Genomic DNA, 72,089 nt, shown 5'->3' on the forward strand with positions numbered 1-72,089 from the left:
AGTTATATATGAATGTTCAAAATGTAAATCAAAGTTAAACTTCAGTTATATCAATATTCAGTTCAAAGTTCTAGTAATAATTAATAACTTTCTCAAGACAACAAATCACTAATATGAATTAAGTGATTTTGATACTTATGCTACGATCAAGCACTCAATCTTGATAACTTTACCTTAGCAATTTCACACCTGAATTCAGAGATTAATTCTTGTCTAACTTTTAATCCAACAACACAAATCAACAAACAATATGGTATCTTGATTCAATCACGATCAATTCCCAATATTCAGCAAGTTCCCAATAAATTTAAAATCATACACCTAACTTGTAGAAATTAAAGAGATAGGGAAGAAGAAGATCAAATACAAGGTTTTTATAAGGTTCAGCCAGCAGCCAATGTCTTTGCCTCAAGCAACCCGCTTTTAGGATTTTCCTTTCCTATTTTATTAACCAGGTGAAGCACCCCTCTCTCCATTCAAGATGGAGATCCCTCCCTAACGAGAACAACCCTCTCACTAGGCAATGATTTAATAACCTGAATCATCAATAACAAAACCAGCAAAGACAAGTTTGTTTGTACAATAAAGATACTATTCAACAGAGCAGAATTTGTACACGTTAGAGCATAATATACTTCAATAAATCAATAAAGAGGTGAAGCTCAAGATTATATCACCAGTAATCTAATTGTAGAGTGTGAATTTAAGAGAAAATCATATCAGAATTTGTTAGGTTATCAGTAAGAACTCACAGCAGCCGTTCATAAAGATTTACAGTAGTATAACATGAATTTTGAGTTGTATGCGAGCATTGGTTAACCTAATTTGTGGAAAGATTAACTTTATATAGAGTAGGAACAGTTATCACCGTTTTCCCCAAGTTTGCTTCAAGTTTGGAAGCTCAACGTTCAAATTTAGACACAAAGTTAGCACTATTAAAAGTTTAAAACATCAACATCAATCAACTAAGCCATAGGGTTAGCCGCCTAAGTTTCTTTAAAAATAGTGCATAAGAATAGTCAGTAATAGGTTAGTTGCCTGACCATGATGGTTCAGTTGCTGATTCCATTTTATTCGTTTATTAACAAAGTTAGTAGCATATCAGTTGCCTGATGCAAGATCATCAGTCGCTTAACCACTAAGCCACTTTATTTTTTTCAAAATTTGATTCCAAAACTTAAATTTGTAACTTGGAAAACTTATTTTAGACTTTATGAAAATATTTTCCATGTTTAGAAATAGGTCTCTAAGTCCATAATGAATCTTATGAGCTTCAAATACAATATTGAAGTTTGAAGTACTTACATGAGACTCTCAAAGTATAAGTACTAATAAATTCCTTAGTCTTCATTTCGTATAGCTTCAATGCTTTGTCCGAACTTTAACTAATTTTTCAATATGCTTTATATCCATCATGATTCATAGCTTTAAGTTTAAACTTCATTCATGCTCTTCAAGTAGAATCACTTTACTTTGCACAAAGCTTAACTCCTGAAATTTAACTTGAAAACATATAAAGTAACCTTAATTTGTTATCATCAAAATGAGATTAAGCCTTGTTAGGCCAACAAGTCTTCATATTTCTATAAATTTTGTTGGTATTCCACATAGATCTTGAAGGAAAGTTTCCTTTATTAGCACCAGTTTTCACTAAAAAAGAGCATCAAAAGTTTCTCTACAAAACAAATTAAAACGCATACCAAGTTGGAATATTTTTAATTTTCAATTTTATAATTATAATTCCATGATGCTTCCTACGCAATATTTACACAAAAATGATTTTTGTTACAGACAAACACTTAAAAAAATATGAATATTATCTTAGTTTTCAATAATTATTATATTTTTTGTGTTAAACCTTTTAATAACTCGACCTCAGCCTTTCAACCATCTAGCTATAACCAAAGAAAGCATTTTTCATGTGGAATAAAAAGTTCCCTATTTTGAAAAAAAAAATTGTAATATAAAAATTAATTTGTGAGTACCTAGTGGATGGTTGCTTACTTTAGGGAAAGGAGAGCGAATGAATTGAAACTGACAGTGAGATCTCGCAAACACAAAATTTTATTGAATTTCATCCCAATTCACATAAATCTAAATTTAAAGTTCTAAATATATGTTCCCAAACACTATCTTAAAATTTGAACCTAATATATACTTTTAATTTTAATGTTTAGAAGTTACAGGTCGAGACATAATTGAGCCTTTCCTTTTTTATATTTGATGGTTTATTTTAATACTTTTTTGGTGTTTGATCATGGAACAGTGGGCATTGAATGAAGTAATTTCACTAATTTAGTGCATGTTTAATTAAATGAGTCGATTTTAGTTTACATTGATTAGGTTTCAAATCGTTCGTCCCTAAGTTATTTTAACAACAATAGTGAGATTAAGTCACTTTGTTGACCCTATTGGTCACACTCGGTTTTGATTATGACAAATACTCATTGTATCTAATGAGTGTTTGAGTTTTTGTGCAGGAACTAAGACTGTTAAGATCAAGATGTGCACAAAGCAAGCAAAGATTGAAGACCCAATTACGTTGTGTTGTAACATGTAATTCATTTGTGTAATTGGTCTGTAATATTAATTAGGGCTATCTGGTTTGTAATAAGCTCACACACATCACATGTATGATAATACGTAAGCTCAAACAAACATTGAATGAGAAATAACCTTAGAAAGACCTTAGGGCTTTCCCTTCGGTCGACCTTCGGTTGACCGACAACGGACTTTTTCGGTGTCTTCAAATTGGACCCTAAGTGACCCTAGGACACACACATTTACACATTTGTTTGTTAGGCACTTGAATAGGGCGTCTATGGTTCGAAACGGGACCGAAATGCATACATGGTGTACTTTCGATCGACCAACCAAGGTAGTTCAAAAGGCCCTGGTCGACCGAAACCTCCTTGTGTCAAAGTTTGACCATTTGGTTGACCGAACTAGTTTGTTCACAAATCCCTGGTCGACCGAAACTCTTCTTGGTCAACATTTGACCACCTGGTCGACCGAACCAGGTAGTTCAAAAGGCCCTAGTCAACCGAAACCCCCTGGGGTCAAAAGTTTGACCATCTAGTCGACCGACCCTTTTTGTACTCCAACTACCTGGTCGATCGGAGGGTCCTCGGGAGAGCTCCCAATGGTCTGGTCGACCAAACCAGCCAGTTCAAAATGGCCTAGTCAACCGAACCTCTGAAAATTAAGAAATCTTCTTCTCTTGGTCAATCAAGACCTCAGTTCAAAAGTCCCCTGGTCGACTGAACCATATAAGACTTGGTCGACCGAACCTATTCTGGTGAACCAGATCTCTCGGGTTGCCCTGATTTTTTTACCGCAGTTAATATTTTTAAACAGGGTTAAAATACTTTAAACATCATTAAACTTTCCTAATAATACCCAATAGGTCCCCAACGGTCATATTTTCTCCCATGCCTATATATATGAGTTCATTTGAGAAAATTAAGAATGATTAGCCACTTTAATTAAGGGAAAATTCTATGAAAATCAAAAACCCTATACTACTCAATTTTTAGCCCCATTCACTCATGCTTATTGTTTATTAGTGCCTACATCATCAGTAAGTGGATTGAGTGTGTGTTGGAAAAGGTTCGCTCTCCTTGTTTTAGTTGCTTGACATGATTTTTTTTGAGAGCAAAACCTAAGGATTCTTAGGGGACTTTGTTGATAAGTCTATCCTAAGAAGACTTTATTAGATCTTCTAAGCTTGCACCTTCATTGCAAGATCTTGAGAAGATTGTATTTGTTTTTGATTGCAAAAACTTTTCAAACACTTCCAAATATCTATTGCACTTTAATCTTGTAAAATATTTGAAGAGATATTTGTTTGTGTGATAGTGGTCTTTGTTGCAATATTCTTTCACTCATATATTATTTGCTAAATACAAAGATTACATATCTTTTGCAAACCAAGCATATACATCATTTAATACTTACATGCTTGAGTTGTCTTGCTAATTGAAATACTGGAGACTTGACATCTTTGTGTGAACTTATTTGTTGAATATCGGGTGATACAAAGATTGCTTGTTTGCCACTCTCACGTACGCATTACACATATAGAAAATACTTTTGAGAGTTGAACCATTTAGACCACATTGAGCTTACATATTGAATCATATTGTGGTGTATGTTATTGTGCGCATCTGGGTACATATCTGCTTTACACGAAAGCATAATCACTGTACCATCTGATTATATACACATTTGTTGTAATCCAGGCACGAGCCTGAAGAGGGAGATTAGCCCTGGAATAGTCCCGGATTGGCTTAGACCTGGTTAGGAAAGTTAGGTGTGTCGTCCTGTTAAGGCGTGTAGGTTGAGGTCAGCCCCGCTAATTGACCTAGTTAAGGTTAAGGTCAGCCCTGTGTTAATTTGACCTGGTTGTAAACGGTGCCGCTCCACCCTTAAGTGAGCTATTAGTGGAATCCTCCAGCTTGCGAGCTAGAGGTGGGGACGTAGGCATAGTTGGCCAAACCCCGATAACATATCGTGTGCCTTGTTTATATTTATGTACTTTATATTTACCGTACATGTATATTATGGTGTGAATGATGCGTTTGACTTAATTTCCATATCATTTTTATCTACGCATTTGGAATTGCATAGAAAGACCCTAGGCTTGTGTAATACTGATTGTAGGATTAGTTGAACCTAGGAAGAAAGTTTAAAATTCCAATTCACCCCCCCCCCTCTCTTGGGAATACACCTTTTTTAACACACTTTCAACAATAATAGTGAGAATAAGTTACTTTCAATTTTATATACAACTGTTAGCTTTACTGTGATCCCAAGAGGGGGGGTGGATTGGTATTTTAAAATTGATGTCTTAGGTCAATATCCTAACAACAGTATTTTTACAATCCTAAAGTCAATCTAGTGCAAGTAAAATAAATCAATTGCAATATATAGAAGAAATTAAATAGCACAAGTTAATCAACCAAAAATGCACCAGAAAGCAGTAAAAAGTAAGTGATACCCAGAAGTGTTATTGAGGTTTGGCAAATTGCCTACGTAACCGCCTTGGCTAACAAGCATAAGGATTACCACTATAATGCTCACTTAAGCGGGTGGAGCGGCACCTAAACAACCAGGTCAATTAGCACAAGGCTGATCTCAACCTTTACACACAATCCTTACCTGGCTAGATTACTACCCCCTCAGGTCACGTCTGGAATACAACAGTATTTTTCTCAATAAGACTAGTACAGTGATTATGCTTTTATATAAAACAGATATGTACCCAGTATAAGCATCACATACACATCAACAATATGGATTTAGTGTAAGTTCAGTGATGTAAATAGTTGTACAAACAACACTCAATAGGATATGATCAATGGAATGCTCAAGAGTGTTCAATACAAGCAATATCTTTGAAACTAAGTAAAGCAAATTTCAATAGCTAATCAAGATTCCAAAAATATCAATTAGATATTCAAACTAGCTCAAGAAAATTTTTTTCAATGAGCTAAGCACACTACTAGATTGAAAAATATTTTGACTTGTTGAAAATATTTTTGCACAACAAAAATCAAAGCTATGGGTCTCTTGCAACAACTATGCAAAGACCCCTAAACTTGCTAGTCTATCCCAACAAAGATTTATTATATGAAATCAATGGGATAAAACTAAGCCAAACTCCCCAAAAATAATATCAATAATCACTCAAGCAAATGAAAGTTTTAGCACTATCTAGCAATTACAAGCACACTCGCTAAGCTTTTACAATACCAAGATTTATCAAAGGAGTGAGTAATTGAGGGTATTTGAGCAAAGTAGGATTTTTGGAGTAGAGAGAATTCTTGGCTAATAATTTTTCTAATTGATTTCTAATCCTCATAAATGAGCCTATATTTATAGGTAAGGTAAAAATTATAACCATTTGGGACCTTCAGGGTATTATTAGAAAAGTTCCAAAACGCTTAAGCATTATTATCCAAAATTAACTCAATTTTACCTCGGTTAAAATAATTTTAACCTGACAAGGTTCGGGTGGCTGAATTGAGATTCGGTCGCCCGAATAGGCACATTTTTAAAAGGTCTTTAAAACAGTTCAGCAACCTGAGTGTAGGTTTGGTAGTCCGAACAATAGTCAGAAACATTTGTTCATAGGTTCGGGTGATCAGTCCTAGGTTCGGTAGCCCAAATGCACATGTTCGGTCGCCCGAGGCCTATTTTGAACTAAATTCCTCAGTAGCCCGAGTTGGTGAGGGGTCCCTTTAAGAGGTTTTGGGTGCCCGTGGAAGATATGCACAAAAATGGTTCGATCGCCCGAGAGCTAAGTCGACTATTGAATTTTCAACAATTCGGGCGCCCAAGGAGTTTTGAACTCCTAGGGTTTTGTTGCCTGAGCTCTCTCAAATTTCCTTATATTATTCACTTTTATTCATTTTTAACACTCCTCAATTTTGTATGATATATGTGTATGAGAGTTGGGACCTAGAGTCATACTAAGGTCTTATTGAGCTTACCATATATCCTATATGCATGACATGCAGGTAATTATTACATTAATTGAATTTACAATATGAAATAGAATCTTCAGGGTATTTATATCTTGCTTCAAGTGTTATTCCTTGAAATGCTCATATAGACCTGCTCATACACTTGAAAACCATAAAATATCTAAGTATTTGTCATTATCAAAACTAGGTGTGACCTGTAAGGTCAACATTCTCCCCCTTTTTGATAATGACAAATACATCGTGCATAAAATGGGTATAGCCTTAAAAGGCTCCCCCTAACAATGTGCATTATGTAATAATATTTAAGTATTTTCCTTAAGTACTTGTAACCCAATTTTTTGCCTATTATTATTCTTCCCCTTTTGGCAACAACAAAAAAGGCTATGAAAGTAATAGCCTTAGGCAATGGGTATGAACCATTTGTATACAAGATAAGTTTGGAAATTTTTAAAAAAATTTAAGCAGCATGTCATTTGAAAGTAGGACATTTCCCAAAAAAAAAAAATCCTATATAAAAATGACTTATTTTGATTTTTTAAAATCTAACAGTTTATCCACAACTACTCAACTCAAACAGTTCTAGTATGATCAATACATAAAGCATAAATGCAATCATCAACTTGCAGTAGATATGAGAATTGTGCATTGCAAAACATAATCAATTTCATAAAGTCCAAGCCAATGAAAGATATTAATAGTTATATTAGTTGTTAGACTTTGAAATTATTTGAAAACTCCCCCTAAATTTATGCAAACTATGAAATATCTAGGAAGCATCTCTACTATGCATGAGACCTAATTCACGTCTAATTTGTATGAACCTATCTTCTGGAAGTTGTTTAGTGAAAATGTCCGCCCACTGCTCACTAGTGCATACAAACTCAAGAGCCACATCCCCTTTCTACATATGATCACGAAGGAAGTGATGTCTAATTTTAATGTGTTTTGTTTGTAAATATGAGATCGTATTTTTAGAGATGTTGATTGCATTAGTATTATCACATTTAATCTGTACTGTATTGTAGTGCAACCCAAAATCCATAAGTTGTTGTTTCATATAAAGAGTTTGAGCACAACAACTTCCAACCGTGATATATTTTGTTTCGGCTGTAGATAGGGCAACTAAGTTTTGCTTCTTGGAGAACCAAGAAATGAGAGATTGTCCTAAATAGTGACAAGTGCTGCTAGTACTCTTCTTATCAACTTTACTACCGACAAAGTCAGTGTTAGTATAACTCACAATCTCAAAGGTTGTATGCTTAGGGTACCATAAGCCTAACTCTATAGTTCCAACTAGGTACCTAAGGATTTGTTTAACTGCTAATAGATGAGATTCCTTAGGAGCGGCTTGAAACCTAGCACACATGCATACTCTAAACATAACATTAGGCCTACTAACAGTGAGATATAGAAGACTCTTAATCATACCACGATACAAATTCACATCAACAGGAATCCCTTGCTCATCTTTATCAAGTTTGATGGAAGAACTCATAGGAGTACCAAGAATTTTACACTCTTCCATATTAAATTTCTTTAGCAAGTCCCTGACATATTTGGATTGGCATATGAAAGTTTCATATTGTAACGACCTGCTAAAATTCTATATATTTATATATATAGAAGTTAAATTGCGCTGATAACTCCTGATGGAATAAAACATCAACCTAAGCAGCGAGAAGCTAATTCAAGTATCCACAACCATATACATATACAATACAATACCAGAGTGCTAAATACTTCCAAAATATTCATACATAACTGAACTAGGGCTACACAAAAATACCCTTCGTTCCCAAAAACACTCACCCTACTGGCAGGGTAGCACTGTAGCCCCGTCTATCTGTGAGCCTGTTCTGCTCGCCTAACTGGATCACCTGAAAAATATTAAATTAATGAGATGAGACGACGCTTCGTAAGACGAAACATGCTATTACTAGGGTGTAGCAAGTGAGTCATATACTAGAAAAAATCTGATCTAAAACAAGATACTATATATAACAAAACTGAGAAAAACTTGAATGCCTATTTATCATATAAAACATGCTTATGTAGCTTAACATAAAATGATTATTTAGAATGTTCTATTCATAATACTGATAATACTTATAAGTATAACAAAATTGAGAGAAACTTGAATGCCTATTATCATATAAAACATGCTTATGTAGCTTAACATAAAATGATTATTCAGAATGTTCTATTGAAAATATGATTTTTCTATGGAAAACAAAAGTGTGATGGAGTCGCTACTAACCTTTTGAAGTGCGGTTAGAACACTTGATTACTACCCCATTAGGGGTAGAATCAGCCTACGTTACCAAAGTCGGGTTCGGGAGTACGATTACGCGAGGGGAATGTATTAGCACCCCCTACGCACCCGTTCTTACGAATGGTATCATATTAATAAAAAATTATCCTGAAATAAATGTAATAAGCCTTTAAAATTACCCCCTTTCAAAAACCAAGTAATGAAAATACTATATAGGTATTCCCTCAGAACCGAGGCAATCTGACACTCCGAAGAGTTTGTGTCCTTTGTTGCAATCATCGGGAAGGAAAATTGAAAATAGAGTACAAAATACTCTCTCAGGGGTTTTTGAAATCCGTAGGTTTTTTCAAGTAGGAAAATACTATTCCGGGAGGTTTTCGAAGTTCGTTCGGGATGAAAAATATTTTTGTAATTTTTTTCCAAGTGTGAAAACATTTTCTGTGATTTGTGATTTTTCACGAACATAAAAAAAAAAACATGAATAAAATCAATTGAAATCAAAGTACGAAAATGTTTTGTGAATTTTTGTGAATATCTAATAATAATAATAGAGAAAATAGGCATGAACCAGTTTAAAAGGGGGAAACGAATCAGTCAAACGTTGACCGGTCCGAGGGGAGAACCAGTTTAAGGTCTTGGTTGAGACCATTGCGGATTTTCCAATATTTTCATGAACAAAACGAAATTTTGAAATGAAAACCACGAAAGTTGAAGCTCGGAAAATATTTAGGGTTTTTCTAGAATTTTTTGGCTATTTAGGGATTTTATTTGAAACTTAAAACATGTACACATTTTTTTTTTTATTTTTGTGAAGTGAGTGCAAAAACATGATTTGGAAATTTTTTTGGAATTTACCATATTTTCTTCAAAAATTTTCGAGTGCAAATCATGTTCAAATCTTTATGAGATTTTTTAAAAATTTTTCTAGGAATTTTCTAGATTTTTATGTTTTTTTTTTTTTATGAATTTTTGTGATTTTTATGGATTTTTTGGGAATTTATTTAAATATATATATATATACACTAAATTGGTCCCTTACGGACCCAACCGGTTCAAGTGAGAACCGGTTCAAAACGGGTAAACCCCTTTTAAGGTCATGGTCAAGACTAGACGCCACATGGCGCGTTATGAACGGGGCAAGTTATAGTGGCACAGATTAAGGACGTGGCGCAATCCACAACATCCCTAAGAAACACGCGTCATATGGTTAAGAATCGTCCACATGAGGCCTTGAACCCACGGAGGAGAGAGCGCCACGTGTTGCACTCTGACTTGTTCTGAAAGTCATCATACAAAAACCAAGAAGTCCCATTCTTGTCCATTTTGTTCTTTCATTTTTCTTCCCCTCTAAAACCTCCATGTTCCTCTCCATCACTCTGCTCTTTGCATCCTCCAATCGAGCGAGCCTCCCATCATTACATGTATGCTTGATCACTCCTTTTTGGTTGTAGATCTTCTAGTTTTTTCTGGTTTTAACCTTTTATTTTTTAAATATATTAAATAATACCTTTTCGAAAAAATATTTTTCGGAATAACCTTGACGTAATCTCGCTACTTGGAGTAGCGAGATTTAAACAAATCTCGCTACTTGAAGTAGCGAGATTTAAGCAAATCTCGCTATTTGAAGTAGCGAGATTTGCCACGTGTCATTTCCATAAAAAATATATTATTTAATATATATATTTTTAAAAAATGATAAATCGGGAAATAAATTATTCTGCGTAATAAATTATTTCCCGATTTATTACGCAGAAGAATTTTTTTAAAATATATATTTTCATATTAAATATATAGATAAATATATATTTTTTTGAACAAATCTCAAAATTTTAAAATATAGATTTTTATATTTTTCACTAAATCTCAAAAGCACTATCTTCTGTTTAAAATTTTAAATTAAAGCAATTCACATATTATTTTGGATACCACAATTTAATTTTTAAAAATTGCTAACAAATGATCCTAATTTGAATGTCTTGTTGATAATTAGGCGGAATTATATTTAATAACTAATAAATTAACAAAATGTAAAGAGAATTATTTAGAGTTTGAAATGGTTTTTATTTACCGTCCCGCGACAAATCCCTAAAACTGTCACCGGTTTTCTCTCCTCTCCAGGAAATTGTCGCCGATTTTTCTCCTTTCTTAGCCAAAAATCTATTTTTTCCAATTTCTTTTATTTATTATATTTTCTGGGTATTTACACCCAATTTTATACTTTTTTTATATGTATATTCAAAATATTTTTAAAAAAAAGCTAAAATTTTATAACTTTTTAAAATTTTAAATATTAGAAAATAAAAAATATCTTCCACAACTAAGCAAGTCTTTAACATTTTTTTTTCTCATCTCTTATAATAAAGATAATCCATCTTTACTTTGAATAATAAATGTATACATAATTATCATATCTTAATCTTCTCTCATTTTTTTTTTTATTAATTGAACAAAACAATAAGTGAAAACATCTAAGAAGTAATCTTAGAAAGAGTATCCCACATAATTAGAATCCACAAATAAATACATTAATTACACAAATCTTTGACTTAAGAATATTTAACCTCAAAAAAGCCAACACACTTTTTTTTTTTATTTCTTAAAAAGAATCAACTTTTTACTTTGATTTTTTCTATTCATCGATCATAAAAAATCAGTTAATAATTAAAATAAAAAATTATATTTGAGAATTTGAATTCGAGAGTCAAATTTAAATTTGGGTAAAATTATAAAAAAACATTTATTTTTTTGTACAAATACATAAAAATCATATTTATAATTTAAATTTCAAACTCTAAATATATATTATTATTTTTAAATATTTTTAAAAAATGAATAATATTTTTAAACGTTATATTTTCTGTCCCTTTAACAAACTGTCAGTGTATATATATATATATATTAATTTCAGGTACAATTAAAATTGATAATTTAAAATAAAGTTCAAATTTTCAATTTATTATACAATAAATTCTTTTAATATAATTTTTTAAAATGATAAATCGGAAAATAAATTATTCTGCGTAATAAATTATTTCCAGATTTATAACGCAAAATAATTTATTTTCTGAATTTTTATTTTTATTTTTAAATATATTAAATAATTTTTTTATGAAAATGACACGTGACAAATCTTGCTATTTCAAATAGTGAGATTTGCTTAAATCTCGCTACTTGGTTATTCCAGGAAATATTTTCCTGAAAAAGGTATTATTTAATATATTTAAAAAATAAAAGGTTAAAACCGAAAAAAATAGGTAGATCTTCTGTTGGTCGTCATCCTCGCGCTACACCTCTGGCCACCACCGTCTCTGAATCTCACGGCATACACAGCGATCCAAGCCCTCGATCACTCTCTATCTCTCCCTATGACCATCCTGGCTATTATACGAGCTTAAGCCCCAAGATCCTGCCTTCAAATTTTCCTCGTTCTTCAACAACTGATAATCACCATGACCACCATCAAGCTCAAACTCGGTCACTCCATGGCCGCCTATCACGCTTGCTCTCCAGCCCCACGCCCTCGCTCTCGCCATCACTGGACTTGAACACATACTCGTCGGTCTCCCCCTAGCCAAGGTGGCAGGAGCCGTCGGATCTGGTGAACGGATCTTTGTTACGCTTGTTGAGGTTATGAAGCTGAGCACCCTTTGGTTGTTGAATTGCATCTTGTTCCAGAATATCTCCGCCTCGGTCATCATCCACATCTCGATATTAAATCAAAAACCCAAGTTTCTATAGCTAGCATTAGCGTTGGATTTGGGAACGGAGTTTTTGAAAAATGGAATAGAGCGAATGGCGCTAAGAAGCGACGGTGCAGAAGAGGCCAAACAGTAGAGCCACGGGTGGATTTAAATAAGGATTTAGAACTGAATTGAATGCGGGGTTGAAGAGGATTCAATTGAAGATTGATGACTATGTAGGGCAGAGTGAATAGTTGAGTTCAAGAAGTGCAGCAAAATAGGATCATCGGTGCTTTGACCCGACCTAGCAATGGAGGAGATTTGATCTCCTCTTTTTCCAATGTGATGTTGAAACCCTTGATTCACCCGCGATCTGAACATGCGAAGTCGAGGGGTTAGGCTCGAATTGTGACCCGAAAGAAGTCTAAAAGCTAAGTGTCACTCCTCCCTGACGATTTCTTTTCCTTTTTACTTTTGTTCGAAATTTGGTTGTGTGATTTTTGGATGGCTCCTTCACTGTGATGAACAAATAGATACTATTTTGGTTGTGACCGTGGGGATAGTGAGATGGGGGGAGGTTGGAGATGAACGGGTCGTCTCGACTCTAGTAGGTCAAGGTGTGGGTTGATTCGTCTGAGTTGGAAACTCGGGCGAGGAACGTGTGGGTGACATGTAAGGCCCAGTTGGGAAGTGGGCTTGAGATAAAACTGGCTAGGCCAGGGTGAGCTAATGCAGGTTGGGCTGGTTGAAATTTTTTTTTTTTAAAAGGGGCTGTTTCATTTTAAAACAAATGGGCCAGTGGTGAGAATGGGTTTTGGGGTAAGAGCTGGGCCTCGGGATATTTTGAAATTGGAATCATGGGGTTTTAAAATGGGTGTTGGGTCAACCCAAATGGTCATGCTTAAAATAGGTTTGAGGGGACAAATTTAGAAAGGGCCAGGTTTAGAAGCACTAGTGGGCTTTGGGGGTTAAGATGGGTTGGTTTAGGCTAGACGGGCTTAGGGGGTTCTCTTAAAAATGGGTTCTAAGGAATGGGGTTGGAACTGAGCTCTGGTTCGAAGCCTGAGAAGATTACGGTAGAGCACCTGCATTTACTTCACATCTATTTCTCAATATAAGAACTAAACGATTTCAGTAGGTTTTTGGGTTACCTTCCTTTCTTTGCTCCTCCTCCTTTGATTCTCCTCTCTTGTATCTGTCCGCGGGTTCTCTGGTGGATCTGAATGAGTTTCCAAGCTCTCTGCTATCAAATTCTGCAGAGTTTCTCTGTAGCGCTTCCCGTCTCTTCTTCCTCTTTTCTCCTGATTTTGGACACAGTTTTTCTATGCTCTCAGATCCCTCTTATTTTCCTAGCATTTATTTTTATCTCTCTATTTTCCTGACACTTCTCTATGCCCTCTGTGTGTTTAAAACTGGCAGAGCCTTCCCTCTCCTCTGAATTTTTTCTTACTTCTCCCAATTTCACCAGGGTTTCTGTGCTCTCTCTAATTTTCTCTCAATTCTTGTAGAGTTTTTAGGCTCTCTGAGGGGTGCCCTTCTACTGTGCTCTCTATTTATAGGGAGTTAGGGGCGACCTCTTGGCGCCAAATTTCCTAATCCTAACGGAATTTCCCTGAGCTGGCGAGGGAATATTTCCTTTACCAATTTCCCCATTAACGAACTGTCAGGGAATAATTCCTTCTCAATGATTTCACTTTCCATTTTCTTTTATTATTACTATTTTTTTATTTCAGCTGCTAACAACCTACATTGTTGTTACCTTTGTACGTAGACACCTTGGAGGCTCCAGGTGGCAACCCACGAGTGGAGGGCAAGGCATCTTCTTGTTGCATTTTGATTTTGATTTTGTATTTTATTTATTTCTTTTTGGCTGATGCATTCTGTATGTACATTTTCCAAATTCTCTCCTGCAACCATTATTTGTAACCTATTTTGTAACATTTATTGCGCTTGGCATTTTACAGTTTTTGTAACTTCCTTCATGTATTATGTGTTTGCACCTTACACACGCAATTGGGACCCACCTCTCTCCCTTTTTCCATAAAATGTAACATCATTTATTTTAATACCCAGTGAAATCCAAATTGTCAAAGTTAATCAACTCTGCCTAAGAATACCTAGTTAATAAAGTATGACCTTAAGACCTACCTAATTTTAAAAACTCACTTTTAAAAACTCATATTCAAAGGATTTAACTTAAAACTAGGACTCACATTAAAACTTAATTTCCAATGGTGAAGCGAAATCTAACTAAAAGTTAGAAGGATTCAAATCTAAAAATTAAAAACTAAAATGGAAAACAAAACTTTTATTTTTGAAATTACAAGATCTCAATTTAGTGATAACTCAGGATTTTTTCTTGACATGCCGAAGATTTGAGTGGAGATCCCAACAAAGGGACTTATTTTTTGAAAAATGAAATTGACTTTAAGCTTTTTGAAAATATACGATTTACTTCACAACCCCTAAACTAAGAGTAGAGATTAATTTTGCAACCAAGGCAACTATAGGGGGATTCACAATTTTTTCAAAAATGTCGGTACTCCACCTGAAATAACAAGACCATTTTGAAAGGATTATGACCCTAGACATGACTCAAATTTTGAAAAGGACTCAATTGAAAATAAGGGGGATTTCAATTTAACTTAAATTAAACCAGGTCTTTTCAGGAAGGGTCGGTAAAAATTGGAGTGTAGACACTATTATCATATAAAACAAGCTTATGTAGCTTAACATAAAATGATTATTCAGAATGTTCTATTCATAATACTGATAATACTTATAAGTATAACTGTCGTTTGTAAAATATTATCATAATATATATAAATAATATTTGTGAAAATTCCCTAGATGGATAACTAAAGTCATGAATTAACTCCTCATGACAAGGTTGTGTGGCCCGAAGGCGAGACCTAACCTAGCTGGCCAATCAGGGTAAGTCAACTGAACTCTGATAGTTAGATCGGCCCTCTCAACCCATATCTGATGGGGAGCCTGTCCACAACATAGGCACGATCGACTTCTGAATACCACCTATTATCTGAATAGGGGTTGCACTTTGAATTGAATATAACTACGGTATCGTGCTCTGCTACTGAATATGGTCCATCAGGGTCTGATACTATATATATTGACTCTATGAGTCCAATTCGATTTTTGATAATGACAAATCACTTGATATTTGATCTGTGCATTGAGTTTGTGACCAGAACTTACATTGAGCATGCACGGAAAGATAACGAGTCATGGATGCCATAAAGTAAAACTTATACATATTAGAAAGTACCATGGAACTCAAAGAGTTTGATAATCAAGATGCAAGTGGTAAAGTTCAAGAATGTCTTGGGAATGGGTATTTAGAACTCATGTATCTACATTTTCGTATGATTTATCTTGAGGCTCAATATAACTTAGAATAATTTTAGAATTCATGCATTTCATGTACATCATTAGAGTACTTACATGGGCTTAGAAATGTGTTTAAAATCATGAAAACTTGTTTTGTAAAAGACCTAAACAAAGAATCAAAGTAGAATTTTAAATTGGAAATGAATATGCGTGAAAAAGGGGACTTTGGTAGCCTGAAGTTAACCTCAGGCGCCTGAAGAATTTCTTCGGTAGCCTAAAGATTAAGTTTGGTAGTCTAAAGAATTAAATGGGAAAGACAGAACCTGACAGAGGTACCTCGGTCGCCTAACCTTAGAACCTCAGGCACCTGAAGTCGAGTTCGGTTGCCTGAACTCGCAGAAAAGCCTAAAAATCAGTTCTTTATTAAAAAGACACGCGAGGTATTTTATTGATCCAACTGCTGAGATTGATTCTAAGGATAATATACTATATATTATGAATATCTAAACCCTAGAAGAGAGAGACACACACAAGAAATAGAAGAACACACCTTGTTGCAAGTTTGTTGATTATCTACTCTTAGTGCTATTCGTTTGTCTATACATCAATCTCATATCTTCAAACTTGGGCAAATCAATTCAGATTTTCAAAAGGAACTTGTTTACTCTACTGTACTTCAATCTAGTATTGAGGTTTGATCTTTCAAGTTATTAGTCTTGTGATTTTTGCATATCATCTCATTGTTTGTTTCTTGACTAGTATTGAAAAGTATTGATCTTGAGTGTGCTTTTTGTACAAAAATTAATTTTCTAAGAGATCATTACTTGAGAAAGTTTATCTAACTTGGTAGGTTAAATTTTGGTTCAAGATTATATAAATATACATATATTGTCTCAAACGGCTTCTTATTAAAAAACCTAGTTTTCTATTAAAAGAGTGATCTTGAAAGTATCTTTATATATATCAAGTCTTTTTGAACTAGATCGTTATTTGTTTTATGGTGTGTGACTCATTGAAAGGTTTGATTCAAGTGTGTGGTTTCTAAAAGGATCTATCTTTAGAGACATTAGAATTTGATTGAATACCCTTGATACTTATAAATATAATTTTAATTGAGGGATATTTTTCTGCAAATTAATATACTCAGTTTTGTGGTTGAGTACTTGAAATAAAACTTTGTGATTTTGATTGAGTGTTTATTCAAGATAAAGTTTTTGCCAACAAGTTCACTTTAATTATATAAGTGTGCATTTTTGTAAAGTGAACCAAGAACCCTAGATTATTCCAAAACGTTTTGAATTTATTTTTACTTGAAAGTTTTGGTTAAAAATGGATTTGTGTGTTGAGGCATATCATGCATAAAACGATTTTATCGTTTTCATTCATTTACGAGCTTCAAGTTATATCATATGTTAATGTTTTAGGAATTTGAATTGTACTCACCAGCTTTTGTTAGAAGTATTGTTTTTGAGTGTATTTTTCAGATTCTATTGTATACACGGTTCGGTGTGTGAACCGGTGTGAGAGGAGAGAGTTGTATCTCTTGTAAGTAGCGGAGTAGGAGGAAACTGTACTTCTTGTAAACAGCGGATTGTAAGGGAAGCTCCGTCCCATTTTAAGGAGCAGGGTTAGTGAATCCTTGACTGGTTGCTTAAGGTGAGGACGTAGGCCAAGTAGGCTGAACCTCGTAAAATCATGGTTGCATTCTCTCTTCCTTTATCTTTTTATTTTCTGCATTGTATTTCAATTTCTAGCTGGCTTGTGTATGTTGAATAATTTCACATCAACTTGATAAGTGACTAGTTAAATTTAAATATAGGGATTGATTGGTAAATAGGTTTCAAAGAATTTTTTTAAATACCCAATTCACCCCCCCTCTTGGGATTACTCATTAATCAACAATATACGTAACTAATATTTCTAAAATACTATTTTTACCATGATTCTGTAACATCTGAAATAACCGTAGCATCATATAAATTGCTGAGTAAATTGTAATAACTAAGTTTTTGAGATATCTGCTTAACTGTATAACTGAAATATCTGATATACTGTATGAACTGAATGTTATGGTCTTGAAATAGGTATATCATAATATTCTAAAAATACTACAAAATACAAGTTTCTGCGCATATTGTTAGAGTTGGTGCAATCCCAAAAGGGGGGTGAATTGGGTATTTAAAAATTATAGATTAGGATGAACGAGATAAAAAATATTACTTAACCTAGAGTCTTTCTATGCAAATGTAAACTCAATCATTCACAACATAACATACACGTGCAATAATTAAACTGCGGAAATGTAAAGAACACGCACGGTATGTTATCGGGGTTCGACCAACAGTGTCTACGTCCCTGTCTTGGCCACATCAACACAAGGATTACCACTATAATGCTCACTTAAATCGGTGGAGCGGAACCTAATACAACCAGGTCAATTCAAGGAGTTGGTCTCAACCGACACGCCTTAGCAGGATGACGCACCTAACTTTCCTAACCGCGTCTAAGCCAATTCGGGATTATTCCACAAGGCTAGTCTCCCTCTTTAGGTCTGCGCCTGGAATACAACCAATGTGTATAAAATGTTTGTACACATAAATTCACTTCTAGACAAACAGATGTATGCACTAATATAGCTCGATCAATAATGCAAGCACGAATGATATGTAAATATGTTCAGTGCTCTAATGTGTGCTAAAACACTCAATCACGTATAAGATTTTAGTTCAGATCTTAAGTGTATACCTAAGCAATATTTGAAACACACTATGTGAATAATAAAATATCAAATTAAGGTTTCAAAATATCCTAAGCAAGTTCAAACAAACTACCTCAATGATGTATTATGATATTCAAAGCACATAAGAGTTGTTTGAGGCACTAGCTTTCAAACAAACTACCTCAATGATGTATTCTGATATTCAAAGCACACAAGAGTTGTTTGAGGCACTAGCTTTTGAGAAGGATTTTTGCACATAAAATCTAGGTTCAGGTATCTTGCAACAATAATGCAAGAACCACAACCCTCAAGGTTTTTCCACACTAAATTTATCAAATGAAATTAGTGGAAGAACCTTAATACTAAACTCTCTCAGAAAATCGATCAAGCAATAACGTAAATGAGAGTTCTAGCAAATGTGATTAAGCGCACTAACCTTGCAAGATACTCACAATGCTTTTGAGAAATCAAGATTAAAGAGTTTGTGAGTGTTTGGAAGAGGTATTTGGCTAATATAGAGTTTTGAAAGATGAGAGAATTTTTCCCTAATTCAGTTTGCTAATCCCTTACTAATTAAGACAAATGAATGAGCATATATAGGCAAGGAGGAATTTTTGACCATTAGGGACAAAGTGGGTATAATTAAATTTGTTTGAAAGACTATTAAGAATACAAGCCCTTTTTACCCTGTTAAAAATTTCGGTAAAAATTATTTTAACCCTCGAGGTACGGGTGCCCGGCTAGAGGTTTGGGTGCCCGAACAGACACAATCAAAAATTCATCTTTTAGAGGTTGGGGTGCCCAAAGGGTGAGACGGTTGGCTGAAACAAAGTCAGTAGCAAATGTTCTATAATTCAGGTGCCTGACTCATAGTTTAGTTAACCGAACTAGGCAGTTTGGTCGCCCACCCAAGCCATCTTTTGAACGTAAATAGATGGTCGCTCGAGTAGTTGAAAAGTGCCCTGACAGGCGTTTGGGTGCCCGAGGAAGGTACGTTCAAAAATGGTTTGGGTGGCCGAAGACCAAGTCAACATGTTGACTGGTTCGGTCGCCCAAGCTGCTTTACACGGCAAAGGTTCGGTCGCCCAAACCCTCTCATCTTTCCCTATTAAATGCATTTTAGCCTCATTTTGATTCTCCTGATTATGATAAGTGATGTAGGGGACTTTGTGTCGTGTAGGTACCTAAGGTCCAACTATGGTCGTTTTGAACATACCTACCTATCATGCATGATGCAAATTATTACAAGCCATATATGTGCACAGTTCATAATAAAATACATCCTAAAATGAAGAAATAATCAAATGAATACAAATTACAACATATATATCTTCATTTTTTGGCACGAACACCGCACGCCATCATGATGTGTCTTTAAGTTCTGAAGCACGCACAAGGTGAACCTGCATGCAATTCTAAGTACAACCATTAGTACGAAGAGTATTTGTTATAATCAAAACTGGATATGACCTATAAGGTTAATAATCTCCCCCTTTTTGATGATAACAAATACTTTATGCAAAAGTGGGTACAGCCAAGAAAGGCTCCCCCTGACTTTATGCATAAAGATTCTTAAAGTGATGGGTATTAAAAGATATTAAAGGATTAAGTATAATTAAGCACAGTTTTACCCCACTTTTGTCTCTTGTCCCCCTTTTGGCAATAGCAAAAAGGGTTAAACAATAAGATACGAAGGTAAAGTATGTCATTTAGATACAGAAGGTATATTGGGAGAAAGGAAAAAAAATTCGGCAGTAAGCCGTTTGAAAAATAGATCATTCTCAACCAAAACCATGTACCTAAGTGACCTGTTTGGAATTTCCATGCACAATATGCAGCAAATTTCAACTAAGTAATCCAAACAGAATGTTCATCAAGGGAGTAGGAGAAACATTTAGCATATGATTCCAATTGATAATTTTTATGTTCTATACTCCCCCATTGGATGATAATGTAAGGATGAAGATTAAATTTTCATTTGGCTTTCATTCATCCTTTCAAAAATATTTTCACGTAAATTTTATCATAATCATCTTTTGTTTATCAAAACAAGCTCGAATTTCTACAAGGTATATTAAATGAAAACATGTCGACAAGATACCAATGTTATGCTTTTATGATAGTGAGCCTACCAACTATAATCATGCTAACTAATAAAAATACTAACATTTGCAAAAACATGATATTTTGAAGTGAGCATGATATCTAATATAGATGTTGTCAAGACATGCACATTAATATCACCTAGTTAATGTATTTTCCAAATAATGTATAGAATGAAAGAACAATACATTTCTATTTCTTAGGGCCAAATGATTTTAATATTAAGTGACTCCCCCTAAGAATATGCATTTTCCTAATAAATCAACTTGAGTAAAATTCAAATGTTATTTTAGAAACAAACTCAAGTTTTAAGAAGTTTAGCATTTAGAAAATGATATATGGTTGTGCACAATAAAAAATTTGGTAGCATTTTGTTTGAAGATATGATCAATCCATAATAACCTGCCAATATCTAAGCACTTCAAATATGTACGGATAACTAGTTCCAAGGAATTTAGAATTTCAAAACAAATGAGCTAAGCGTAAATACTTAAAGTCTAAGATCAAATTGTATTTGCACACAAGGTATTCAAAGATCGTTTCAACCATTTCGGCAAATGTCTACAGAAAATTCGGCAGCATGCCAGCTGTAAATAGGACATTTCTCAAATTTTATCTGCACAAAAACGATTCTCAAACAAGTAATATTTCAAGAGTAAGGCATGCGAGAACCTATAATCTACCAGCAGGCAACTCTCATCGACTGCATCCGCCATGCAAGACGTTTTCTATACTAAGCATACATTTCAATAGAATAGTCATCCAGGCACAAATACATGCAAATCAAAGTACTGCAAATATATATCCTAAGCAAAAGCACAATTACCATATTATAGTATCTGTGTGTGTGTGGTGAATGTGATCGTCAGAAGCAAACATAAAAGCTATTTTAGAATACATACAGACCAAATAAAAGTGTATCTAAACATAACAGATGATAAAATAAGGGGTTGGAGTATAATGAAATGGATCCTCATTGTAGACACCCTATTTTTGCCCTAACCAAATAAAACAAAGGGTCATTTCTCACTGTATTATTATTATTATTATTATTATTATTATCTTATTTTTATTATTATTATTTTATTATCACTATTATTATTATTATTATTATTATTACTATGATTTTTATTGTTGTTATTTATATTATTATTATTATTTTTATTTTCACTATTATTATTATTATTAATTATTTTCTTATATTGATATAAGTAATTTATTATTATTTACCGCTATTATTATTATTATTATTATTATTTTCATATATTAATATTATTACTTTATTATTATTTCTATTATTTTTCTATTATTATTATTAATTATTGTTTTTAATGTTAGTATTATTACTTTATTTACTAATTATTATTTTTATTATTATCATTATTACTGTATATATTATTACCATAAAAGTATGAAGGGAATAAAAAAGAAAAAGGAAAAGAAAAGAAGATTTTTAAGGTTGTTTTTTTTATAAATGGGGGGCGCGCACACAGCCAAAGGCGGAGACAAAAAAAGAAAAAACCCTAACCGCCCCCTCAATCTCCTACCTTGGACCCAGCTGCACCCTCACCGCAGCAGCCTCTCACGGCCAGCCTCCCACACCCACGAGCAACCCCCTGCTGCCCCTCTCGCCGCCGCTCCCTCGGGCACAACCATCCTCAGCCGAGCCCCTCAACCTCCATCTCACTCTTCTTCCTTGTCTCTCGTCACGACCACCCACACGCACATACGGCTGCATAGCAGGCTCTGCTGCCTTCTCTTCTACCCTCTCCTCTGCTACTCCACACTCACCGCACCACCCTGCTGCCTCTCTCGCTGCACAGCACCGGCAACTGAGCACTTCCCCCCCTCTACCCTTCCTTGTTTCCTCTTCAATACCAGACCACAGCCCCAGCAGCAATCCCGACAATATCTCCACGACCATCGTTTCCGCAAGCCGTGAACGCCGCCATCGTTCCCACGCCGTCGCCATCGTCGTCGCCCTACGACCACGGCTCCGTCAGTCCGACACCAAGCAGCAGCAGCAACTCAGGTCTCCCCATATCTCCGTCCGGCCACTGCTTGTTCACCAGATCCTCCACGGCCCAGCCACAGCTTCCAGATCGCTGCAACACTCCGACGACCCCCACCACCATGGTTTCCAGCGACCCTGCGTCTGTTGTCGTCTCCGGCATCCTCCCCTATCCCAACCACCCGAAGCCACCTTCGTCCCCGGCGGTGAACCCTCTATAAGCTCCCCTGTACACACACGCACCCAGCACCCCGGGAGTTTCCTGCACCAACACACACACACACACACACACACGTACACACAACACACGTGGTCTTTTGTCTTATATATGTTTAAAGATTTTTCTTTTATTATTTTATTCATGGCATGCTAACTTTGTATTATATTATTTGTATTTTAGGATGTTGATAATGTTATATAACATGTTAGTATTTTAGTAGATTAATATTTTAGTATTTTAGAATTTTAGATATATTAGGTATTTAGCAAATTAGTATTTGAAGTAATATCATATATCTAATTTAGTATTTTAGGTTACTATGTATGTTTAGGAATATAGCATGTTAAGTAATTTTATACATTTATTATTGTTATGATACTTTTAAGTATGAAGGTATTATTTATTATGGTAAGTTTAATGTTTAAGGTAACATAATATATTTGGTGTTTTGGTATCATACTATTATATTATATATTTAGTATATATAGTATTAGGGTAATTTGTTACATATTATAGTATTTGTGGATATTTATTATTTTCATTATGATTGTATGTATTACGGTATGTTTGGGCATTTTAGTTTATAACGTACATGTAGTATTTTAATATTATGGTAGGTTCATTATCTTAGTCTATATTATATATTTTATATTCTAGTATTAATGTTCTATTTGATATTTTAGCTCATATTATATATTTAGTTTTATGGCATAGTGTTATGTGTAGAATCTTAGCATATATTATATATTTATATCTAGTATTTTGTATTGTGTTAGTTTTAGTATTTTAACTTGTATTATATGTATGGATTAGTACGTATTGTGATATTTTAATTTTCTAGTTTATTAGTATTTTTTTTTTATCTTATCTTTATTATCATGTTTAAATTATTAAATTTGTTATCAAAAACCTCTCAAGCTAGTATTTTCACACATAGAAAAACCCTATAAGATTTCAAAATTTGGGAGAGTATTTTCTTAAATATTTTCTTGATTTTTATCCCTATGATTTTAATGCTAGTGTATTAGCCTTTGGGTTTTACGTACCTTTAGTTCTGAGGGAATATATATATATATAGTACATATATTTTTGTATTATTTATTTATTTATTCATTTATACAACATGTATATTTATAAATCCACCAATAGAGGGGTAATTGAAAAACTTATTAGATTAACTTAGGGATAACTCCGAATTAATTAGGTATCGTTCATAAGAACGGGCGCGTAGGGGGTGCTCATACCTTCCCCTCGCGTAACCGAACTCCCGACCCCAGCTCTGGTAACGTAGGCCGATTCTACCCCTAACGAGGTAGTAATCATGTGTTCTAACCACACTAAAGGTTAGTGGCGACTCCGATATTCTTATTTTTCCTTAAAAATTAAAACTGATTTTTATTTCGCCGCCCGGGGCACCCGCGCTTCCGGGATGTCGGGACACTCATGAAGCGCTCCTAGGTCTCCCCATCATAATGATCATCATCCTCCTCCTCGCCACTCAACTCCATCTAGTCATCCTCCCCAATGTCCTCGTCATTCATCTCTCTCAGCCGCTCACCAAGGATATGGAAATTAGCTCGTACCTCGGACTGGAACCCAGTGAACTCGCTGTAAAAGGAGTCAAGTCTAGCATAAGATGAAGACGCCTGCTCAGTCATGGAGACTCGGAACTCCTGAAACGAGGCAAAGAGATCGGTAACTGCAGCCATGATCTCGGTGCTAGATGGTACATGAGGCAGCTATTGTGGGACCTCCTGAGCTCCTGGATCTCTCTCATATGCAGCAGGCAACCACATGTTACTAGTGAGCTCGTAACCCATCAACTTCAAAGTGGTGGAGTTGAAGACGTCGGAGGGCCAAACCTTCTTGCTGGTGGCAAGTGGTGACCTATTCAGCCTTTCCCTAACAAATATCCTAGATAGAATCCCACCATAGGGCAAGATGATCCTCTTTCCAACGTTTTTTACGAACATCCATCGTAGGATCAACCTAGGAAGGTCTAGCTTCTTTCTGGTGAAGAGGCACCACATCACAAAGCAATCCAAATAGGATACATGGTCCCTCGATCCTGACTTAGGCAATATGTTGTAGGAAATTAGGTGGTGTACCACCTTTGCCTCTAGAGTCAAGGATTTGTAGTTAGGAGTGTGGGTCAGATCAGCTACTAGATTCATCATGACTAAATTAACAAATGTACTCACAGTGAAGTCCTGCTTGGCTATCCAAGTGGAGGATGAATCAGGGTAGATGAAGTCGCCACACTAGATCTCAAAGGTCTCTGTCAGGTAGGCATCATCAAAGTGAAGATCCGTCTTAAGCACCCAAGAGTAGTAGCCCTACCCATCTTGAGCGAGATTGACATAAAAGAGCCGGATGAGCAGCAGGTACATCCCCCTGGGCTGAAAGACTATAAAATCATACCATCCTTGATATCGAAACATGTCAAGAACGTTGTTGAAGTGGGTTTGCATGAATTTAGTATCGAGGATTTTTACCAGAATGGGGTCTTTGAGACGAAAGACTCTCTCATACTTGATTCGCCGATCAAGTGTGGGAAACCACTATTCTAATGGAACACCCATGGCAACATGTCTCTGTTCCCTAGCCATGGAGACAAATTTCAAAGAAAATTGGGCTAGATGTGGGAAAAATTAAGAGAGCTCTCAAAAGTAGTGGGTAGAAATGAACTGATTTTTGCCAAGAACCATATATATTAGCGAGATTTAAGCGCTTGAGCATAAGTTCGGTCACCCGAAAAACTTTAATTATGAGAGCCCACTAAGTCTTTTTGGCAGCCCGAATCATGGTTTGGTTGGCTGAATTTTTGGTGCCATTTTGTATTTTCGAGGGTTGGCCACCTGAATTAAGTTTGAACTGTTTGCACCAGTTGCCCGAAGTTCTTTGTTTGGTTGCCCGTATATAAGTTTGGGGACCCGAAGAAGTTTGGCAGCCAGAGATTATTTGAACCTGAAAGTTTAGCCGCCCGAAGTCTAGTCAATGGCTTGGTCAAACTTCAAGTTCAGTTTGCCGAAGTGCAAATGCACTGATTTGTTCTGTTGCTCGAGCTTGGTCCACTTGTTTTTGTTTGGCTTGATTTTCAAAGCTAGAGACCCTATGATTTATCTATGAGATTTAGGGCGTTGATAGGGCTTCAAGATGAGTTTAGGACAAGATTTTTGACTTTAATTTCTAAGTCTCAAATTTGCACAACGGATAAGGTATGCTTAACGTTAGATGTTCATATTTAAGTGAGAGTTAAGCATTTTGAACTTTAAATACAAGGCAATCATGTCATGTCCATTTGGAAGTGGTTTTCTACTTAAACATCCAATGATTTATGTAATAACCAATGAATATGTTCATTAAGTTTAGATTGGTTTGATACTTGAAAATACTAAGTATGCAATATTGGATATACTAAGATTTTACATTTATCAGACCCAAGCTATTTCCTAACCCCTTAGAGAATGCTACCCCCTATAGCTAGTCCTAACTACTAAGGAAGAGTTATGTGATCATGTAATTCCTGTTTGAGCGAGTTTTTCCTTGACTTTCAAGAGGCTTTCTTTCTTAACAACTCATACCATTTTTCTTCCTTTTATTTTCAATAGGTTAGGGGTTGGTGATTCCTTAATTTTACATACCTGTTCGGGCTTTACACCTTTTCTTTTAAATAGGCAATCAAAGTGTGCCCCTTCTTTTTACATAGAATGCATGTGGTGTAAGTGTATGGAATAAAGGAGGTACTAGCATAGTGTTTCGATTCTTTTAAAAAGTACCCCATGTATAGGTTCTTTCTTTTCTTATTTTCAATCCCATTATAACCTATACCTTCTTTATCTAAGGTCATCTTTTGTGCACCTAGCAATTTATCAAAGTTTTCCTTGCTTCTAGTGAACGTGTATATGATCCTAGATTGGTCTTCTATTTTCTTCTCTAGATCTTGAATTTTTGAGTTTTTGAGTTCTTTGCAAACATTCTGAAGTTTCATAAGTTCTTTAGACATATTGTTTGCTTTATTTTCAAAATCTGCAATCAAATGGTCCTTTTTATCATCATTAGAAGCTTTAGATTTCAAGCCAGCCAATTCCTTTTTTAATGATTCATTCTTACTCTCTAGTCTTTTAATTTTCAAATTATTTTCTCTTTCAGCAAGAATTTTTGAGTCACATTCCTTAATGCATGCATCATACTTGTTTTTCAGCACAGAGTATTTTTTATTTGATTTTACAAGTAATTTATGAGTCCTCGTGTATTCAATTTGCAGTTCCTCATAAGATGGCATGCTTCCACTATCACTACTATCATATGATTCACAATCAGACATATCATTCAAATCAGCACATGAATCATTTTCATATTTATCTACTAAATTAGAAGGAGTCGAGATAACCTCATCATTAGTTAAAGCAACAAAACACTGGTTACCTCCCTCAAGTCTAGTAGAGCTCGAGTTGCATGGAGAAGTGACCTCCTTTTGCATGGATGCACCATATCTCCTCTCAAGTTCATCCCACACCTGCTTAGCACTACTACAAGCCATAATCTCACATAAATCATTCGAATCTAAAGCATGCAGTAAGGTATTCATGGCATCAAAATTTATCTGTACTAAGTTCCTATCATGATCATTCATTTCGCACTCAGATTTAGGAACATTAGTACACCCAATAGATTTCATAGGCACACAATCACCTTGATCAATGACTTTCCAAACTTTCCAATTCAATGCTTTCACATACACAGTCATTCTGAATTTCCATATAGCATAATCATTACCACAGAATACAGGTGGGTGTGTGACCAGTCTTCCCTCATATGAAGGGGGTGCACTAATACGCGCCATCATGATCATTTACTAAGTGACGTTTAGGCCTAAGTAACGAGGCTCTGATACCAATTGTTAGAGTTGGTGCAATCCCAAGAGGGGGGAGGGTGAATTGGGTATTTAAAAATTATAGCCTAAGATGAACGACATAAACAGTATTACTTAACCTAGGGTCTGTCTATGCAAATGTAAACTCAATCAATCACAATATATCATACACGTGCAATAATTAAACTGTGGAAATGTAAAGAACACACATAATATGTTATCGGGGTCGGCCAACAGTGCCTATGTCCTCGCCTTGGCCACACCAACACAAGGATTACCATTATAGTGCTCACTTAAATGGGTGGAGTGGCACCTAATACAACCAGTTCAATTCAAGGAGCTGACCTCAACCGACATGCCTTAACAGGATGACACACCTAACTTTCCTAACTGGGTCTAAGCCAATCCGGGACTATTCCATAGGGCTAGTCTCCCTCTTTAGGCTCGCGCCTGGAATACAACCAATGTGTATAAAATGTTTGTACACGGAAATTCACTTCTAAACAAGCAGATGTGTGCGCCAATATAGCTTAATCAATAATGTAAGCACGAATGATATGTAAATATGCTCAGTGCTCTAATGTGTGCTAAAACACTCAATCACGTATAAGATTTCAGTTTAGATCTAGAGTGCATACCTAAGCAATATTTGAAAAACACTATGTGAATAATACAATATCAGATTAAGGTTTCAAAATATGCTAAGCAAGTTCAAACAAAGTACCTCAATGATGTATTCTGATATTCAAAGCACACAAGAGTTGTTTGAGGCACCAGCTTTTGAGAATGATTTTTGCACACAAAATCTAGGTTTAGGTATCTTGCAACAACAATGCAAGAACCACAACCCTTAAGGTTTTTCCACACTAAATTTATCAAATGAAATTGGTGGAAGAACCTTAGTGCTAAACTCTCTCAGAAAATTGATCAAGCAATAACATAAATGAGACTTCTAGCAAATGTGATTAAGCTTACTAGCCTTACAAGTTACTCACAATGCTTTTGAGAAATCAAGATTGAAGAGTTTGTGAGTGTTTGGAAGAGGTATTTGGCTAATATAGGGTTTTGAAAGATGAGAGAATTTTGCCCTAATCCAGTTTGCTAATCCCTTACTAATTAAGACAAATGAATAAGCATATATAGGCAAGGAGGAATTTTTGACCATTGGGGACAAAATGGGTATAATTAAATTTGTTTTAAAGACTATTAAGAATACAAATCCTTTTTACCCCATTAAAAAATTCGATAAAAATTATTTTAACATACGAGGTTCGGGTGCTCGAATAAACACAGTAAAAAATTCATCTCTTAAAGGTTCGGGTGCCTGAAGGGTGAGTCAGTCAGCTGAAACAAAGTTAGTAGCAAATGTTCGATAATTTGGGTGCCCAACTCACAGTTCGGTTGCCCAAGCCATCTTTTTAACATAAACAATTGGTCACCTGAGTAGTTGAAAAGTGCCCTGACATGCGTTCAGGTGCTCGAGGAAGGTACGTTCAAAAATGGTTCGGGTGCCCGAAGACCAAGTCAACATGTTGGCTAGTTCGGTCGCCCGAGCCGCTTTACAAGGCAAAGGTTCGGTCGCCCAAACCCTCTCATATTTCCCTATTAAATGCATTTTAAACTTATTTTGATTCCCCTGATTATGATAAGTGATGTAAGGGACTTTGTGTCCTTAGTGTAGGTACCTAAGGTCCAACTATGGTCATTTTGAGCATACCTACCTACCATGCATGATGCAAATTATTACAAGCCATATACATGCACAGTTCATAATAAAATACATCCTAAAATGAAGAAATGATCAAATGAATACAAATTACAGCACATAGATCTTCATTCTTTGGCACGAACACCGCACGCCATCATGATGTGTCTTTAAGTTTTGAAGAGCGCACAAGATGAACTTGCATGCAATTCTTAGTACAACCATTAGTACCAAAAATATTTGTCATAATCAAAACTGAGTGTGACCTATAAGGTCAACACGTATGCTGAAAATCACAGTATTCTGAAAATTATGGAAACCTTGTACTATTAATACTAACTCATGCCACACAATTAAATATCAACATTATCAGGCTCTGAAACTACATAAATAATTTGAATAATAATTTGCTGAAAACATATAATTTATACTGAATCATAATATGTTTGCCTAGCATAGCATATTTCCCTTACCTGATTCCTGCTAAAATCCCCTACTATGATGGGTCCTACACCTGCAGGGTTCTCCACTCAACACCTTGAAAACCAAATATCCTAGAACAAAATATCATTATTTCTACGTCTACTACATTTCCTACAACTAGTGGAAAGCCTAATTTTAACAAGAAAGTCTTACCCTGCTAAAATCCCCTACTATGATGGGTCCTACACCTGCAGGGTTCTCCACTCAACACCTTGAAAACCAAATATCCTAGAACAAAATATCATTATTTCTATGTCTACTACATTTCCTACAACTAGTGGAAAGCCTAATTTTAACAAGAAAGTCTTACCCTGAATCTGAGATGAAATCCAACTTCGTCCCACCGACGATCCGCTTCGGCAAACTTAGGGAGAACTTCCCCAAGAGTGTCATGGTGACCTTAGATCGTCGATCTAGCTGTCGAAGGGGCTGAAACCAAGGAGAAAGGGAGGAGGAGCCATAGGGGAGAAGAAAGGAAAGAATTTTGGTGAATTTTCTGTGATAAAACTGAGTTTAACACTATTTATACTACGACCTTCGTCAACGAGTAACGTCATCTCGTTGACAAGGTCATGAAGAAGGTTTGTCGACGAACACCATCTACTCATTGACGAATTTTAGAATTTAGAAAATAGCCTCTTGGTATCTTCTCGTTGATGAAACATACCCTCGTCAACGAGACCCTATGTTATCTTCATTGACGAATCCCATGTATTGGTCGACGAGTCCTTAATTAAATTCCTGGGTTATTACACCCAAAGTGCAATGTCGTTGATGAACACTTCGCGTTCATCGACAAAGTCTGCTGCCTTCTTCTGTTTCTGTTTCCATTTACCTCCCTCTTTATTATTTAAATACCATTATTCTTTGGGTCATTACACATATTCAGCTTGTTTAATTTGCAGCCGTAAAAAGGAACTAAGCTCACCCATCATGCTCATCTCAAATTCACTTTGCATGCATTTGACAAACTCATTACACAACTGATCATTAGTTGCTCCAAAAATGATATCGTCAACATAAACTTGAACTAAGAGCATATCATTATTTTTGGATTTGATGAAAAGTGTAGTGTCAATCTTGCCATGGGTAAACCCATTTTCTAGTAGAACCGGGCGGTTGTTCTACATATACTTCCTCGTTAAGATAGCCATTTAGAAAAATGCTTTTAACATCCATTTGAAACAATTTAAAATTTTTAAAAGTGGCATAAGCAAGTAGCATACGAATGGCTTCCAACCTAGCAACAGGAGCATATGTTTCATCAAAGTTTATCTCCTTTTCCTAATTATAACCTTGGGTAACTAGTCTAGCCTTATTCCTAGTTACTACCCCATTCTCATCTTTCTTATTTCTATATACCCATTTAGTTCCAATAATTGTATGATTATTAGGCCTAAGAACTACGGTCCACACTTTGAGCTTTCAAATTGATTAAGTTCTTTTTGCATGGACATCACCCAAGACTCATCCTCAATGACTTTAATATTTTTAGGTTCTTCTTGGGCCAAGAAAGCAGAATGTCGCACTAGGTTCTTCAAGGAAGATCTTGTGACTACACCACGGGATGGTTCACCTATGACTTGATCTATAGGATGGTTCCTCATGAATTTCCAATCTCTAGGAACCTCCTGAACTTCATTTTCATTGTCATTATCTTCACATGATTTATCATGTACTTTTGAATTTTCACTTGCATTGTTTTCAATAGATAACTTGTCTAAGCATTTTCTAATGTCAATATCATCTTCATCATCTTTCTTAGAAAATAGATTAGATTCATCAAATACGATATGGATAGATTCAATAACAGTTAATGTTCTTTTATTGAAAACTCTATATGCTTTACTATTAAGAGCATAGCCTAGGAAAATGCCTTCATCGGATTTAGAATCAAATTTCCCTAGATGTTCATTATCTCTAAGCACTAAGTAACTGATGCTGGTCCCCAAATTTTATTGGGTCCACGGGGGTTAGTAACTGGATCAACCTTAACTACCCACACTTTTCTAATTTTTGCATGCTTATTCCTAAGTGGACAATCAATATGAATATGGCAAACAAATTTGTTTGCATTTAAAACATTTCATTTTATACTTAGGATTTTTAGGTGGGACTTGAGATTTTGATTCGCGTGTGAAATATCTCAAGTAAAGATTAGGTCATCTAAGATTGTCAATGCCATTAAAACCTACACCCTCTTTACTTAGAGAATTTCTTTGGGCACCAAGTAGTTTTTCAAAATTGTGTTTGCCCTTGGTGAATTTAAAAACAATTTTGGAGCTATCCTCCAATTTCCTCTCAAGCTCAACTATAGTCACATCTTTTTCTTTCAAAATCGAAGCATGAGAGGTTTTTACAATTCCAAACAATTTTGACCAATTTTCACATTTCTTTTTCAAATCATCATTTTCTTTGGTCATTTTATTCAACAGTTTAGATACACGAATATATTCAAATTGTAATTCTCTAAACATAGGCATGCAATCAAAATCACAATAATCAGACGAATAATATAAGATAAAGAGGAAGAAGACAATACCTCATCATCGTGTGCCATCAAGCACAGATTAGCAACCTTTGAGTCACTACGGTTTGAGTCTGAGTTACCGCTACTTAATTTATCCCATGAAGTGTCTGTTTTCATTACTTTCTTCTTTTTCCTAGCATCCTTTTTCAGTAATGGGCAGTCCGGCTTAATGTGCTCAACTTTGTTGCAATTGTAACATGTGGGAGCATTTGATTTTTCTTTTCTTTTACCAGACTCTCCCTTTTTAGATGTAGAATTCCTATATCTTTTGTATGGCTTTCTATTCTTCTTGAAGAATCTACAGAATTTTCTAGTTAGCAAGGTCATATCATCCTCAGAGTCAGGTTCGCTGCATTCACTAGATGTATTAGTGGAGGTTTTCAATGCAGTCACCTTTTTCTCCCTATTATGTTCATTGAGTATCTCATTTATGGCTAATTCATATGTAATCAGGGAACTTATCAATTCATCTAGAGTCGTGACCTTAAGGTCTCTACCCTCAGAAATGGTCGTAGCCTTAGCTTCCCAAACAGGAGGCAAGTCTCTAAGGAGCTTCCTAATCATCTTATATGTAAGATAGGTCTTACCTAATGCATTCAGTGAGTTTATAATGTGTGTGAATCTAGTGTACATGCTCTGAATGGATTCACCTACATTCATCCTAAAGGCCTCATATTCACTAATCAGCATATCTATCCTACTATTTTTCACATCCCTAGTACCTTCATATGTGACTTCTAACTTATCCTAGATTTCTTTTGCAGTAACACATGTCATTACTTTATTAAACTCATTCACATCAAGACCACAATACAGATTATTCATAGCAGTTTCATTCAAACTAACAGTTTTCATATCATCATCATTATATTCTTCCTCAGTTTTAGGACCTCTAGTTGTACCCTCTGTTTTCATAAGAACATAATTTCCCTTAGAAACGATCATTCACACCTTCCAATCTATATTTTGAAGGTAGATGTGCATCCTATGTTTCCAGAAGGTATAATCAACACCACTGAAAATCGGAGGTTGTGGGGAAAATGGTCCCTTAGGGAAAGGGGTCACGGTGCTATGAGCCATCTAAGATATTTTGCAAAATAATTATGAGTCTATGCTATGTGCTCTGATACCAATTGTTAACTTTATCATGATCCTAAGAGGGGGGTGAATTGGTATTTTAAAATTGATGCCCTAGGTCAATATCCTAACAGTAGTATTTTCACAACCCTAAAGTCAATCTAGTGCAAGTAAAATTAATCAATTAGCAGAAATTAAATAGCACAATTTAATCAATCAAGCATACACCAGAAAGCTGTAAAAAGTAAGTGACACCCAGAAGTGTTATTGAGGTTCGAAAAATTGCCTACGTCCTCGCCTTAGCTAACAAGCACAAAGATTACCACTATAATGCTCACTCAAGCGGGTGGAGTAGCACCTAAACAACCAGATCAATTAGTATAGGGCTAACCTCAACTTTTACACACAATTCTTACCGGGCTGGATTACCGCCCCCTCAGGCCATGCTTGAAATACAACAATATTTTTCTTAATAAGATTAGTACAGTGATTATGCTTTCATGTAAAACATATATGTACCCAATATAAGCAATCACATACACATCAACAATATGGATATAGTGCAAGCTCAATGATGTAAATAGTTATGCAAACAACACTCAATAGGGTATGATCAATGGAATGCTCAAAAGTGTTCAATACAAGCAATATCTTTGAACTAAGTAAAGCAAATTTCAATAGCTAATCAAGATTCCAAAGATATCAATCAGATGTTAAAACTAGTTCAAGAAAATTTTCTTCAATGAGATAAGCACACTACTAGTTTGAAAAATATTTTGGCTTGTTGAAAATATTTTTGCACAACAAAAATCAAAACTATGGGAGTCTTGCAACAACCATGCAAAGACCCCTAAGCTTGCTAGTCTATCCCAACAAAGATTTATAATATGAAATTAGTAGGATAAAACTAAGTCAAACTCCCCAAAAATAATATCAATAATCACCCAAGCAAATGGGATTTTAGCACTATCTAGAAATTACAAGCACACTCACTAAGCTCTTACAATACCAAGATTTATCAAAGGAGTGAGTATTTGAGGGTATTTGAGCAAAGTAGGATTTTTGGAGTAGAGAGATTTCTTGGCTAATGATTTTGCTAATTGATTGCTAGTCCTCACAAAATTTATAGGCAAGGTAAAAATTATAATCGTTTGGGACCTTCAGAGTATTATTAGAAAAGTTCCAAAATGCTTAAGCACTATTAACCCACATTAAGTCAATTTTACCTCGGTTAAAATAATTTTAACCTAACAAGGTTCGGGTGACTGAATTGAGGTTCGGTCGCTCGAACAGACACATTTTTAAAAGGTCTTTAAAACAGTTCGGTAGCCCAAGTGTAGGTTTGGTAGTTCGAACATAAGTCAGAAAAATTTGTTCGTAGGTTCGGGTGCCCGGTCCTAGGTTCGCTAGCCCGAATGCACATGTTTGGTCGCCCAGGGCCTATTTTGAACTAAATTCCTCGGTAGCATGAGTTGGTGAGGGGTCCCTTTCAGAGGGTTCGGGCACCTGTGGAAGATATGTACAAAAATGGTTCGATCGTCTGAGAGCTAAGTCAACTGTTGACTTTTCAATAGTTCAGACACCCGAGCTCTCTCAAATTTCCCTATATTATTCAATTTTATTCATTTTTAATACTCCTTAATTTTATATGATATATGTGCATGAATGTTGGGACCTAGAGTCATACTAGGGTTTTACTGAGCTTACCATATATCCTATATACATGACATGCAAGTAATTATTACAGGCCATATACCTAGTTACTATTACAGAACCATATTACATTAATTAAATTTACAATATGAAATAGAATCTTCAGGGTCTTTATATCTTACTTCAAGTTCCATTCCTTGAAATGCACATACACTTGAAAACCACAAAATGCCTAAGTATTTATCATTATCAAAACCAGGTGTGACTTATAAGGTCAACAACAACCACATATTATTGTACGTACACAATTGGCAAGTTGTGTAAAGTCTCTACATGCTAAGCTTGGAGTCACATGCACTATTACAATCTATCATTTCAATCATGTGCATGCACTCACCCAAGAAAAAGACATTTTAGGAAAACAATTTCAAAGAAATTAAAATATTATATCTTTCTATCCACAAACAATGCTCAGGCCTTTTTTCTAAAGAGAACTCATATGAAATGAGATAAATTTAGGTAAAATTTGCGGCATATTGGCCAATTTATTGTGCCAGTGCAATCATTAATTTTCCTGCAAGTGAGAAACTTTTGTAATAGAACATATATGTTTCTTATTATACAAACCAAGAGTATAAGTTTCTTGAATTTGCTAGAGAAAATAGTATTATGACATAATAAAATTAGTGCAATAAAAACCAGCCCATATTGGGCTACCACTTCAAGCAAAAGCCCACGATATACCCTAAAATAAAAACTAGCCTATACTGAGTACCACTTCAAACGAAGGCTCCTAGTGGAATTTAAACACTACAATGGCCCAGATTGGACTTCAATTAAAGAAATGAGCCCACAGTGAGGCCTATTCACAAATTAGCCCAAATTGGTCTACAATGGCAAATTGAAATGCCTTGATTGTGAAACTAGCTTCGAAACATACTATGTTTGTAGATCAAAATGGGCGAAGAGGGTTTGATCCAAACAGGCCAAGGATGAAGTTTGATTATATTTTTGATTTTTTTTGCTTGTAAATCAATACAAAGTGATGAATGAAGTTTTGTAATATAAACCTAGTGGATGGATGCTTACTTTATGGAAAGGAGAGTGAGTGAATTGAAACTAATGACAAGTGCCCCTTATAGGAAAAGACCTTAGAAGACACCTCCACTTCTATTTGAAAACACTTTTCTTCAAAAACATGATTAATAACTTCAAAAAGAATTGAATCAAAACTTATTTCAAAAGAAAATAAATTTTTATCATGCTTATAGGAGTGTGGGGTGCCCTACACTTATGTCTGCGGCAACTCCATTGCTTCCGGGCCCTACTTTGACAACACCGATCCCTGCCATCTCCTCACTCGTCTTGATCACTTCCAGATTTACGGTGATGGTTGCATAAAATGTACTTATTATTGCTGTTGTTGTTGGTGGTGGTGGCGGCGGTGATGCTGCTACTATTATATTATAAAGTATTTTGTTTTTTTAATTCATTAAAGGTCTATTCAGTCTTAGTTGAATGATAAAAGAGAGCCAATCTCCTGTTTATCTCTTTACTTATTCTTATCCTATTTTAGGACTTTCAGATTCTAACTTTGAATTTGAATTTGTAAGGATTTAAATAAATTATCAATGCAACACAAAATTTTATTGATTTTCATCAAAATAAAAAAAAAACTAAATTTAATGTTCTAATATATATATATATATATATATATATATATATATATATATATATATATATATATATATATGCTCCCAAACACTATCTTAAAATTTGAACCTAATAATTGAGCCTTTCATTTTTTATAATTCATGATTTATTTTAATAATTTTTTTTTAGTGTTTTATCATTGAGCGAGGCAAAGAATGAAGTAATTTTAGTGATTCAGTGCATGTTTATAAAATGATTTGATTTTTGCCCACATTGATTAGTCTTCAAATCCTTTTTTCCTTAAGCTCTTTGAACAAATAATAGGGATATTGAGTCCCTTATATATATATATATATATAAACTTTTCCTAAAAGCATAAAGGAAATTTTTTGGTAGTCCTAGGTGACAAAAATTGAACTTCCAAATATATCCTTCGCATATTATTCATACAAACTTTAATTCCCTCGGTATCCTGAATCTCAATGCTAGATTGTCAATCATCCCTTGTTATAGCCGTTACCCTTTGTTGGATAAAGTTTTAGTCTTCATATTTCTTTAAATTTTGTTGGTATTCCACATAGATCTTGAAGGAAAGTTTCCTTTACTAGTAGCAGTTTTCACTAAAAAAGAGCATCAAAAGTTTCTCTGCAGAACAAATTAAAATGCATACCAAGTTAGAATATTTTTAATTTCAATTTTTTTTATTATATAGGAACTCTAACTACCAACAAGCCTTCAATTTTATAATTATAATTGCATGCTGCTTCCTATGCAATATTTACACAAGAATGATTTTTGTTATAGGCGAACACATAAACAATATGAATATTATCTTAATGTTAAATAATTATTATATTTTTGGTGCTAAACCTTTTAATAACTTGTCCTCGGCCTTTCAACCATGCAACTATAACCAAAGAAAGCATTTTTCATGTGAAATAAAAAGCTCTTTGTTTTGAAAAAAAAAATCTCTAATATAAAAATTAATTTGTGAGTACCTAGTGGATGGATGCTTACTACAAGGAAAGGAGAGCGAATGAATTGAAATTGATAGTGAGATCTCGCAAACACAAAATTGTATTGAATTTCATCCAATGTCACATAAATCTAAATTTAAAGTTCTAAATATACGTTCCCAAACACTATCTTAAAATTTGAACCTAATATATACTTTTAATTTTAATGTTTAGAAGTTACAGGTCGAGACATAATTGAACATTTCCTTTTTCATATTTGATGGTTTATTTTAATAATTTTTTGGTGTTTAATCATGGAACAATGGGCAGCGAATGAAGTAATTTCACTGATTTAGTGCATGTTTAATTAAATGAGTCGATTTTAGTTTACATTGATTAGGTTTCAAATCGATCGTCCCTAAGCTCTTTTAACAATAATAGTGAGATTAAATCACTTTCAACAGTAATAGTGAGAATAAGTCACTTTCAATTTTATATACAACCACATTATTGTATAGATAATGAAAACCACATATTATTGTACACAATTGGCAAATTGTGTAAAGTCTCTACATGCTAAGCTAGGAAAACTATTTCAATCATATCCTTTCAATCATATGAAAACTATTTCCAAGAAATTAAAATATTATATCCTTCTATCAGCAAACACATGCAAGGGAGAAACTTTTCAATTCCTGCCCACTATGGGGAAGTCAAATCCTTATTTTGGATAGGATAAGTTGCATGTTCGGCAAACATACATTAAACAATACTCAGGTCTTTTTTCTAAAGAGAACTCGCATGAAATGAGATAAATTTAGGTAAAATTTGCAGCATATTGGCCAATTTATTGTCCGAGGGCAATCATTAATTTTCATGCAAGGGAGAAACTTTTGTAATAGAACATATATGTTTCTTATTATACAAACCAAGAGTATAAATTTCTTGAATATGCTAGGAAAAATAGTTTTATGACATAATAAAATTAGTGCAATAAAAACTACCCTATATTGAGCTACCACTTCAAGCAAAAGCCCATGACGTACCCTAAAATAAAAACTAGCCTATATTGAGTACCACTTCAAACGAAGGCTCCTAGTGGAACTTAAACACTAAAATGGCCCAATTGGACTGCAATTAAAGCAACGGGCCACAGTGAGCCCTATTCATAAATTAGCCCAAATTGGTCTACAATGGCAAATTGAAATGTCTTGTGAAACTGGCTTCGAAACATACTATGTTTGCAGATCAAAATGGACGAAGAGGGTTCGATCCAAACAGCCCAAGGATGAAGTTTGATGTCATTTTTTGTTTATTTTTGCTTTTTATATTTTTGATTTTTTTTTTGCTTGTAAATCAATTCAAAAAGATGAATAAAGTTTTGTAATATAAACCTAGTGGATGGATGCTTACTTTAGGGAAAGGAGAGTGAGTGAATTGAAACTAATGACTAGTGCCCCTTATAGGCAAAGACCTTAGAAGACACCTCCACTTCTATTTAAAAACGCTTTTCTCAAAAAACAAAATTGATTAATAACATAAAAAAAATTGAATGAAAACTTATTTCAAAAGAAAACAATTTTTATCATGCATGCTTAAAAATTGAAAATTTTTTAAGTTTTGAGTGTGGGGTGCCCTACACATATGTCTGCTGCAACTCCATTACTTCCGGGCCCTACTTCGACAACACCCACCTCTCCCATCTCCTCCCTCTTGATCACTTCTAAATTTAAGGAGATGGTTGCATCAAAGGTATTTATTATTATTATTATTATTATTATTATTATTATCAAATACGACAATGAATGAACTAATTTAAGTGATTCAGTGCATGTTTAATTAAATGATTTGATTTTTGCTCACACTGATTAGTTTTCATATCCTTCATCCTTAAGCTCTTTTAACAAATAATAGGAAGATTGAGTCCCTTTCAATTATATACGCGCGCGCGTGTGTGTGTAAGGACTCAAACCCGAATGGATTCCTAAATATAAATTTTCAGCAGAAGCAAATAAATTTAAATTATTTTATTTACCAGAACACTAATTGATCCCATTAAATTAATATCAACAAAAAAGAAAAACATTTAAAACTTAACCATTTAATATTACATCAATATTTATTCTAACAACTCATTCTAATCCCCGCCCATGCATTTGCTACTCCTGAGTTCTTGTATGCTTTTCAAAGTTATCTGAAATGTAAAATAATGATTGGAGGTGAGATGACGCTCAGTAAGTAAATAAGATTATTATTAGTATGTGACCAAAATGAGTATTCATAATATTATAATTTCGTAAAATAACATTTAATATTGAAACTTCAAGACTGCATTTAAAATAAATGTAAACTTAAAAATTTCCATATAAACTTTTAACATCAACTATAACAGTAAAATTTTATAACTATACACTGCAACTGTTAAATTGAACTTGTTAACTTTAAAAATGTAATTATAATACTTAATTATATATATGTATGTTTTTCCTTATACGTTTCATTCAGATCATTATTTAGACACAAAAATAACTTTATTCACATAAACATATATATTTCCTTATACGTCATTAATATTTCCGTACACGTAATTATATATGTATATACATATACTGTAAAAACCTCTCTTAGGTCTGTTAATTGTAAGTCATGTTCACCCCCATGATTGGGTTGTGCGGTCCGAAGACTATATTTTTTTGGCTGGCATGCTAAATTAAATCAACGCATATCATCATTAAGTGAGATTTTCCTTATTAAGTCCTGACTTGAAACCAGGTGTGCACTCAAGAGAAATTTACTACCAGATATAATCACTCTATACTGTGTACTCTGATCCGTTTAAACTTTAGGTTACGGTACCAAACATTCGTAATTTTCTATATCCTCCGAGTCATAAGGGGTTTTGAAAACATTTTATTCTATAATTTATGCAATTAAAATAATATCATGAAGATCTTATTTTTACTCATATTTTCATAAAATACACAACATAAAAATAAACTCATGTCATCTTTACTCATATTTTCGTGAAATATGTAACGTAAAAATAAACTCAAGCCACACGATTTTCGTGTTAAAAATATTTTCTTGAATAGAAATTAATGCTATACAAATATTCGAGGAGTTTAGAACATTTCTTAACTCAAAAATAAATGTAAGTATATTAAAAATAAAATTAGTATAATTAAATATGCGCAAAAATAAATTCAAAAAAATTTTATGAAAAATAACTAACATGATCAAAATTTACTTACTCTTACTTAACCCCGTGAGACGGTCACAATGAATATCTCTGAAAATGAGAATGGAAAGAGTGGGTGAGTGAGAAGTTTTAAGTATAACAAAATTTTTCCCTCCACCACTAATTCTTTCACTCATTAATCCTTCTCTTCCTTTGGAAAATTTTTGTGAAAAATAAATGTTGAGAGCTTCCTATTTATAGGCAAATTTTGGGGAAGAAAATAAAATTTATAAAAATGTGGGGAGAGAGGTGAAATTATAATTTTTTAAAAATGAATGAATGGGCTAGGATAGGGTTGAGATGAGAGGTATGAGATGGGGTTGGGGTGAGAGGGAGTGGGAGATATGGATGGGAAGGAGTTTTGTCTCCTTCCTTATTATTATTATTATTATTATTATTATTATTATTATTATTATTATTATTAAGTTATGTTTTAGTATTTATTATGAAAGAAGAATTAAGTTCGAATTTCAAAAACTCATGTAGACCCCACATGGTCTTGTGGGCCCTCATACAACTTCGAGACACAAGTGAGTCTCACATAAACTCCAATAGTTCTCACGCGATTTTATGAACCTGTAAGCACTTGTTGGCCTTACAAGGTTTAAAACCTTGTTATTTTGTTTTGATGCTAATAAACAAGTGAAATTTAATGTATTTGTGTGAGTAATGATGTTTCAGGGCTCATATATGATAAAGCAAAGGTCAAAGTGTTCAAGAGGATCAAATGAAGTTTAAAAGAGTCCAAGCATGGATTTAAAGATGATATATTAAACCTTGAAAAATATGAAAACATGAATGAGTTGTTGAAAGTCAAGGCCTATTAAAGTCCAAAGAGCCAAAGAAAAGCAAAGTGAGAAAGCTCAAAGAATATGAAAGCTTGAAACTTGAAAAAACAAAACATAAATACTCAAGAACCAAGAATGAGAAAAGTTTTAGAAGTTTTCATGTAAGTACTTTAAATGTTTAAAATATCGTTTGCAATATTTTGAAACTCTTAGGTTAACTTCTTGGACCTAAATACCTTTTAAAATATCTGTAAAATAATTTTATAAAGTCAAAAATTATTTTAAAAATGTTAGAGTCATTTTTGGAATAAAAAGCATCAAAAAGAGTTTTTCCATTTGCTGTCAGTTTTTATACAACTGCATTGAAGTGAATTTTTCTCTATCAAAACCTCATTATTTTAAAAATGTTTTCAACATAAAAGTTTTAGGATTTTATCTTAACTTTCATTTGACACAAGAACACCTAATTTGGAGTTATAAATAAAAAGTTATGGCTAAAACACTGAAGCGAGGTCACTGCTGTCAAACAGCTAAACACTGTTCACGGGAGGGACTTCAGATGACTGAACAACTGACTTCAGTCGACTGAAGAATAAGTTCAGTTGAGTGAAGTATTTCCAGAGCAGGCAGAAAGTTGCAGCAGTGAGTTTAGTCAACTGAACTTGTGACTTCAGTCAACTGAACTTGCGACATTAGTCGTCTGAACTCTAACTTCAGTTGACTGACCCTGTATCCAGTTCACTTTTTTAAAGGTTTAAGGAACTTTAGTTGATTGACCACGACACTTCAGTCAACTGAACTCTATTCAACGGGAAAATTTTTTAAATTCTAATGTTTTAAAATATAGCCGTTTGAGCTCCAAACTTTCTAAAATTTTGGGAAACACTTAAAGGAAACTTTTGCAACATGGAAACAAGTTTGAAAGCCTATAAATACATGGTTTTGCAAATCAAAACTCATCCAAGAATTGAAAAATCTGCTTGTAAAGCTGAAAGTATTCTTGTTCTTCAAAGCTCTCTTGTTCACTCATTGAAAAATTATTTTGCTGAGAATTCTGAAGTGCTGATCCTTCTTTCTCTGAGTTCCTATTGCTAATCTTCTTCTAAGAAGGATATTGGTGAATTCTACACTTGAGCTTCATTGTATTTCATATTGATATTTTACATTCAAAGTATATAGTGTTGAAATTGTACTAACTTGCTCTTTGAGAGAGTATACTTGTATGCAGATTATATCTTGTTTCTTGTAGTTCATTGACGTTCCAAGGTGTTTGGATCGTTGGCTAAGCAAGGGGATATTGCTTAGAGAGGCGGGCTCTAGCCTTAACCAAGGAGTTTTGTAATCGGTATTGTTCCACTCGTCAACGGAACTAAAATAGTGAATCCTTTGGTGGTTTGCCAAAGGCGAGGACGTAGGCTGGGTATAAGCCGAACCTCGTAAAAATCTCCGTCTCATTCTCTCTTTCCCTTACTCTTTATTTTCAACATATTTAAATTGTGTGGATGGTTTAAATTTGAAAATCATATAAACTACATATATTTGGAAATCAAACAAACTTAAGGTTTAATTTTAATTTGGGTTGCGGAAACCGAAAGGGAGTACGTTGGTTACACCATATCTTACGGAAACCTTACGGGAGTACGTTACTTGGTTAACATCCCAAAGATAAATTTACCAAGAGTTTATTTGAGTTCTAAATATTTGGAAAGAGTGATTTGATTCATCTATACAGGGCTTTACATCAGCAAGCATAAATTCTCAGTCACTACAGGGCTTGGTTCAAATTTGGCAAATATAAACAAACAACCATCTTGAGTTGTTATATTACCAAAGTGTTGAATACTTTATATCTTGGTTTGATTGTTTGTTGTTTAACTTGTACTTGACAAATAAATTGATTGTTTGGCTTGAAGATATTGTTTAATTAATTGATTGTTTAATTGTGTTATTGATTGAATAAAAGAACTAAGTTCTCGATTGATTAAAGAATTAAACAAACAAGTTAAGAATTAGTTAAAAGAAATAAAGGAAGTTTAAGGTATCTCAAAAAGAATTAAAAGAAATTTTTAAAAGTCAATTCACCTCCCCTCTTGGGAAGCTATTCCTAATTTCAGCACTAGATGTAGAAATACTCACGAGGCGACTTAATATATATATTGTCATATGTTTCAACAATGTATGTCGGTCGAAGATATTACTTTACTGTGCATATTATTTGTGAAGAAGTAAGAACGGTAAAATGAACACAGTAAGAGTCAGTTATTGAATAGATTGTTTATTATGAAGAAAGAAGTCAGTTCGAGTACAAGACTCATGTGAGCGCCACACGGTCATGTGGGCCCCATATATGATACATATATTATTATTATTATTATTATAAATTATGTCAGTTAAAATATTATTTTATGTATATATACTTATTTACATATACAAACAGTGCCTACCTTATTTATCCTATGAAATTTTATTTTGATCAGGCTGACCTCCAGGGAGCAAGTGAGCCGCAATGGTTTCTGAGCACTCACTAAGACAAGTTCTTTCTTAGGCATTAAATATGGAATCAAATATCTTAACAAAGAAATACTTTCGTATTGATACTAACTAAATGATTATTTTTATTATTTTATTGTTATTATCATGTTTTACTCGTATATACATTTTTAGGGTTATCACAATGTGTGTGTGTGTGTGTGTGTGTATAGTTAAACTATTCCTAAAAACATAGAGGAAAATTTTTGGTAGTCTTAGGTGACAAAAATTGAACTTCCAAATTTATCCTCCCCTTATTATTCATACAAACTTTAAATCCCTTCGTATCTCAAAACTCAATGCTGGAATGTCAATCATCCCTCTGTTATGGCTGTTTCCATTTGTTGGATAAAGCTTTGGTCTTCATATTTCTATAAATTTTGTTAGTAATCAACACAAATCTCAAAGGAAAGTTTCCTTCTAATGGAAGCTTTCACTAAAAAAGAGCATCAATAGTTTCTTTATAGAACAAAAATGCATACCAGATTAGCATATTTTTAATTTTCAATTTTATAATTATAATTTTGTGCTACCTCCTATGCATTATTTACACAAAAAATGATTTTTTTAACAACCATAGATGAATACTCAAGAATACATACATTGCTATTTTGCACTATATAATTTTCAAGATATGAATATTATCTTTGTTTTAAATAATTATTATATTTTTGGTGTTAAACGCTTTAAAATTCCAAATTTATCCTCCACCTTATTATTCATGTAAATTTTAATCCCCTCCATATCCCAAAACTCAAAATCGAAGAGCCTATTGCTCCTTGTCCGTTAGGTATATACATCCTTTCATCTTTCATTGTCAGTTATGTGTAGGGGAGCTCAATGCTTGGAATCCCAATCACCCCTTCATTATGGTTATTATCTTTTGCTGAACGAAACTTCCGGTCTTCGTATTCCTATAAATTCTGTTCATTTAGTCAAATATTCCACACAGACCTTGAAGGAAAGTGTCATTTATCCGCAATAATTTCCACAAAAAAAAAGCATCAAAATTTTCTCTACAGAGCAAAAACGCATATCGGGTTAGCCAATTTTTAATTTTTAATTTTATAATTATAATTCCCTATTGCCTTCTACATGCTATTTACACAATTTTATTTTATTTTTGGCAATTTTCATGGAATACTTAAGAATGCATACATTGCTGTTTGGTATAATACAATTTCTTGGATATGATTATTAGTTTGTTTTAAATAGTTATTATATTTTTGGTGTTAAACCCTTGAATATATATCTACATTGTTTATCATCTTTTTAGGAATAAAGAAATACATATATTATGTTTGATAAAATGCTTGTGAAAGGTAGCTTGATTAACTATATTAAATTATTGTTTGATATATATATATAGATCATACAAAATATTCACATCATAAGATTCGTTTATTAATATTACGCTTTATAACAAACATCATCAGATCCCGTCTACTATTGAACTGGGTTTCAAAGGTGACCAAATCGCTTATTATATTTCCTAGCTTAAAAAACATTACTGGGATTTGTAAAATATAGTTTATTTAATTCATTATCATGGACAACCTTTCTGATATGTTAAACTTTCTTACAAACCACATCAACACCCTCACCATATTACCTATAAAAAATAAAATATCTATCCTTTGGGAATGATTTACTCAATTCATTTTTACAAACATTCTTTTTTATATGTTAAACTTTCTTTGCACCACTCTTAATCCCTTCCCCACTTCATGCCCCCTCCTAGGCAATATTATTACTAGCAAATAAAATACCCTATAGCTTCATGTTATATTATTAGACAAAAGTTTTTTTTTTTCAATGGGTATATTCTCTTTCATCATTCATACTCATTTATTATCTTTCCAATCCATAAATTCAACTATTTTGTTACATTGGTGAAGAAAATAATTGTTGAATGTAATAGCTATAAAATTAGTATAGAAATCTAACTTACTGATCAAAATTTCATCACAACTGATCTTCTCTTCCATCTATATAAGAGGTGAGAAATATATGCTTGGCAAAGTGCTTGGTAAGTCTTTTTTATTTGTATTTTTTTTAAAAGACAAAAATAATAATAATTATACGCGCTGAAGCTTATATAATTGAAACTCAGAAGTGGTAGAGTTTGTAATTGCATGCATTATGAGTTTCTAATAATGTAAGGAATTGTTGACTATTAGTCACATTTTAGCCTTCTTTAGTTTCCGTGTGGAAACTGACATCCAGGTCCAATGCATGTATAATTTATAATACATGCTTTCCTAATGTTGGTGTATGTGTTTAATGATTGCTGGAAGCCAATTTACTTTGCCTCTACAACAAATTAACTATGGTAGAATCAACAATGACAGGTGCTCTAATATATATGTTTGTTCTAAATTTTAAAAAAGGTGAATTATATTATATGCATGGTTAGATAAGTGGTTGCACCAAAAAAAATAAAAAATCATAGTTGAGTAAAAAAAATCCCTTATAACAAAAATCACCTTTCATTATACAATCATATTCAAATTTCAGAGCTTTATTTTATAATCTTGTAAAAAATTCTTTGTAGTTGATTAGTTTGTGAATTTTTAGATGGATAATAACAAGATACACCTGAAACTCATAGGAATGCCACTCATAGGAATGCCAATTCTTTTGGAAACTTGCTTTGGCACTCTATTCATTGTTGCCTAAACATTTACCAAATATAAAGATTTTTTTCAAGTTTTTTGGCACTTCATTTATCTAGGCTTAATGACAAAATGATTGTGAAATTGGTTTCTTAGGTTTTTTTTTGTTTACTGACAGCTTCGTGAATGATATTAAGACAATAACTATTGACTTTTTGAGTCTGATCCTTGTTTTGATGTTAACAAAGCACTTGGAACTAATGTGTGTGCTTAGTACTTGAACAGGTTAATATTTTAGAACACACGCATGAAAGAGAATTGATGGAAACTTAAGGAACATAAAGATCATACCACCTGATGCATTCCATGATTAGAGGAGCAAAAGAAGAAGAAGAAGAAGAAGACAAGAAGACATTTATTTCTCTTTGTAATTGCATTTAGTTTTTCTATTTGGTGCGTAATAATGCATGGCATGCATGGTATGAATGAAAGCTTAGTAATAACCATAGACAGATTGTAGGGAAATCGCAAGATCATAAACAGACTTCGGTTGACCGACGCTAGACATTTAGGCTTAGTTAAAAAGCCTTAGTCAACCAATACCCTTTAACTAAATTGCCGCAAGCTTATTCACACAGGGTTGAAAAAGCATAGGAGCTAAATAAGACTTAAATGCACTTTTTTGAATAGCCTCAAGTGACCAAACCAGCCTTAAGTTAAACTGTTAACTAAGGGTTGCGCGACTGAACCGTATTTAAATGTACTGTCCACGGTTGACCGAAATTAAAGATGACTTTTTCTACCTTCCTCGGCCGCCCGAACTTTTAGTTTCAAAATCACCTCGGGCGATCAAATTGTGAGGTTCGGCAAATCGAACCACTTGCCGAGCAATCAAACTTTGAACGATTGGAAAATCGCCTTGGTTCAGCCAACCGGACTTACCCTTGGGCACCCAAACTCAAAAATTCATCTTATCTCTTTGTGTCTATTCATGCGACTGGCCCTAAGGACCAGGCGACTGAAACTCTTGGGTTGCCAAAAATTAACTACGGTAATTAGGATTAAAATTTAATTTAATTTTTTCAAAATCCCCAATATGTCCCAAACGGTCATATTTTGTTGAAAATCTATAAATACCTCTTTCATAACTTAGATTAGCAACTTTGATTAGCATTTAAATTCTCTCAAATTATTTCTTAATCAAAGTTCCCCCAAACAACTTTTTTATTGGAAAATCATTTTCAGGTCAATTTTTATACTTTCCAAGCTCTCTTTCATTTTTTCTTGAAAGTCATTGTTACAAGAGAGTATTTTTTTTTTACGCATTTATTTCATTCAAGAGTTTTATTCTCTCTTGCTTGCATGTTTGAGAAAAACTTTTGAGTAAAGCTTTGAGATTTCTCCATATATTTCTATGGTAAATATTTTGTTGGAGAAATATATCCTTGTTTTGATTTGCACATAAAGTTTTAAATGCTTGTATTTTTTTTTGTGTGCAAAGCTCTTGAAAGTAAAACCCTAAGCTTTTCTATTTCTTATTGTAAATATTTTCGGAGAAATATTTGACTTAGGGTTTAAATCTTTGAGGTCCTCATCATACATATTATATTCAAAGATTACAAAAATTATTTTGAAAGCATCATTTCTCTATTGAGCACATTTCATATCATAAGAGAGTGTATGTATTTTGAGCTTTAATGTGTACATCTTTGCTTGTATTTCATAAGTATGTTTTATGTACAAAAATGATTTTAATGTACTGGTTGGGTTTAGCCCAAAAATTGAACTGAGGAGTCTTCACCTCGCAAGGAAGACAAGTTGGGCTCAGCCTTGTAATTGAACTAGGGTTTTCCTCATCCCATGAGGAGAGGATGTAAACGGCTTCTACTCCACCCGTTTAAGTGAGTATGTACAGTGGAATTCTTGGAGGGTATGCCCAAGGTGGGGACGTAGGTTGGTTTGGCTGAACCTCAATAACAAATATCATATGTCACTCTCTCTTTATCTCATTTAACTATTACACTTTAATTTCCATATGTGTATGCTTATTTGTTCACTGCTATAATTATTCGCATGTACACATTTATTTTAAGTGAGATATGGTACACACGTGTATGTCTACACTGATAGCTTAATCATTTTACATACACGTTTGTATTATAATTGAGATATGGACTATGGTGAATTGGTGTAAATGTTTAAATTAGCCGAAATGTTTTAAAACCCAATTCACCCCCCCTTTCTTGGGATCACACCAAAGTCAACAATAACCAACAAAAGAAATTTCATAATGAACATATATATAAACCTACAAAGTGTGTATATGAATATAAGCAAGGGATATAGTGGTGTTATCTCATACGAGAGGATGGGAACTAGTCGATGGAAGATTTTTTCAAGTGAATATATTACTAACTTACAATCATACATTACTCAACACTAAAAAGAATTTCTTCACAGTTATTGTATAATTAGTTCTATGTATATTCATTTTAGAACACTCCTTTCCCTTTTTAATAAAATTTGTCCTTGCTTTACTATATACTATATATATAGTACGATAACAAAAAAAGGGATTTCATTGTTAAGAGGATATTTCTAAAAGGAGAAAAAAAATCTCTTATCAAAATTATGGAAAATTCTAGAAAAAATAAACAAATAAATTTTTTTTTTTGGGAAAGCATAATATTCAGAGCAAAAGGTTCTTCCATTCTCGCTAAACCTTCAAAAAATTGACTTTTTTAAAGCAACCAAACCTAGCATACCATAAAAAGTCAAGTAGGATTTCAACTTTCTCCTTGGAAAAATCTATGCATTACATTATAACCATAATCCACACTGCAAAAATATCTCATTTCCAAGATGCAACCCACTCCTTCCTTCTACCAAACCCTTCAAAAGAAATATACGATAATTCCTCCTCGACACTAGGCAGACTCAAGATTCACCCATTGTGTTGACCTTAAAAGTCACGCCTAGTTTTGATAATGGCAAATACTCATTATATCTAATGAGTGTTTGAGGTTATGTGCAGGAACTTAAATTGATAGATCACAATGCACATAGAGAAAGTGATGATTAAAAACCCAATTTTTATATGTTGTAATATATTTATGTAAAAGGTCTGTAATAGTTAATTAGGGTGTTTTGTTTGTAATAATCACACACACCACATACATGGTCTAATAGGTAAGTTCAAACTAAAACATAAATGAAACTGGACTTAGAAAAGACCCTAAGACACTCACTATTGCACATATATGTATTAGACTTTTGAATAGGGTGCTTATTGAATGAAATAGGACCGAAATGCACAAAATGTGCACCTTTGGTTGACCGATCTTGCAAGTGTATTTTCAGCCCAGTCGACCGAACCTGGTCCGGGGCAATCGATTGACCACAGCTCAATTGACCGAAGTCCTATAATTCAATTGACCCCGGTCGACCGAACCTCCATGAAGTCAACTTTATTGACTTTCTGGTCGATCGAGTAATTTTGTATTGCACCAACCTTTTCGATCGAGTTCTCACGTGTGGGAATCCAACAGTCTGGTCGACCGACCAGTATAGTTCATTTTTAGCCTGGTTGACCGAACCTCGGAAATATTGAAAAATCGCTGTGGACATATATGTCCGATCAATCGAACGGGCAGTTCATTTTTGGCCTACTCCAGAACATCAAGAACTTAGGTCGATCGAACTTGTCCTGGTCTAGCAGTACTCTCGAGTTGAACTAATTTTTTTACCGCTGTTAACTCGGTTACACAGGGTTAAAATAGTTAAAAATTATTAAAACTTTTCTAATTATTCCAACCATTTCCTTAACAATTATAATTCAGGGGATGTCTATAAATACCCCTTCATTTGGAATGATTAATAACTTGATTAGCTTGCTTGATTAAAAATTCTCTCTCAAGCTCAAAATTCCTACTACTCATTTTTACACTCCATTCACTCATTCTTACCTTCTCTCATTGCAAAAACTCTTCATAAGATTAGTTTGAGTGATTGTTTGGAAGGTTTGCTCTCCTTGATTTGTTTGTGTGATACGATTTTCTTAAGAGCCAAACCTAAGTGTTCTTAGGGTAGGTGACTTTGATGATAAGTCTCTCATAAGAAGACTTATATTAAACTTCCGAGTATTGCATATTCATTGCAGTATCTTCGGAAGTTTGTATTTGTCTTTGGATTGCAAAAACTATTTCAAAACATTTTCAAATATCTTGAGTAATTTACCTTGACATAGCTTTGAAAAGATATTTGTTTATGTGATATTAAGCCTTGTTGCAATATTCATTGACTTACATATCATTTGTTGAATACAAAGATTAAATATATTTTACAAACCAAATTATGCTGCAATTAAAGCAATGGGCCTACAATGAGCCCTATACACAAATTAGCCCACACTAGGTTGCCAATCGAAAATTGGAATGTCTTGATTGTGAAACCAACCTCAAAACATACTATGTTTGTAGGTGATTGTGGTCGAAGAGGGTTTGATCCAAGCAACCCAAGGATGAAGTTTAAGGTCAATTTTTGTTTGAATTTTTTTTTTTCTATTTTTGATCATGTTTTACCGATACATCAATACAAAATGATGAATGAAGTTTTGTAATATAAACTTAGTGGATGGATGCTTACTTCATTGGAAGTAGTGTGAGTGAATTGAAAGTGATAACGAGGGCTCCCGATAGGAGAAATCCTTTGAAGGCACCCCCACTTATATTAAAAAATAATTTTCTTCGAAACCTTGATTAATAACTTGAAAAAAAAAAATTTGAACGAAAACTTATTGCAAAAGAAAATATCATATTTTTTATAGACTTAAACAAGTAAAAAGTTTTGTTGTGCAATGACCGAATAAAATGAGGTGTTTACAATGAACTCGTATTGTAACTTTTTTCCACATTGCCAACACTTCATGATTTTTTAATATATATATATATATATATATATATATATATATATAGACATTTCTTTAATTGTATATAGTGACTAATGAGCAATGCATGATATGACACTGCATAATGAATGCATGAGAATTAGTCAAATTTAGTAGAATTAATCAAACTTACAACATTAGTTTAATTGTATATAGTGACTAGTGAACAATGCATGATATGACACTGCATGATGAATGCTTGAGAATTAGTTAAATTTAGTAGAATTAATCAAACTTACATCGCAAAGACGTCTTAGTAAGATTATTACAAGATTGGACGCTTTGGCAATGTTTACCATGTGCCCATATAGTACGTGTCCATAGATTCAAATTTAATAATTATCATATTCAACAATATCAAATTAATTAATTAACCATTTTCTATGCATAATAAAGGTCCACACTAGCCCCTTTCACCACCTACGACCAAGTTTTCTATGGTTAAATTAAATTTGACTTATAATATAGATGGACCAAGTTTTCTATGGTTAAATTAAATTTGACTTATAATATAGATGGAATGGCATGTAATCCCATATTGGATAAGTAAGATAATATGGACTATTATTTTAATAGTGAATTAGTCGAGAATCCCTCGATTCTCGCACACTATAATTTGAAATATATATATATATATATATATATATATATATATATATTATTTCAATGGTTTTATATTAATTGTAGGTAGTAACTTTCAGTACCCTCATTTTTACTATTCACATATAATGTGCATATTTATCAAAATTAAATGAATGAAAAATATTGAAAATCTGTTATTAAAAAAAATTATAATTTAAAGTATAATAAAAATAAATCAACCAGGCTAATTATTCTTTTTTTTTTCCGCTATCTTTTATTCTATCACAAAGATTCATGCTTCAATCCAATCTCATTAATTAGCCCCCAAATTTATACTAATGTCAATTATTTTGCGCACAAAAATATTAGGTTTTAAAAGAAAAAATATCCATAAAAAAGGTAATTCAATAAAATTAGATAAGTCAACATTTAAATCTATAAAGGATAGAGACTCTATTTGGTTAAAAAAAAATCAAAAATAAACTAGTAGTGCTTGTGCATTGAAGTACGAATAATGTAAATATATTTTTCTAAAAATATTCTTATTTTATTTTAAAAGACATAATATTTGTAAAAATAAAATCATAAATCCAGAATTAACCACCAAAATTTAAAATTTAAAATTTATTTGAATTTTTTAAATAAAAAAACTCATTAATTATATTCGTATTTGTTGCAACATAAGACTATGGTTGACATCTCATTCGACAAAGTAGAGAAGTTATTGAAATATATCCGTGCTCTTTTACTATCAACATTGGTCCTCTGTGTTGCAATTTTATTATGTTCTTAATATTTCACCATATTCTCTGCACTAATTGTGTGTGTGTGTCTATATATATGTGTGTGTGTGTATTAAGATGGTTTCTAAACAAAATTTGCATGCAATTAATATATATATATATATATATATATATATATATATATATATATAGATAGATAGATAGATAGTTGTGCAAATTAATGTGTAGCGAAAAAACCAAATCACACAATGCAGCAACCAAATATGAACAATACAGAAACATAATCACACAAATTATATGAAAGCAATAAAAGAATGACACAAAAGATTTACGTGGTTTGGCAATGTCTATGTCTACGGAAGCAAATGGTTGTGATTTGTGCAATTGGTACTAGAGCCAGCAAGAATTAGGAATCAATAAAGTCAAAATTTATTGTAATGAAATTATTTGGCTATTACTAAAATATACAGTTACTCTTTGTTCATTTTTTTTTTTGTTGGAATTGGTGTGATCCCAAAGAAGGAGGGGGGGGGGGGGAGGGGTGAATTGGGTTTTAAAAATATTTCTGCTAATTTAAACAATTACACTAATTCACCATATATCATATCTTATTCATGATAAAAACGTGCATGTAAATTAATAAAACGATAAATGCAGACATACACATAGAATATATCTTATTTGAAATAGGTGAGCATGTAAATAATTATAATTATAATTGAGAGCATACACATGCAGAAATTTAAGTGCAGAAATATAAATGAGACAAACAGAGAGTGACACACGATATTTGTTATCAAAGTTCGGCCAAACTAGCTTATGTCCCCGCCTTGGGTGTAGTGACCCGAAGAATAATAGTATTTTAGTAATAAAGAGGGAGGAAAATGGAAATAGGAACTCATCGACGAATACAGGGGTTCGTCGACGAGTGCATAAGGAAATTCGTTGACGAATACAGGGTTTCATCGACGAAGGCAAGATTTTGTTGACGAGAAAATACTGAGCGCAGGTTTTGGGCTGCTTCAAATTTCGTCGATGAATATAGGGGTTCGTCGACGAATTTACTGAAGAACTCGTCGATGAGGTGACGTGTCTCGTCGACGAATCCTGCAGTATAAATAGTGCTAAAACCCATTTTCACATAATTTTAGCGCCGTTTCTGTTTTCTCTCTCTCTCTCCTACGGCCCCTCCCTTTTCTCTCTTGATTTCGGCCCCGCCAGATGCCAGATCGATGATTCGAAGTCACCACGATGCTCCTATCGAAGTTCTCTGCAAGTTTGCCGGAGCGGATCGTTGGTGAAACGAAATTGGGTTTCATCCCAATTATAGTAGGGGATTTTTAGCAGGAAATATGTAAGAAAATATGCTATGCTATGTTATTTGAGAATGTTTTCAGTATAAAAATATAAATGTTTCACGAGAGTATCGTTCTACAACAGAGATTTATATAGTTTATTAGATATGATTAATATGTTTTAAAATTACTATGTGGCTTGAGAATATAGATATTGCATAGAAACATGTTTTATAGTATTTTCAGAGATGTGTTTTACAAAATATATAGACAGTGAATGTATTTTATAGCAATTATAGAAATACCATGATTATACGGTTTTACAGTACCATGACATATAGAATTACAGTTAAGTACAGAAACACAATGATATAGATACAGTTTTCTACAGCGTCATGGTTTATACAGTTATTACAGAATCATGGTAAAACAGATAGTTGTATATAGAGATGTATTATATAGTATCAGACCCTGTTGGACCATACAGTTTACAGAGCACGGTACCGTAGCTACATACAGTTTATAGAGTGCAACCACCTATTCAGATAATACGTGGTATAAAGGTCGATCACATAGAGCCCACGAGTGGACAGGCTCCCCATCAAATATGGGTTGAGGAGGGCTGATCAGACTATGAAGTATAGTAATTTATTCATGGTTGGCCAGCCAGGATAAATCTCACCTACGGGCCGCACAACCCTATCATGAGGGGTTAAATCATGACACATAGTTATCCACAAGGAAGTTTACAATAATTATTATGTTTATACAGCCTTACAGAAACAGAAAATGTATACTTATATTAGCAGTATTTTGAATAGAAACGTAAAGTACAGAAATGTTAAGCAATAGGAAAAAGATGAAGATTATATTTCTAGTACTATGCTTTACAGATTCAATGATACATGATTATATGAAAACATATTTGCATACTATTGTAACTCATTTGCCACACACTAGTAATAGCATATTTCGTCTTGCTGAGCGTTGGCTCATCCTAGTGTTGAATCATTTTTTAGGTCATCCAGGTAGGTGAACAGACCAGTCTCGAAGATAGAGGGGCTTCAGTAGTGCCCCGTTAGTAAAGTGAGTATTATGGAGGATTTTTGTATATCCTAGCATAGTTGAGGGTATTTATTTTGGGGAACAGATATATGTATATATTTTGGGAAACATGTGAGCACTCTGGTATTGTATTGTATATAATTATGTATGGATATGTTTATTTGATTCCCACTTCTTGCTGCTTAGGTTAATGATTGGGTTCAATCCAGTATGATATTAGAGCATGTTAAATATCATAGTATAAAAAAAAAAAAATACCCAGTTAAATAGTAGGTCGTTACATTGGGCATACCCCCCCAAGGATTCCACTATCCCTGCTCACTTAAAAGGATGGAGTAAAAGTGGTTACAACCTCTTCTTAAGGGGCAAGGTAAACCCCAGCTCAATTACAAGGTTGAGCCCAACTTTTCTCCCTTACGGGACGGAGACTCCCTAGTTCAATTACGGGCTAAACCCAATCGGTTTCACTTACGGGACTAAGACTCCCCAGTTCAATTAATGGGATGAACCCAATTGATACATTAAAAACATTTTTGCACAAGGTAATGCTTTTGAAAATACAAGTAAAGATGTACACGTTTAAGCTTTACAATGCACCCTCTAATATGATATGAAATATGCTTAGTAGAGTAAGGGTGTTTTCTCAAAACAATAGTTTGAATCTTTGAGAAATGATGTGTATGATAAAATACTCAAAGATATGACCCTAATAAATTTTTTTCCCAAAAATATATTTCAATATAAGAGAACTTATAGTTTGCTTTTCAAATAGTTTTTTTGCCCAAATAAAATTTATATAAAAAAATGAGTATTATGTTCTCTTATAAATATTTTTGTAATTAAAGAATATTTAGAGAATCTAAGAATTTAAGCTTAAGAAAATATTTATGCTATAAATAATTTTCTCACAAAAATATTTATCAAAGAAATAACCAAGAGAAAACCTAAGCAATACTCTCAAAAATGATTTTTCGGGAAATATATAACAAGTGAGAGTATATGCAAATAAAACGCCTAAAATAAAATTCTCTCTTAAAAAATGATTTTGAAATAAACAAGTAAAAGAGAGTTGAGAGAGATTTGATTAAGTGATTTTGCCCCAAAAGAATGATTTTAGCAATAAAACTTGATTTGGGGGAACTTTGATTAACAAAGGAATAGAGAAAAATTTAAAGTTAATCAAAGTTACTAATCAAAGTTATGGAGGGGTATTTATAGATTTTTAGAAAATTTGGCCGTTGAGGGACACACTCAGTATTTTGGAAAAGTTTAATTAAAAAATTAATGACATTTTAGCCCTTAACAAATTTCCAACCCGAGAGGTTCGATCAACCCAAGTCAAGGTTCGGTTGACCACTTTTGTAACTTTGGTCAATTGTGGCAATTTTGAACTGAAGATATGGTAGACCGTCTCAAGGCGATTTTGAACCCTTCGTAGGTTCAATCGACCAAGACAAAGGATGGTTGGTTACTCATCTAGGTTCGATCGATCATGGCAAAAAAAAAAAACTATACATTTGATTAATCGGACAGTTGGGGGGGGGGGTCAGACACGTTTTGGTTCGGTCGACATAGGACAATATGTTTATTTCAAAATGGTCGACCACATGAAGTCAACATGTTGATTTATGACCGGTTTAATCGACCAAGGCTTTTACACTGCCAAGGGTTCGATTGACCGAGGCTTAGTTTTTTCAACCTACAATGTGTTCGGTTGACCAAGCTGGTTATTACCAGAAGGGTTCGGTCGACTGGGGCTATTCAAGAACGTAATTTTGACCCTAATTTTTATCCCTATTTGTATAAATGTGTCATTTTAGCCTAACTGACTTTTCATTATGGTTTTAGTCTTTTAGGAAAAAATTTTCTTTGAAGTGTGTTGGTCCCTAGGGTCCGTCTATGGTTATTCTAAGCATTTTATCCATATCATGCAGATGCATGCATTATTACATACTAGAAATATATAAAAACTAAAATGCATATCCAAATTAAATCATATATCTTCTTCTTGTTCTTTTGCTCTTCTATTTCTTCATGGAATGTGCTGGACAATTTGTTCTTTAAGTCTTTTAGGCTTCCATTTCTTCTTTGCCTCATGTGTGTGCTGAATTATAAACTTGTTCAAAAATACTAAATACATACATGAGATATGAGTGCTTTGTCAGCATCAAAACTGGGATCATACTCAAAAAGTTAATAATTTCCCACTTTTTGATGATGACAAACGCACTAGACCAAAATGAGGTTTGGCCGAAAAAGGCTCCCCCTAAGAATATTCATAAGTTAAAACATAAGCATTGAAGCTCAAGCACATCACTAAAGAAGACATTACAAGAAATCATGCATTTAATTTAATTTAATTTTTTGCATTAAAGAACAAGCTCAGATATTTGCCCCAATATTTTTGCCCTGAAAAAAACTTCCCTTTGGTCATAAACATTTTGCGCATAAAAGTTGTCGCCCTTTTGGTATCAGTAAAAAGAACTAAGTTAAGTAGAAAATCATTTTGATCATTTAAAAAAAACTTAGCAAAGAGAACTCCCCCTTTTTGAAAATAATTTTTATTTTTTTTAGAAAAATTCTCCCACTTCTTGGTATAGGATTTTGGCATAGAAAATTTTGAATTGTTTTAAAAATAGCAATTAAGCACACAAAACAATTTAACTAGTTATCTAAAAGATAAAAAATGACATGATGAACAAGGCTAGATTAGAAATATGCAAAAACCTTTTCAATTTATGTACAACAAAAAAACCTGCAAAGATTGGAATTTAAAAACATACGACCTATGAGAAAATAGGTTTGAGCATAAACGTAATCTAACAAGTTCACATATATTTCATGTAAAGTCAATGAACCAGTTATACAACACCCTTACAAAAAAAATTCATGACATAAAAATTTAATACAACGAAGTACAAGTCATGAAAGCATTCAAGCACATAAGCAAGATAAAATATATATTCCATATAAATTCAATTCTTGCTTTTAAAAATGCATATATATATATATATATATATATATATATATATATATCCCCTTAAAATTTTTGATAAATACTAGGGGCTATGGTTGCTGAAAAAGAAACTTTAATGTAAAGTTCAAGCAAGTATCATTTTCTTGGTTACGCAAACAAGCACAAAGATAAATGTATAACCAAAAAAATCAACCACGTGGATCCTAAAGATATTAGATCAATTTAAAACAAGGATCACATGGCAGAACCTAAGACTCTGTGGCTAACAATATATTTCAAATCAAAATTTCAATAAAATTATCACATCTAAGCACAAGCCACAAAAAATTCAAAAACAAATCTGAGCCCAAAATGTTGGTGAGCAACACAAGGTAGGATTTTACGTTTAGATGCTCCCCCTATCAATTTGAATACGTGCTTAGATCTTCTTAATTACTTATACTGATACTAATTGTAAAAAATCATTAAGAGTTTAAAACAGTATAAGTACTAGAACAAATCAGACTAAAAAAGTAGAAACAATAATAGTGTGAGTCCATGGAGTTGGTGAGTTCTATCCTTTTCTTAAGAATGGGGCTTTAATCTCCCCGGTATAATCTCAAGCACACAAAATTACATTTACGAACAAGGATGAATTTCAATTAAGTACATCCAACATATGTTCATCCTTCATAACAAAACTTTGTATACAAGAGACTATAGGCATTAAGCTCTTACTGATTTATCCTAAAATTAGGGCTTAAGCTCCCTTGTATATTTGCATGCACGCTTACTTAAATTAAGATCAAGGATGATGTTCATTTAAGTGCATTCCTCATATGTTCATCCTTTCAAAGAATTTCACCTGCAACAAATGATAGTCATTCAACACATATGCATGACAAATTGTATTTCAATTTTAAGGCATGATAGTTAGTTAAGGTTATACTCAGAAGTAAGGTAATAGGGGTTCAAAAAGGAGGACACAACTCAAAATACAATGAGTGTGTGCAAAATGAAAAGCTCCTCCTAAGTCATGCAATTGCTCATAGTTACATGGACTTAAATATAATAACATGATGATTGACCATTTCGGTCCTTCATGAAGTTCATATCCCAAGGTTAGGATCGAATGGTGCCCATAAACTAGTCCCTCCTAGGATAGCATAATGTGTACATGTTTTAATTTATAGCATTTTAAGGACGCCCCAATTTTCATACCATTTTTTTAAACAAATAATAAATATTCAAACATCCTCAAACATTGGCCACGTCAGAATCTCTGATACCGTTTCAACATAACCTGACCCAAAGTGGGCTTCTGGCTAAATAGTCATACAAACAATTAACAGCAAAAGTCAATATTTATAACCATTCAGATTACAAATGCCCAGAGTACTATACATCCATATATACATATATACATGTCTAACACGTTCTTAAAAATCAACCATAAACTCTAAGGGAAACACACATCCCTAGCTCAAACCACTTACCCTGTTTATCAGGGTACTAGCTCCCCTCTATCTCTTGGCCTGTCATGGTTCCCTGAAATATTTAGATATTTGGGTGAAACACATCTTACTAAGACAGAATAAATTATTTGCAGTGTATGACATTAAGAGTTTCCTTATATCATAATATTCTCATTTAGTGATAATACCATCTAAGAAAAATATGCCAATTATACTCATAATCATATAGATATAAAACACAAGCTTTTAAAAGCTTTAATTTCATTTTTCAACTCATTCACATGCAATCTCATATTTAACAGCAAAAGTTCATGAGGATAAGGGAGACTACACGCCCATACATGTATCTCCCCTCTACTCTTATATTGTTTGTAACCTTACCCGATTAACTAGGGTTCGACTACAACTAATACTTATCAGGGCACTCACCTTACTCAGTAAGTCCTCAGGCGGAGATTTTTACTTCGCCTTATTTATTTATGTTATTAAACTGACGCTCTTTCTTTTCACTTTTAATGTCATTTCATCATCTAGCACATAAGTGTCCTTGGTAACCAATACATTCACGTCTGTAACTCATGGCTACCCTGAGGATAATCTCCATGCCATGCTTCCCTCCATGATCAAGGTTGTGCGGTCCGAAGGCTGGATCTAACTGTGGTTCGCCTACCCGGTTAGATCAAAATAAACGATCCATATACCCATCTATAGTACGAATGACCTGCCTAACCGTGGTCCAAACTCCAAGGGGAAAAACTACCCTTCACACTAGCTCATTTGATTTCCATGCCACACTTTCCACGAGATCGTGTGGTTGCACTAACACCTCCTTAGCAAAGATACCGTGCTCCATCACAATTCCTCCATCAAGGTTCTCATTTTCACATTTCATCATCACATTTCATATTCACATTTTAGTATTCATATTACAACATTCACATTGCAATATTCACATTTTTATATTCTCATTTCAGTACTCATATTGCAGCATTCTCATTGCAATATTCACATTTCCAGTATTCACATTGTATAATTCTCGTTGCAATTTTCACATTTCTAGTATTCACATTTCAACTTCCACATTACAATACTCACATTTTCATATTCATATTTTACTATTCACATTTCAACATTCACATTCCCTTATTCACATTTTCATATTCACACCTCATCTCATAATAGTATACATCACTGTTGGCCTAATAAGACTTACAATTTTTATTTTGATGATAACAAATCAATGATATGTTTAATATGGTTCAAGTGAAAGTTTTTCAGGAAAGTGACAAAGCTCAAGTGCATAATAAAGTCTATGGATTACAAAAAATTTTTGAAGAACATAATAAAGCTTATGGATTACAAAGAGCATGAGGAATATAAAGTTATACTGGTGAAAAGATCAAAGAAAAGATTGAAACCACAAAGATGATGGAAGAACAAGATTGAAGATCAAAGAATTATATTTTTTAAGGATGTTCTAATTGTAAGTACTTCAAAGTTAATTTCAAGTATAAATTGGTTTGAAGCTCTTAGAAATTCAAATATATATATATATATATATATATATATATATATATATATATACTCTAAAGAATATTTTTATAAATGAAAAGAAAAATTTTTGAAAAAAAAAGAAAAATTTTCAAATATTGAAGGGACAAGCGACTGCCACATTAAGAAAGAAGTTTTTTAAAAAGTCAGTAGCAAGACAGGCGCCTGCCTAAACCTGTCAGGCGCCTGCATGAACAAGGCAGGTGACTGCCTTGGTTCTGTTAGGCGACTGCCAGCATTCTGTATTGAGAGTTTGTTCTGTAACAAGCGACTGCCACTCAAACGTTGGTATTAAATCTCTCAACGTGAAGATTTTTTAAACCATGCTTTTGGACACAATTATTTTAAAATACTTGGAAACGTTTTTAAGGAAACTTTGGGAGTAATGAATGACCTCTAAACATCTATAAATAGCCCCAATCTTCAAAGGTATTTTAGATTATCAAGCTATATTCAAAGGTTTTGAAATTTAGCAATCTTCAAAGGTTTTTTAGATCAAGCAAACATCAAAGGTTTTTAGATCAAGCAATCTTCAAAGGTTTTGAGATCGAGCAATCTTCAAGCATTCAAATTTCTTAAAGGATCTCAAATGCTCTTATGTTCAAACTACTGATTTGCTACTAATTTGTACTTAGAAGCAAAGATTTCAAAAGCCAAAATCTTTCATCTTTTTGAAAATTATTTGGTGATTCATACTAAGTATTGTGCTTCAAATTCTTTTATATTTGAATTACCTTGAAGTATCATTGTGCTAATTATTGTACTAATCTACTCTGCTATGAGAGTTTTTTTTTTGTACACCAAAATCTCTTTATCTTGATTCTTAGACGATTCAGAGCTGTTGAATCGTTGGACCAAACAAGGGATTGTCGTTTTGGAGAGGCGGGCTCTAGCCTAACAGAAGAAGTGGTTGTAAACATGTGTTTTTCCACCCGGTAACGAAATTGATGTAGTGGAACCCTTTGGTGTTTTGCTAAGGGCGAGGACGTAGGCTGTGTTGAAGTCGAACCTTGTAAAAATCTTGTGTATTTCTCTCTACTTTACTTTATATTCTTTACTTGCTATTGTTGTATGGTTTGAAAGTACAGGTTGTAGGTTTTTAAGTGAGAAAGAAATGAAGGTACTTGATATTTAGAAAGTACATTTTGATTAACCGTTTGCAGAAACCCAAAAGGGAGTATGTTGGTTAATCTGCAGAATTCTTGATCAAGTGAAGTGCATACTAAAAGCTTACAGGGAAATCAACAAAAGCTCTAATATTCTTCGTTGAGTGATTGAATTACTTTGATTTCATTAATTGACTTGTGAATTTAAATTTCAGTATTTTTAAGTGTGATTATCATTTATATATATATATATATATTTTTTTTTTGGGTATTAAAATCAAAAGCTTAAAATCATTAAAGTTTAAAAAGAATCCAATTCACCCCCCCTCTTGGGAAGCTATTCCTTATTTCAATCACATTTCAATATTCTCCTCATTTTCTATTTCTTTCCTATTTCTCAATTCCCATTCCATTCTCATAATACTATATATATGTCTTATTTCTCAAATTTCCACATTTCTCAATGAAACATATCATATTCTCACATTTCCCCATTTATCAAAGAAAGTATTTCTATAATCACATTTCATATTTCAAAATATCACAATTCAATATTTTACTCATATGCCACACAATTTCATCTGTTATTCTTATATATATATATATATATATATATATATATATATATATATATAATGAAAATATCATACCATCACTTCACATATTTATTCAACCCATAATTTCTAAAATACTGTTATAATTTATTACCCTTACTTGACTTACTGAGAGGTCCGTTAAAAGCCCAAATCCTACGCCCACGGCATCCGAAACTTAAAATCCTAAAAGTCACATTTTTCCCAAATTAATCAACTCATCTCCCAGAAGAATTCTTATTTAACACATACTAGGTTGCGAATACTCCAAATAGCCCATAAAACCCTAAAATAACTTACTTATCCTGATTTTGGGATGGTGCCCTGGAACAGCAAATTGAAAATCTACTCTGGTAAAGTTGTAGAGAATCTCCCCCACGAACCTCATGGTAGTTCCCGATCGTCAATCCGAGCTATAACAAAGCCAAAATCAAAGAGAGAGAGAGAGAGAGAGAGAGAGAGAGAGAGAGAGAGAGGGAGAGAGAGAGAGAGAGAGAGAGAGAGAGAGAGAGAGAGAGAGAGAGAGAGAGAGACTTAAAACATAAAACATTAAATAATTGTATTCCCAAAAAATATCATTAAAATGTTTATACCCTTTTTTTTTCTTATATCTCTTAAAAATGCTATAAAACTTCGAGTTCTCTAAGCTTGATCTCAAGGAGGTCTTGAAAAAAAAAATACATTTATATTCGGGCGAGACACATCTTAGTAAAGGAAAAAACAATATATTAAAATAGTGTGTGACTAACATGAGTTTATATAACAACATAATATTTAACATTTAAAAATCATTAACATAATTTCTAAAATCATTCTCTGATTCTAACCAAACACATGTAAAAGATTTAACCTACGAGATTATTTAAGGATAGAGGTGATTACCCGCCCATACATATAGCACCCATCTGCTCTGTTGGAATTGGTGTGATCCCAAGAGGGGGGGGGGGTGAATTGGGTTTTAAAAACTTTTTGGCTAATTTAAACAATTCTCCGATTCATTACAGTATCATATCCCATTTAACATGTATACGTGTATGTAAAGCGAGTTTAACAATAAAAGCAAACATACACATGTGCAGTATTTTATTTAAATCAAATGTGTGCATGAGAATAATTTCGACATTAAATAAACATTCATACATATGCTGAAATTAAAGTGCAGGAATTTAAATAAAATAGAAAGAGTGACACCAGATTTGTTATCGAGGTTCGGCCAAACCAGCCTACATCCCCGCCTTAGGCTTACCCCCAAGGATTCCACTATACCTGCTCACTTAACTGGGCGGAATAAAAGCCTTTTACATCCTCTCCTTACGGGGCAAGGAAAACTCCAGCTTAATTACTAGGCTGAGCCAAACTAGTCTCATTTGCGGGGCTGAGACTCCCCAGTTCAATTCCGGGCTGAACAGAACGGGTCTCACTTGCGGGGCTGAGACTCCCCAGTTCAATTAATGAGCTGAACCGAACCATTACATGAAAATCATTTTGTACATAAAATATGCTTCTAAACTAAGCAGGGATGTACAACATTAAAATCTAATATGCATTTTCATATGATTTTGAAATGAAGCTCATGTAGAGTATGAGTTTTCTCTCAAAATATTTTTTAAGTAAAACTTGAGAATTTGGAAAAAGATTTTATTTTCTAAAATGATTGACCTTTATAAAATAAAAGGAGAAGCCTCTCAAGCAAGTATATATTAATTTGATATATGCTCAAGGCTCCCTCTTGTATAACCTAAATAAATTCTCCAACAAATGTATTTCAAGATAAGAGTAGGAGAATATTAGGATTTTCTTCAAAATGATTGACTTTAGTAAAATTAATCCCAAGAAGGCATTCAAGCAAAATATATGAGCGAGAATATTAGCCCAAGCCTTCAAGACATTTTGCACAATAAATTTCTCCAAAAAATATTTTTCCAATTAAAAAAATATGGGAGAAATTTAATCTTTGAAAAACATGAAAAATAGAAAGGCCTTCAAGCAATATACATATGAAGAATGTTATATGCTCAAGCCTCTTCAAATATAACCCCAAAAATATTTTTCCCAAAAATGGTTTTCAAAAGAAGAGAATGGGAGACATTTTAATCTTTGAAAATATATCACAAATGAAAGAAGAAAGCCATCAAGCAATATATATGATTATGATATATGCTCAAGCCTCTTCACATAAAACCCCTAAGAATATTTTATCCCAAAATGATTTTCAAATAAAAGAATAGTAGGAGAAAAATGAGAATTTAAAGAATAAATGGGGTATAGAAGTGTGGGAGAATCAAAGAATGATAAACTAATTTAACAAAGGGATTCTCCAACATTTTTCAAGTGTTTTGGAGTTGTATTTATAGGCAAAAACCCTTTGTGACCATTATATAACCGTTGGGACCTTAAAATATATTTTTATTTCAAAAACTAGCCATTTTTCAGCTGTTGGGACACTTTTCGAGAAGGCCGGTCGACCAGGCTCAAGGTACGGTTGACCGTAGTGAAGGTTCGGTCGACCGGCCTCTACTTTTCTACGCAGACACTGTTCAATGTTTTGGCCATAACTTTTCCTATAAAACTCAACATTGGATGTTTTTGATACCAATAGAAAGGTAAGATAAAATTACACAAATTTTATGTTGAACACATTTTAAGATAATGATGTTTGTTTTGAGAAAAATGTCCATCAATGAGATAAAAGAAACATGAAGGGAGTTTTTCTCGGACATGTTTCAGTGTTTTGGCCATAACTTTTTATGTGTAACTCCAATTTAGACGTTCTTGGTATCAAACTCAAGATATGGGAAAATTTCACAATTTTCATGTTGAACATGGTTTCATATGAGATCGAATTGAGTGAGAAAATGACTCATTTCTAACATTTGGTCGACTGGCCGATTGACTGACCCCTTTGAAAAATTTAGTTTTTGCCTTCTTTTAACTTTAAAACCATTTAAAAACCTTTGTATAAGTAAGACATTTTATGAAAAGAGTTTTCCATGTTATTTGGAGGTCTTGTGGTCAATCTAAGGTTAGGTAGAGTTTCAATTTTAAATCATGTAAGATGCATGCATATTCAACCCCAATTACTATTACAACCTAGAAAATAAATAAGTCTTTGTGTCTTCTGCTCCTCAATGCTCCATGGAATATGCCGATTGGTGTTCTTCTCAATGCTCTTTACGACTTCCATTTTGCATTCATCACTTGTTTTTACAGACATATAAACCTGTTCACACTCAGTTACACAAGTGGGATACTATGGTTTGTCATTATCAAAACAGGGATTGGACTCAAGAAGTCAACATGCTCTAATACTTAAGCAACCCGAAGGTCACAATTGAAGCATATTAGGGCACTCACCTTACTTAGTAAGCCTTCAAGTATTAAATTGATCTCATACTCACATAGTTCAAACAAAGGTTTACCAGCGAAGGCCCCAAGGATAGGGAAATCTACCCGCCCGTACAAGTAGGTTCCCTCTGCCCTAGTACGTTATGCAGCTACTGTCACATCTGAAGTTATTAGCGCACTCGCCTTTCTTAGCAAGCCCTCAGGCAAAGAGTATGCCCCCCCCCCCCAATCGTAATATGTTTTAACAGCATAGATACTTCTAGTATCATAATACATTGTTCTTTCTATCATTATTCAACCATTCACATATGTTCATGTCCATAACTTTAACATTTCATCTTATTCCACTTTAAGTGACTCTTTCCCATTTTACATTGTTCACATTTCACATTTCATTTTCGTTTCATTCATTTCCATTTTCATTTCATTTCATTACATATCCAACATCTTTCAGCTGTTTTACCCAGCATCTTTCAGCTATTTTACTGTTTTACCCAGCATTTTTCAGCTGTCATACATTTACATGATTGCATTAACATATACAAGTAGCATAGTTCATATCATATTTCATTCTTAATGCTTTACTTACTTAGTCTGCATCTCATACATTTAATATATATTTGCACAAAATTTACATTTACTCATGTCACACAATTTAACAATAAAATTCATACACTGCCTGTAAAATAAGTCAACCAACATTTAATGTTTATATACTGAAAATACCATTCATTTCTTACTTAATTATCCTAAAATTATTATCCACTTTCATCAGTTCATTTTCGTATATATGTATCTAATAAACAACCCTAAATTCGGAAAAACATAATTTAAATGGTTGATTTTTTAAACACATACCGAAACATATACACGTATATATAACACAATTCATTTTCCTTTAAATTCATAAAAATTCTGGTTTAATATATATTTTTTCCCTTACCTGGTTTCTTGAACTACGTCAACAGGGACCCTGAAAAATACCTGCGGCACTCACCCGAGCCCTAAATCAAAAATCCTAGTTCCATTAAATCAACCCTAAATAAAAGTTTATTTTAATATTTCTTGGGGCCATAAATTCCAAATAAATGGTTATACCCTCAAATATAACCAATTTACCAAATTTCTCAAGTCCCACTCTCACTTTAGAGTGGGGCCTAGAAAACTCCAATTGAAAATTTACCCATGGCAAAATGATGACGATCACAACTAGGACCCCCTAGTGGTGCCTGATCGTCGATTTATTGGCATACTTAACGAGAAATTGAGAAATTAGGGAAAAGTTGCCTTACGCCAGGAATGGTACCTACGCCGCTCCCACGACAGATCCGCTCCAATAGAAGTTTCGGTGGCAGCAAGCAGAGCCCAACAGTATTTTTGAATTTCTGATCAGTTGAATATCGGACACGAAATTGAGGAGAGTGGGAGAGAGGGGCAGAGAAAATGAGGGAGCGCTGCTCTCTCTGCGTCCTCTGCAGTTTCCTTCTTCCTGAAGGATTCTCATCCTTCAAGATATACATTACATATATATATATTGTGATGGCCCAGCCCTTTAAATGGATCAAGGTTGCCAACCTACATACATAATAACCTGTACCTGATAGACATACATGAACAACCCACCCTAAACAAGGATATACGAGTGTAAATCATACAAAACTGGGATATAAATGTCGCGAAAAAACATAAACATCCATCGGGATTTATACTAGGTATATACCAGAGTCTAGCAATTGTATTCTTAAATTCTCAAACATCCAACTTAATATATAAGTTAGTGTTTATAACCTCCAAAAAGATGCTTCTAACTAAGTTTATTACATAACCGAATACTTACGCAACTAAACCAAAAGCCACCCTACCAGACGCTCTAGCAGCTAGGACCGACGTCCTGAAGGACCTGAAAATAGAGGTTGTATAACGGGGTAAGAAACTTCTCAGTAAGGAAGAAAGTATTACAATTAGTATGTGACCACATGTGAGTATTTCAATTTAAAATATATATCCGTATATATAAAACAAAGGTTTTCAATACTGAAGCACAACACAGATATCAATATAAACAATATCGTTTTTCCATATCAGCTTTCAAATCATGTATATGAATATAGAACGACCAACAGCTTGGTATCACAAATAATACTTATTTTACCTCGTGGCACGGGTTGTGAACTAATATCTCTAACAATGCCCTGTTAGTGCAGGCACTGTCATGTATCTCATATATAGTATGACTGCCTCCCCTGGTCCATTATTCACCAGTAATTATAAACTCCTACAAGTCGACCATCTCTGTACCCACACCGCTTAGCATGTGTGGTTGCACTGTACTCACTGGCAATGAAATCCGAGCCTTTTGGTATCAGGACTATAAACCCCTTTATCCTAAATTATTTCAACTCCAGTTCGGTAGTATCTTTCAACTCCTTAGTTTGTAATATCTTTCAACCCTTTAGATGGTAGCATCTTTCAGACCCTTACCTTGATTTTAGGGAAAATCCCAAAATTCCACAAACGAAGATCTGTTACTGTAGAGATTCTCCTCGTGACCCACATGGTAATGACGAATCGTGGATTCCGACAATGGAGGGCACAAAATTCTATAAAGAGAGAGAATGAGAGTTTATAAAATAAAACCTAACTTAGCCTTTAAGTAATCTAAATAAATATCTCCCCCAAGATATTTATATATAAATATCTCCTTTCAAAATATCTTCTCCAAAATATCTCCTCCAAAAATCTCTTTATTTGTTTATTTATTTATTTATTTATTATTTATTTTATTTTATTTTTGGTTCGGGTTACTATAATCTCCCCTCCTTATAAGAATTTCATCCCCGAAATTCACCAACCAATACCAAGCATACTCTACCTTACATTGGAGACCTACAAAAGAGTTAGCAGCCACCCAAAAAGTAGCTCCGGCCCAAATTTATTATCTACCCTCGCTTATGGGGGAGGAATACCGTGGTTACAATGCGATGCTTCGGAAGATTACACACACACACAAAACTCTCTTGAAGACCATACCATCTATACTACTATACATAATTACGTACCATAAAAAAAAAATGCTAGTACTTCTGGTGTATCTTTGACTCTAACTCCCATGAAGCTTCCTCCACTGCATGGCTACGCCATAATACATTTGCTAGAGGTATTTCCCTAGTTCGTAACTGCTGAACTTTCCAATCTAATATCAGTACCGGTACCTCCTCATATGATAAAGCATCACTGATCACTAGAGGTTTGTAACTCAGAATGTGCGAAGGATTCGACACGTACTTCCTTAGCACTGAGACGTGAAACACGTCATGGACTCTAGATAGTGTTGGAGGTAAAGCCACTCAATAAGCAACCAAACCTATCCTTTCTAGGATTTCAAAAGGCTCGATATATCGAGGATTTAGCTTTCCCTTCTTTCCGAACCTCATCACCCCTTTCATTGGAGCGATCCTTAGAAACACCATATCTCCTACATCAAATTCTAGATCCCGTTGACGAGTATCAGCATAACTCTTCTGCTGACTCTGAGCTGCCTTAATTCTCTCCCTAATCAACTTGTCCTTTGTAGAGGCCTGTTGAACCAATTCCGGACCCAGTATTTGCCGCTCACCAACCTAATTCCAGAATAACGGAGATCGACACTGGTGACCATACAATGCCTCATAAGGTGCTATTTCAATGCTAGCCTTGCCTGTTGTTATATGCAAACTCGACAAGCGGTAGACATCGTACCCAACTATCACCAAAGTCCAGTACACAAGCCTGCAACATATCCTTTAATTTCTGAATAGTTATATTAGATTGTCCATCCATTTACGGGTGGAAAGACGTACTGTATGTCAGTTGTGATCCTAAGGCATCATGTAGACTTTTCCAGAATCGAGACGTAAAATGCGGATCTCGATCTGAAACTATAGAAACAGGAACACCGTGGAATCATACAATCTCCTACACGTATAACTCTGCCAGCCTATTCAGAGAATAGCTGACTCTGATTGGAATGAAATGTGCAATTTTTGTCAGCCGATCTACCACAACCTATATAGCATTCTACCTATGCATTGCCGCAGGTAATCTTGTCACAAAATCCATCGAAATGTGCTCCCACTTCCACTTGGGGATGGCAAGTGGCTGAAGTGGTCTTGCTGGCTTCTGGTGCTCTGCTTTGACCCGCTAACAAGTCAAGCACTGATCTACAAAATGGGTGATCTCACTTTTCATATTGGACCACCAGAAGGACTCCCTCAAATTCCGATAGATCTTTGTATTACCAGGATGTACGGTGTAGAGTAAACGGCGTGCCTCTTCCAAAATGACCCGTTTAATTATAGAATTATTTGATACACAAACCTTGTGGTGAAATCTCAATATCCTATCAAAAAAGATACTGAAATCCAGCTTCAACCCACTCTAAACTCTCTCCATAAGCTTAACTAATTCCGAATCCTCCTTCTGCACCACACGGATCCTTTCCTGTAAGGGCGGCTGCACCACCAAGCTGGCAAGAACAGCCTGATGATTCCCTTCCACCACCTCCAAGCACAACCTTTCCAGGTCCATACAGATCTGATGTTGAACCCCCACTACTGAGATCGACACATCAACAAACTTCTGACTCAGAGCATCAGCTACCACGTTAGCCTTTCTTGGGTGATAGCTGATAGTGCAGTCGTAGTCTTTTATCAACTGAAGCCACCTGCGTTGTCTCATGTTCAGTTCTTTCTGGGTGAAGAAGTACTTCAGACTTTTATGATCAGTAAAATCCTTGCACCTTTCACCATATAAGTAATGCCTCAAGATTTTTAATGCAAACACCACCGTTGCTAATTCCATATCATGTGTCGAGTAGTTCTTCTCGTACTCTTTAAGGTGACGAGAAGTGTAAGCAATTACTCTACCTTGCTACATTAGAACATAACCAAGATCCTTTTTAGAGGCGTCACTGTAGATAACAAATCAGCCATCCCCAGATGGAATGGTCAGGGCTGGAGCAATAACCAGTCACTGTTTCAGTTCCTGGAAACTCAGCTTGCACTCGTCAGTCAAATCGAACCTCAAATTCTTCCTCGTGAGTTGCGTCAAAGGACCTGCTAAATTGGAGAACCCTTATACAAAATGTCGTTAGTAACCTACAAGACCTAGTAAACTTTTGACCTCCTGAACATTCGTCGATCTTGCCCAGTCCACTACAGCCTCTGTAATGACCCGAAAAATAATGGCATATAAATAATAAAGAGAGAGAGAGAGAGAGAGAGAGAGAGAGAGAGAGAGAGAGAGAGAGAGAAGTGGAATCAGCAATAGAAGGAGGTAGTAGACTTCGTCGATGAATGTGGAGCGTTCGTCGATGACATTGCATTTTTGGAGAATATAATTTCAAGAATTTCCAGGGTTCGTGAACGAATGCAGGGATTTGTTGACGAATGTCTTCAGGATCTCATCGATGAGGTCCGGTTTCGTCGACGAGAAAGTACTGAGCGAGGATT

The 72,089-nt window shown here is 33.9% G+C and overlaps 1 long non-coding RNA gene across 1 annotated transcript; it reads right to left on the reverse strand.

The window, feature by feature from the left end:
* Positions 1-8,235: 8,235 nt before the first annotated feature.
* LOC131154372 (uncharacterized) lies at positions 8,236-14,442 on the reverse strand. Its single transcript, XR_009136429.1, has 2 exons — positions 13,592-14,442; positions 8,236-8,365 (listed from the first exon to the last, which is right to left on the reverse strand). It is a non-coding gene; the product is annotated as an uncharacterized LOC131154372 (long non-coding RNA).
* Positions 14,443-72,089: the final 57,647 nt, after the last annotated feature.

Source organism: Malania oleifera, chromosome 4 (genome assembly GCF_029873635.1).
Source record: "Malania oleifera isolate guangnan ecotype guangnan chromosome 4, ASM2987363v1, whole genome shotgun sequence".
Lineage (NCBI taxonomy): Eukaryota > Viridiplantae > Streptophyta > Magnoliopsida > Santalales > Ximeniaceae > Malania > Malania oleifera.